The 68,083-nt window shown below is 36.9% G+C and overlaps 2 protein-coding genes across 4 annotated transcripts; one reads left to right on the forward strand and one right to left on the reverse strand.

Annotated features, from left to right (window-relative positions):
- Nucleotides 1-6,325: 6,325 nt before the first annotated feature.
- On the reverse strand, nt 6,326-19,906 carry HACD1 (3-hydroxyacyl-CoA dehydratase 1). Of its 2 annotated transcripts, none has more exons than XM_056485483.1 (7): nt 19,596-19,906; nt 15,532-15,649; nt 14,310-14,328; nt 14,140-14,228; nt 11,336-11,457; nt 8,729-8,907; nt 6,326-7,270 (listed from the first exon to the last, which is right to left on the reverse strand). In XM_056485483.1, exons 1-7 carry the CDS (start codon nt 19,721-19,723, stop codon nt 7,188-7,190), a joined length of 738 nt encoding a protein of 245 aa, XP_056341458.1. In that variant the 5' UTR covers nt 19,724-19,906; the 3' UTR covers nt 6,326-7,187. The 2 variants fall into 2 exon arrangements, with proteins under 2 accessions (XP_056341458.1, XP_056341459.1); XM_056485484.1 differs by having other exon boundaries at nt 14,140-14,222; nt 19,596-19,803.
- Nucleotides 19,907-28,883: 8,977 nt separating this feature from the next.
- STAM (signal transducing adaptor molecule) lies at nt 28,884-60,487 on the forward strand. 2 transcript variants are annotated; one of them, XM_056486160.1, is made up of 14 exons: nt 28,884-29,057; nt 40,008-40,092; nt 46,436-46,511; nt 46,601-46,696; nt 47,219-47,365; nt 47,628-47,718; nt 48,709-48,901; nt 49,231-49,325; nt 50,571-50,659; nt 52,284-52,371; nt 53,268-53,322; nt 53,663-53,816; nt 54,336-54,511; nt 55,578-60,487. In XM_056486160.1, the coding sequence occupies exons 1-14, from the start codon at nt 29,018-29,020 to the stop codon at nt 55,825-55,827; spliced, it is 1,635 nt and encodes a 544-aa protein (XP_056342135.1). In that variant the 5' UTR covers nt 28,884-29,017; the 3' UTR covers nt 55,828-60,487. The 2 variants fall into 2 exon arrangements, with proteins under 2 accessions (XP_056342135.1, XP_056342136.1); XM_056486161.1 differs by lacking the exon at nt 28,884-29,057 and adding an exon at nt 31,668-31,750.
- The last annotated feature ends 7,596 nt before the right edge of the window (nt 60,488-68,083 follow it).

Consider the following 68,083-nt stretch of genomic DNA (forward strand, 5'->3'; position numbering starts at 1 on the left):
ATATAATGTAGAGATTGGAAGGTTAAATAATTAAGACTTCTAAATCTAAAAGACTTCTTCTGTCAAGAATTCAGTTTTTTTATTTTCAGTATTATCACTTCACTTTGAATGAAAACAGAAGTAATGTTAAATACATTCTTTCAGTTAGTAGCAAGTGTCGAATGCAAAATCCACAACACTGTTTCTGTTTTGCCACTGAATGAGTCTCAATTGTCTCCCCAGGCTTAATTTACAGAATAAAATGAAATTTGCTGTCTTTGGTAACAAAATGTTTCTTTTCTTAATGATTGAAGGTCTGTATTATATTATGCAGCTTCATACATGATAAATTAAAAGGCATGCAAATGTTATTACACACCCAGGATTTGGGATTCTCTTCCATGTGCCGGAGGGTGTTTGGTGTGTGGAGCAGGACACCATTCTTGCTTGTCATTTGCAATTTGTTCTACCAAATCTGGAACAGCCACTTAAGGGCAGGCAAAGTGCAGTTTTATGAATGTGGTATGAGAACAAACCACCAAGAGATTATACACGAAAATCAAAGTTGGTCAGTGACAGCAGCATTTCAAGCTAGGAATGTCCAAGCAGCTGTGAGGGATGATATACCCTGCCTATTTTTATGGGGTTTCTCACTGGGCCTACATTAATTTCAGACATTAAGGATACTTATGTAGATATGTGAAGGGAGTTGCCACAAGTCTGCTGAATTCAAATCCGTATAATGCAATAGTGGTGTACTGCTGGAGATTTCCAGGTGCTCTGGAGCATTCTGCAGGGAGCAGTGCTGGGCACCCTGCAAAGCTGGAAGAAGTGTGCCACCGTGCAACAGCTCATGCACAACGAGCACAGCCTCTCTCCCAAACAGTACTAACAGGAAGGCTACAGCTCACTCTTTCCCTGGTAAATCCAGAATTACACAGAACAGAATACATGAATGTCTATGTCCCATCACACTCCTGTTAAGATCAGTGATATTCTTCCACTAGAAATCTGAATGGCTTAACCTTGGTAGAGAGCCAGGACACATAAATCCTGTCCTGTAAATTTAGATCAGAAGACCATTTCTGTTACTTTCAGATGAGGAGATCTACATCTCCATTATAATATATCTGACTAACAGGATTTAAGCTTTATATGCAGTTAAGTGCCTTAGGGTTACAACCTAATTCAAAAGAAGTAGGTGTGAATGCTCACATACTGCTTTCTCATACTGTCATGGCAACAAAACCCTCACAGCTGCAATGTCTTTGTTAGTCACATAGCAAAGGACAGCCAGAGGATGTTCTCTGCCTCCACCCCTCTCAAAGGTTAATACCACAAAAAAGTCCTGTTCCAAAACACTGAAATATCTACTATGGAACATCTATTTCAGGATCACTGTAATGCAATTTTTTCATACATGCTGACATTCTCTAGAATGCCCGGTGTTTTCTGCTCTTTTTTGATAAACCAATATTATTACTACTCAAAACTACCCATTTTTTACAGAACATATTTTAATAAATATGAAAAGGCTGTCTGGGTAAGAATAAATATGTTACAGGGGACCTCAAGATTAATTACAGAAATATTCCTAAATAAAAAATATAGCATTTGTAAACAGATACCAGTCTGGTGTAATATGCTGAATGCTTATATGAACTGACTTCTACATACTAAAAAAAAATAAATTTAAACATCAACTAGAGCAAAGTTTAAAATAGGTCTTTTAATAGATGAATATTTTTTACAATGCTACAGTATTAACAATCTCTAAAACAAATATCTGAATCTATATCTCAAAAATATTATAATTTTTGCAAATAAATAAGTTATTAGAAGTATCATATTGTGTTGCTTTCTTGTCCGTGTAAACTTCTAATGATAACACGTTTCAGAAGAAATAACAATAATAAGCAGTTGCAGTGCATTTACATTATTAAGAAACTTTAAGTACAATTCTATACATATACATTCTATACACTTGGATACATTCTTCTGCACTTACACTTTTACAAAGCTGTAAACTGAAAGGATACTCAAATACATTCAAGACCGAACAGAGAGAGAGGCAGGAGCAGTATGAATGAAAAGACAACAAGCTTCAGGTGGTACAACCTGACACAGAAAGTTCTGTACATCACCAGCCACACCAGCTGCAGGCATGAAATTGGCAGCAGCTTCCTAGAGAGGGCTGGAGTCACCCAACATCCAGTTCTCTCGGGACAGCTCCCAGCTCACTTGTCAGATTTCTTTTGTGACCTAGGAGCTCACCAGACAGCTCTTCTGCATCTGGGAAGTCACAGGGATGAGCAGCTGGGCACATCTGTACAGCTGTCAGTCCTGAAGGTGCTCGAGACCCCAGGATGGCACTGGTGGCACCGACACCAACCCACCCTGGAGCTGTGTCCTCCTGGGAGTGAGCTCATGGAGCCACCCTGGCAAGATGAAACCTGCCACCCTGGCAGCCTGGCAAAGCACCACAGGCAGAAACAGTACTGCAGCTCACTCAAGCAGGAGAATACAGAGCTCTGCAGAAAAGCAGGCAGTTTGTTTTTCAAACACAGGACAAACACAGAATGAAACATTTTAATGGGCAACAGTTAATCATCTATAAAAACTGTAGGTTCAGCATGAATTTAAATTGTAAACTGGCAGTAAATAATACAGTAAATCTCAGCACATTTTAAAATATACATTATTAAATAAACCTTGATTTTCAGAATAGCTTTCACCTGTTTTGTTCAAAAAACTCGACTTAAAAATGCTTTATGAACTGCAGCCAGTTTGCTTGCCTGAAAATTTTGATTTATGAATCCCTACTGCCTAGTGCAGAACATTTATTTGTATTAACTTTCTTTTTTTCTTTCTAAGGTGGATTAAGCAAGAGCTCAATTCAAAAACTGTTAATGTAATTTAAACTAATTTAAAATCATAAATTGGTTTCATTCTGGTTTATTTAGTAACCATACACATACACAAATATCCACTGAAGTAAGCTACTGTGAAGACTGAGAGTACCACAGTCAGAGCAGTAGCTAGACTTAGATTTAAAATGTACATATTTCCATCTGGCCACAGAAAAGGTCTCCATGCATCTCCCCGTTAACTAGCCTTGCAATCTATCCATGATCATGAGCCTGGCTAAATGCTAAGTTCAATGGGAATTAGAAACAGCACCCTGCAGCATTTCTCCAAGGCAGCTTATGTTGAACTGTGCTGTTGACACTGGTGTGCCATGCCCATCCTGCCAGACCTGTGTAGCTCAAGGCTAGCAGATGGCAAAGCACAGCTGAGTGGAGTGGGAAAGCCCTTCCTGCAACACGCCCTTTGTGCACAGAGATCCTCCCAGCTGCTCTCCTGAGCTCCCCCAGCAGATGGTAATGAGAGCACACTGAGCTTCCCCTCACCTCACATCATCCTGTGGGTGGGAGAAATGACATCTATCAACTACTGCTCACCAGTGACCCTTGGCTGATAATGTAGAGGATGCAATATCTCAGCACCATATTCCCTTCTGCTGCCCATGCCCTGAAGCCAGGATCTGACCTCCAAGCATTCTGGGCTGAGCTGTGAAACAACCCAATCTGCCCCAAAACAGCTTTTCACAGAATGTCAGTTCTGGGGAGAACCTCAAGAAATCCAGCTGCTTTCAGGTGAAATTTATAGAAAAGATGGTTTCTGTTTCTACTAATAGTATGAAATGTCACCTGATTAAAATGAATCTCCCTGTTTCTATGTACTGCTATTCAAAAAGTTTCAAAAAGCCATACTCTATATGAATTAATTTCAAAAGGCCTATACAGAACAAGTAAGAAAATACCTTTAAAAGGACAACTTGTTAAAGATTACATGAAAACATTAGAGATGCTGATGTTTGAATACATTCCTAATCTTACGTAAGCAGGAGGATTTAAATGGTTTAGAAAACTAGGAATATTGCAGAGAGGAAGACAAAAAAAGACAGATGTAAAAAAGAAGTTGGAAAGAGAGCACCATATGAAAATCATACTTAAGTTTTAATGTCCATTTAACAGGTTAATTAAATGTTTCAAGATGGTATATTGAAACTTAAATAAGCTACCTAGGATGAAATCCTAGCTCATCTGAAGTCAATAGCAAGAAGATTTTACCTGCAATTCTCACTATGTTTCAGAAGATAATGTTAATAGAACAACCAGCAACAACCAGACAAGAGGAAGAGGCCTCAAGCTGTGCCAGGGGAGGTTCAGGTTGGACAACAGGAAGAATTTCTGCATGGAAAGGCTGGTCAGGCATTGGAAGTGGCTCCCCATGGAGGTGGTGGAGTCACCATCCCTGGAAGCATTCAAGAAGCAGCAGGACATTGCACTTAGTGCTATAGTCTAGTTGTGGTGGTGTTCAGTCAAAGGTTGGACTTGGTGACCTTGGAGGTCTTTTCCAACCTTACTGATCCTGTGAAAAGGAGTCTTCAATGAAAGGTTTCAGTAAAAAAAACAGGAGGAAAAAAGCACATGTTGCTTACTTTTTTTTAGGTAAATGCCGTGTAAACTAATCTACATGGCAATCTCTCTGGTCAATAAAACATTGAATGTGAAGTAATTTTTAGCTTTACTTTTATTAATTCATTATTTAGCAAGGTTGTTTTGTAGCTGTAAACCAATTTTAAAATTGTATCTTTACCTTGTACATTGTTGCTCTATGGAAGTGCAAACCAAGATTGTAGCAGTGTTGTATTTTTTTCATTTCACACGTACAAAAGGATATAAAAATAGATCCTTGATTAGCATAAGATAATATCCTTAGGCTACAATGAAAACAAATATAATGCAAGTATTCTTTTTAGAAGGAATACTATCTATGGGATACACTCATCTGATCAAATATTTCAAAATCACATCCTTAAGTACCCAATGCATTTTCAATTAATTGATAGCTACGGCCTTCAGTGAGCTGCCCTGACAGTAAAAAAAGAGGTACAGAACTTAATCTAATCTTAGTTTCTCATATTTCATCACACTACTCTGCTTGCTAATATATATATATTATATATTAATATATAATATTATATATTATATTATATATATTATATTATAATATATATATTTCCCAAAACTGCCAATATGTTCCTCATTGTTTATAAAACAATACTGGAAGAATGTTGAACACATACAGCTGCTAGCCTGAACATATGTAACACAATTGTAATTCAGTGTTGTAAATGTAGTTTATATTTTAAACTTTTAATAACTGTAACTGCATATAAAACAGAAGTAGTAAGTTAAATTAGAGCACCTTGTGTGAAATGTAAGGAATACAAAGATTACACTTTCTAAAATTTAAAGAAATACAACTGTTCTGTCTCAAATTCACTATGCACCTGTCATATAAGAGGAAACTCATTTACATCTAGTGAAGGCATGCATAAATATCACAAATTCAAGGCACAACATGGAATTTGAAATGTAGGTATATAGCAAGTCCTTGCTTTTTTATCAAATTACCTTATACACCTTATTCTGGCATATTTACAAATTTCAAAAAAAGCTGTATTATCATAGAATCATTGAAGCTAAACATGGAGACTGCCTATTCAAAAATGTAGTTCAATCTCTTGCCAACTCCACCTGAAAACCTTCCAAGACACTGCATGCATTGACAAGCAATACTAGGCCATTCCATAACCTAATGGATCTTATTGGTAGGACCTCTATTCTGATATTCATTGGATATTTACCTTGTTTCAAATTGATCATAGCTATACCTCCATACTTAGAAAACCCCTCTCATGTATTTATCATACAACAAAGAATTACACACATTAACAACTCAATCTTTTCGACTTCTTTCTTACTTCAACTAGTTTTGTTATTGTTCTCTGAGCTTTCAGAAGGTTATCCAATTCTTCATCCCTGAGGTAGCGAAAATATAAGACTGTATCCAGAAATTACCTCAGCAATCACAATTATTCTGATTTACAGCTGCCTGATGCAGCTCGTCCACATGTTTACACTTCTTCTGACATCAGTGAAGCCAGAAGCAAGACAGGCTTGTTGCCTCCATTTTCAAGGCTTCGTACTACAGGACTACATTTCCATCTTCTCTCTCTCACTAAGTATCCATGTTTCCTCAAATGCATCACCTTTTCTCTGAATCTGCTAGGCTGTTAGACCAAAATCTTTTCATTTGTTGGATCTCTCCCATTCAGGCATCATACAGTGTAATATCATCTGGAACTTCAATCAACATACTGTAGATCTTTCTTGCAGATTATTGAAGACATGAAATAGAATTAGGTCAACACAGTATAAACAATTAATGGGGAGGGAGCAATTAAAATTGCCCAGTGGGATGAATCAGAGCACAATTTATATTTTAAGTTGCTATTTTAAATATATTTGAGCTATTTAAAAGAAATCAAATACCTCACCATAGCTACAGTTTTCTGATTTTTCTGCATACATAATTTAAAAGTAGAATAGGAAACATGCTGACAATCAGCTTTGCAAAGGAATCTCATTCCAGCCACTGATTAGAGAAAGGTAGGCACATATGTCTACTCCTCAGCACAAACTTTTAACCATTTAATATTATATGTATTATTCTAAGTACCTTTAAAATTACAAATGAAAATACAGGGAGGTCTAAATTTGCACTGATAAGCAAGAATTCAACTCCTTTCAAAAGTCCTTCTGGAATTCTGCAGTGTGATACTGTAATTCAAAAAATGTTGAACAACATGCTACAGTACTTATAATTGAAAAGGTATTACTTAACATAAAGCTTAAATACCATTCAATTCATCCAGTCTATGAAAAGCATCATTACCTAATTTACACTCTGATTTCCAGAAGACTCACTTTCAGTACAGCTTATCAACCCTCCTACTGTTCTTGATAATGATTACAGGTCATAACAGAATATTCAGAACAGAATGCACAGTAGCCAACTATTCTAATCCTTAAAGCTAATTGTCAACCTATTGAAAATAAGAAAATATTTATTTGAAGAAATTAATAATTAAAAACTAAAGTGAATCTGAGAACGAAAAGGTAGGTCTGAAAATATATTAATTGCAAAAATAATACAGTCCATGATATTTTAGGCACAGTTGTTTATTCTTGTTCCATGTTTTAAAACTTGGACTTAGAAAAGTCAGAGGAAGTTTTGGGTTTTTACCCTCTCTTCTTTTCCTTTCCACTAAGAGCACCATGGTTACACAGCGTGATTCAATCGTCCTTTTCCACAATCACTTCTCCATGAAGCACCCTTCTTCTCTGCCGCAGCATGTGGAAATACAGTTGTGGAAACACTTGATCAAAGCATAAAAGAAAGCAAATTAGATGGAAAAATTCAGCAGATCACATAATGGAAAACCACAGTTTTACAGAATGATGAACTGAGTAAAAATTACAGAACAGTGGTCGAGTTGATTGAGGTGAATAATAACAAGTCATGAACATTGTAGTGATTTTAAAAAACAATAATTACTCAAAGGTCAGACAAGGCCTCCTGAATAAATACCCTGTATTCAAGGAACTTCACTCCAACAGTTTCCTTGTAGAAACAGGATTTAACCACATTCTGGTAGTGCAGACTTCAAATCTGTCCTAGGCATTTTTGAATTAACACTTGGAGAAGGATACAAATTTACCCTATTTGCTCAAGTCTGAAGGAGACCCCTCTTCCTTTTTCCTATGTCATGTATTATATTACTGTCCTGCTGACAGAGTTGATCCTTATATTTAATAGCTGGAAAACTGGATTTATTCCTGAAGTGTTGTTACATAAACAGATGCAAAACTTTTAGTTAGTTACCACACCTTAGAATATTTTTTGTTGACATAAATATCTCTTGTTGGCCTTCATGATTTCTTGGGACAAAAAATTTCAGTGTGTATGCATATTGTAAAAGTCCATATTGAAGGTTGCCTTCTCAAATGAACACCTTTCATGAATGCAGATGACAGACTTTTTAGCTTCAATTTTCCTGCTTTGCAATTTCTCTCACTTATCTGCTGCCTCAATATACAGATTATTTTAAAAATTATATATTCTATTATTAATATTATCTAAAATATTACATTTGCCTAGTTTTGTCCAGTCCTATTCATAGTGGAATATCTGGTATCTCAGGTTGCTTTATTCTTGTCTTCATTGCTTAGGGAGCAGTGGAAATAAAACTGGAAGTGAAAGACAGATACACTCTCTACTGTTACCCCCATATCTTTTGGTATGCATAAGTACAAGGACAAACTGATGAAATCATGGACTGCAGATGTTCAGAGAGGTTTGGGGAGGTTGATTTCTGTGAAAATGAAATCTTAGAGAATACTGATTTAAGTTTTTCCTGAGCATGCTTGAATGGTGATTTTTCCAAGGTAAATGGTTAAAAAAAATGCAAAAAGCCACAGCACAACTTGCAGGACCATTTTTAAGACATGACTTCAAAGTGGGAGAGGCATGAGAAAGACTCAGTGACAAAGTTACAGACATTTATGTGTGTAAGCAAAATTCTTCTTACTTTGTCAGGCTCTGAGAAAAAATGTTAGCATTTTCATTGAAATTTTTAAAACAGATTATATTCCTAAGCAGGTCCCAGGACAGAAAATTTCAGCCTAACCAATTAAAGCACAGTAAAGCTTGGAACAACAGAAAGAAGGCTTTTACAATAGAAATTGTTCAACAAATTTTAATACAGGGAGTGTTAATAGCATCACTGAAGATTGATTGTGTTGTTAAAATGTTTCTACAGTTAAACAGTACTTACATGGCACATAGGAGAACATGACAATAATAAGGAAGTAATAGTAGTCAAAGGAGACATTGTACTTGTTGGGAAGTCTCAGTGAAAACATTCCTGTTTTCTTCACATAGGGTAAAGCAGCATATATAGTTAGCAGTTCACCTGCAACTCCAGCAGGGTACAAAATGATAAAAAAGTTGTATCTGCATTAAAAAAAAAAAAAAAAAAAAAAAACTTGTGAGAAACACCCCATAAACTTTTTTTTTCTCTTTTTAGTATTATTTAGTATTTAGCACAGCAATGTATTAAAGTAGTTCCTGTACCAGAATCAAGGATCACATCCTCACTTGACACAGAGTTGCTTAGATTGACAAGAGAATGTATTCCTCAGTGCTTTCATTAAAAAGCAGTGAAGTATCAAAATGTTCTTATGTCTTACTAATAAAACAAACCTAAAATTTTTAGTCTCCAATGATGATTTTTCAAAAATGTACATTCTTACTCCTGTTGTCACTGACAGGATTCAGACCAGGACTGAATCTCTACATATTCCTACATATTTTCATCCCAGTGCACATACACTGGGTCAACTGTATGTACTACAATTTGTTTGAAGATAATGAAAATGTTGAAAAACATCAGAAGCCTGTTTTACTCACTACAACATGGTAATACTGCATTTACCACTAATGGAAACTAGAATAAAAAAAAGAAAAGAAAATGACAGTGTTAGGAACTTATCAGATCAGATCAGATTTTAAAGTTACATGATGTTAAAATAAAAGGCAAAGTATCCAGTTGAAAGAAAATGTGGTTTGAATGCCAAAGGCCACATAGGCAGTGACAAAATGAAATTTGTAATCAACAGGCTTTGTGCTGTCCCCTCACACAGTGCACCATGGATAGGCAGGTTCTCCTAAGGAATTCTCCAGTTCATACAGAGAACAGCAATGAGAGCTGTCACACAGAGAGAAAGGTACAGTGTGCACTCTCTGCCCAAAAGAAGTAAGATCCTAAACACCAGCAACTAAGCATGGAACCCTCCTAGAAGCAGAAGGGCTTAGAAAGCTCACAGAGGAGGGGAATCACAGAATAGTTCAGGCTGGAAAGGACCACAAGGAGCCATCTGGTCCAAACTCCCTGCTCGGGCAGGGTTATCCTAAAGCACATGGCACAGGATTGTGTCCAGATGGCTTCTGAATACCTCCAGTGAGGAAGACACTGGATTGTCTCTCTGGATAATCTGTTCTGGTGCTTGGTCACCTGAACAGTAAAGAAGTTCTCCTTCATATTCAGGTGCAATTTCCTGTGCATCAGCTTCTGCCTTTTGCCTCTTGTCTTACTGCTTGGCAGCACCAGGAAGAATGTAGATTAGATAAGAAGTAGCTGACACTTTATATATAGTTTGTCTCTATGCACTTGTAAGGTAAAGATCAGAAATTCAATCTCTCCTGGTACTGAATTCATGCCCAGTTGTGCTGTTTGCTTATCCATAAGTCTTAATGGGGTATTTTAGACTCCAGGAAAATATATTTTCAAATGTTTTTTACATTAATATTTCAACATATGTCTCTTCAGTGAGAATGTCAGTTTTCCCTATTGTCTATATTAAGGAAACAAATTTCTGTTATTCAAGGCACACTGACCTGATGGCAAAATTATTACCTGTCAATGTAATATGCTCTGTTTTTATACATACTTTCTGGAGTCTGTATAAAAAACTACTGATGACAGCCAGTTTAAAACTTAAAGATAGTTTAAACTTAAAGATATTTTGTCACTTAGTGCTTAAACAAGTCTCTCACTTAGGCACTAGCAAAAAGGTAACATTTTATAAGAATGGACATAAATATCAGACATATCAAAGAAGTGTGTTTGAAGCACCAAATCTGCATCACATATAAAACAAAAATAAAGGAAAATAACAAACAAACTCTTTAAAATAAGAGTTGCCTGTACTGAATGTAGGTTAGATATTTTTCTTCTAACATAGTAAGTCTGCCTTACATGTATTTTTCAAATAATGACTACATAGAGTACTATTCCAGTTAAGTCTCCTGATAAACACACACAGTGTATGTGATCTAGTTGCCAGCCCTTTTTTTGGGTGGGCTAAACAAAGTCAGTATTTAACTTTACTACATACTACATATACATACTACATACTTCACTACACGTTATAATCTTTAAAAAGCTTTGATAAAGCAGAACTTCTTATAAAGTAATAATAACACAGATTGAGTGACAACAACTCCCACATTTTCAAAGAACTAACATCTACAAAGACCAGCACAGGTGCTTAATTTTGAGCACTGTATGCAACAGCATTGTAAAGAATCATACTGCAAATTAAAAGATCACTCCAAAAATGGAGAAAAATAGAGTAAGTGAAAGCAGAGCTCAAACTGTGAGACACAGAAAGCAAAGAAAAACCATACCACAAAAACCTCAGCTAAAATATTTTCAACATTTTAAACCAAGCAACAATGATACCAAGTACAGAAAGCAACTGACTTGCACTTTGCAGACACAGAACCAAAGTTCAAACATCTGCTCTCCTGTGTGTTAGCTCAGCATGCATGAAACCATCATGCACAGAATCATGAGAAACTCAGTGCAAGACATCTCCACCTGGCCCATTTAATGAAGTATGGCAAATGGTTGAGCAGGTTGAATGTGTAGAAGGAATATCGAGTGATCTCTGTCACAGTCCATACGACCAGAAAAAGAATAACGCTTTCCTCATTCTGGATCTGCAGAAGTACAAAGAACCAACATTTTCTTCATCCTTAGGCTTCTTTTCTGTGCAAACTGCAACAGACTTCTCTTTAAGATACACAGAGCAGAACTAATATCTCATAAAGAAAGAAAATCTTGGCACAAAAGTGATATGCTGAAACCATTACCATGTACAGTTCATTATCATATGTGTTTACTAACACACAGTCATTTGTCAACTGAGCAATCTTCCTCCATTATGCAAATATCAAAATATAAAACCCTACAATTATGCTTATTCCTCCTCTTTATTCTTTACCTACATTCCACTAGACCATCTAACTACCCCTCTTTCATTTTTGGTTGACTTACTTGTTTACATTCTTACTCCTCAAAACAGCAAGAACAACAAAATGCTACAGAAGGTATGTTCTTCTCATAATCACTATTTAATCATTCTGCATTTCACTACTCCATTTCCTAGACTTTATATTTTTTAAATCTTGCTTCTTCAATGTCTAATGCACATTTCCATGAAACTTCAGACAAAAGTAATTGCTTTATATAACATACTAACTGGAACTTGGTCACAGAAGATCAAGTTTGATAGACTTCAGGGAGCTCTAAGATAGTTAAGCAAGGTGCTGGAGCACAGACAGCTGACTAAATGAAGAGTGGTTAGTAGATCAGGAGGTTTGGGTAAACTCACTCAACAATCCTGTGTAAGGTTTAAGTTCTGAGTCATTAAACTGCCTCATTGGTAGGTGGCACATCTCTGTTGTTTCAAAACACTGCTTCTTTTTCACTCTGAGTGAACAAAAAAAACCCAAAAGTCCCCAAATACAAAGAAGGCACTTGGGGATCTATTACAAACACTACCTTCTGTGAGGAAGAATTACACACAAGTAATTTTCTTTCCTTTAAGAGGGGAGGAATTTTGTAATTCACTATGCCTGAAGGCTGAAAAGCTCCAGGGATGTCTGTGAAATAGAATAAAGCAACACAAGTTTTGTTAAAATTATGAAAAAAGGAAATTCTTTTTCTAAATAAAATGCAACAGGGTGACAAAGCTTAATATATCTCCAAGATGCTGAAAATCCACAACTCTGTCAAAAATCAAGAATTGTACGTGCTCATAAAATCACACCCTCAATGTGTCAGTCAAAGAAGGTGCACTTTTAGCAGAAGGATCTCACCAACATCATAGAGAAAATGGAGACATAAAAATAGCACCAAAAATCACAAACAAATAGCAGCAACTGAAGTGCAAAGACACCCAAACAAATAAGCAAAGGTAAAGACAGAATTAGGCTGTTCTTTGCCTCATGCAGTTAGAGACAAACCTTGATAAATCAAACTTGGATTGATGTCACAGTGCCAAATCCAAGCAGAGAGCTTTAAATAAGTATGCAGAGAATTCCTATCTGCTGCCCTGCAAATCTGCAGTCAAGTGGGGAGGTCTGGCTCTGGGTATTATCACTGATGTGCCTCTCACCACCTAAAGTGACCCTGAACATTCATGCCTGCTAAGTAATAAAAGCATGAAATACAATCAGACACACATTCAAAAATATTTCTTTTTGGACACAGCTACAGTAGTGTAGATAGAGGAAATAAAAGAAATTGCTGGATATGCTAAAGATTTAGTCCACTGCAGATAATAAAAAATGGCAAAATGCAGTGCTATAGTCCAGCTCATGTGCAGACATTCAATATAAGAATCTTTGAGACATTTTGCCTTACAGAAAAATATAAAAAGTTTAAAAAACAAAAGCAAACAAAAAAGAAACCCAAAACCAAAACAACAAGAAAAAAGAAAAACAACACAAAAAAAACCCCTATGAAAAGCCTATTTAATTTATTCCACGTTAAGAAAATTGACAGTAAAGGAAAAGATGCAGTGTAGAAAACAAATCCTCCTGTGAAATGAAATGAAGATTTGATAACTGAGGCAGGTGCTAGGATAATTCATTTGCAGAAAGGCCTATGCCATCTGCTGGCGAGACAGTTTAATGGCTCAGCTTTTCCAGTTCTGAAGAAATTCAGGAGCACAAAATCTGTCACTTAATTTTTTACATGCCTTTCATAGAAAGCAGGCCTCACAAACTGAACCTAATGTCCTACCTGCCAGCTTCATTCTGCTAATGGATCACTAGCCTTCCACAGCCACCTACAGCCAGGCAAATAAACCACTGCCATTTACACAGGTCCTTAGGTGTCAGTGTGACATTGTGGATGTCATCAAATGCTAATACTACCACAACACTAAAATTTTGAGGTTTCTAACAAAACTTCAAAATCACAACCCTGTTTATTCATGTGAATTCAATTTAAGACATAAATTTAGAGACACAAATTTACATTTTATTTTGAGTAATTCAGCAAGTGCTAATTAAAATTTTTGAAAAAGAATTGTTAACACTAGGATAGTTTTGATTGTAAATAATAGGATTAGCCATTGATTTCATTTAGGCAGACCACAGAAGGCACAATGCTGAAGACATTGCTGATTCATAGCTAAGACCCAGACTCAGCCTCCTAGCAAGAATCACACAAATTCTATTTTGTAACCCTAACTTCCGAAATTGCACTCATATATGTAAGCATTCTCTACAGGAGTATAATTAATTTTTAGATTGGTCTTCCTTGTGAAATGAGAACTGTAGTAATAGTTTCTCCTTAAAAGCAATCAAAACATAATTTGCTCACACTCATACCTGTTTTATACTATGTGCAATGAACCACACCATGAAGATTCTTGAACTCACTTGGACCCCAGTCACAAGCACAGATGTGCGAACTATTCCTTAAAAAGAGAAACATGTTATCTCTGTTCCACAATTCATGTTTTAACTAGTTACAGGAGAAACTAAAACAAAGAACTCACCAACTGCACAGTGGATTACCTGTGAATAAAAACAAGCCAGAGGTTACTTATGTGCAGCATGTTACTAGCTACCCTACAAACATGGCCTTTTGATATTAATATAAAACTAGACTCAATTCTGGGTTTTGTCTCCCACTAACAGTGTTAAAAAGAAATACATGGCAGAGCCCTGGCAATCAGTGTTGGGATGGTCGCAATATCTGAGCTGTGCAAATACATTTGCAAATACATGAAAGACATTTGTTTTCCTAATTAATTGTAAATATTAGATTTAGATACTTACAAAGCATTTTATTCAACTAGTAAGCTTCTCTTCCTTTACCCTATTTTAAGAAGAATTGTACAGGACATTGCAGAGGAAGTCATATACAGAACACTAAACACACAGTGATTTTGAAGTGTTCTGCATTCATTACAGATTAATAATCTCATTACACTTTTGCCAATGATAGCTATGAAGCTTTAGATACAGTGCAATTTCTGGTCAGAAATGTTTAGCAAATAAAGTGCTTTTCCTTATTTTGGCAGGCATGAATAGAATTACTTAATGTGAAAGTTTAACAGCACAAAAGCCTATATACAGCTGGTGACATGATTTTAACAGTTTGAACTAGAGATGCTGTAGGCAGATTGAGAAAAAAAAAGTTAAAATACAGATAGACATTCTTTGTTGTGCCTGGGAAAGAACTGCAAGTGCTCCATAAACACAGCAAATGTACCAGAACTGAGACCACTAGTGCATAGTTTGCAAAAGTATTACTTAAAGAATACTTTGCACATCTTGCACAGACCCCTTGCAAAGGATTTTATGGTGTTTGTGAATCCCGTCTCGAAATAAGCAGAAGCAGGAAAGGCACAGAAGGATCTTAAATCCAGGATAAAGGATATAAGGTAAGCTATAATCTCTGAGATGGTGATACCTACTATACTAGAGGGCTGATCTGCTGGCTGTAGGGCTTTTGAGATTTTGCCTTTTGCATTAAAGACTCTCAAATCAAAGCAGCTCCCAGGCACTGATTTAAAGAAATTAGAATTAAGCTTGAAAAACACATGCCCATTTGTTTCAAGTAATCACCTTGCCCCACCCCAAAACTTCATTAAATAATAAAGTAAAAAGGACTTTTAGTACTAATATAATATTTTTATTTTAAATTCAGGATAATAATGTGTTTTACCTATGATATGCAGCATCCAGTAAAGCAAACTAATGTTTAAAATTTACCTCAAGCAAAGCAAATGTCTGGAAAAATTTAAGCGTCTTTTGAACGCTTCTGAATAAGCCTCTATGTGTTCCTTTCTGTATATAAAACCGCACCATGGCAATACCTAATACCAGCCACCTATAAAAGAAAGAGAATGGATACATTTCAAATTAGAATTCTAAAAATATCCATCCACTGTAAATAATTTCGTAGAGTATTTTTCTTCACAGATTAACTTTGATTCTTCACTTGTCGGTGTTCTTAGATCATAAAAAATATCTTTAAACATAAATAGTATATAATATCATGTACACATTACACTCATCTCTTTACTTGGAAAATAATGGAAAATAACTTGCTGCCTTCTGAGGATTGATGTAATTGAGGGAACCCCCCCAAAAATGGCCCATCCATCATACTTTTCTCTAGAAGTGACTACATATTTTTACTATTAAATCCTCATGCATCTTGACTATTAAATACTGTTATTTGAAACCACATGATGAGCTTGAAGTCATCTGAAGGCACTGAAGTCACTGTTCGGGTTGCAAGTTTGTAAAAGTAAAGGACTAGAATTTATGCACATCAGTTTTACATTTTTCATGGCCCCTCAACTCACCAATTTCTGGACTGACTAGTAATTTTAATGCTCCTGTTTGTGATTGCCCACATGAAGTTACCACTACAATTACTTTTTCAAAGTGTTGAGAAGTGTTTTAAAAGTTGACTTAAAAATCAGATTCCAAAGTGCTGAAAGATGGGTGTTCTGTGTTTCTGACTTCCAGAAGCAGATATATTTAACCAGCACATTTGAGGCGGTTGGATAAATTATTTTTTTTTTAGGAAACTGAACAATGATGCCAACTAATAACCCTTCCAATGTAAAAGAAAGAAAAAGCAACATCATATTTTATTTGCAGCAGAATTTGACATAAAACTTAGATTGAGATTTAGAATGGAAATTGAAATAAAAAAAATAAACGTCCAAACTGTGGGTTGATGCCACCACCAGCCCAGACTCTGTAAAATAATCCAAGGCACAAGGAATTCCTTCCACGTAATAAACCTATTTTTATATAATAAGGATTTTCAAAGCAGTGTACTATATCTTCCTTAATCATGGGATTGATTGGGTAGGAATGGACCTTAGGGATCATCTAGTTCCCTCTGTCATAAGGAGGGACACCTTCCACTAGACAAGGTCACTCAGGGTCCCATCCAACTTGGCTTTGAACACTTCCAGGAATGGGGCAGCCACAGGTTCTTTGGGCAACCTCTGCAAGTGCCTCACCACCCTCTGAGTAAAGAATTTCTTCCCAGTATATAATCTAAACCTGCTCTCTTCCAGTTTAAAGCCACTATACCTTTTTCTATCACTATAGGCCCTTGAAAAAGTCCCTCTCCAGCTCTCTTGTGGGCTCCCTTCAGGAACTGAAAGGTCACAACTATGTCACCCTGGAGCCTTCCATTCTCCAGACTGAAAAAAACCCAACTCTCTCAGCCTTTCAGACCTATATTTCATTCTTAAAACATCACATTAGCAAGAAGACTGAAAATTTCAGGTTTCAATCCAACAAGACTAAGAAAGTACAAAAACCCTTTAACATAATCATAGGCAAAACAAGAGCTATGGATGGCTATTTTGAGAAGTAAAAATAAAAATAAAAAATGACAAAAATTTTAATTTAAGGTCTTCTCTGATGTTGTTGGGAATAATTACTCAGTCCTTACACTGTCTATGAAGCCATAGCAAGTATATTCTACAGCAACATGAGCTCTGCCTAAGGAAGGGCCCAAGTGACAGAGCAGAAAGGTCTCAGAAATACTCAGAGACAGATTCAGAGAGATGATAAACATCCAGAGAAATATCTACATAAACATTTGGATAAATATTTAACTCATCATCCTGAGCATAAGATCCATTCTGCTGTAACAGTGTGAGAGCTGCCTGGACCCTGACAGCTCCCTGCTCACCTCGGATGGCACGGACTCCCTATCAGCCCCTTAACAGCTCCTACGCACGGCAGCCACTGCTATGCAGCCCTCGGCGTGCCCCATTCCAGCACTCCATGACAGCATTTCAAACTCACATAGAGCTAGTCAGGCTGCCCCACACTGCAGGATTGATTCCCCTCTTTGATCCCTTCTAACTTAAGCCCATGAATCCGATCTGTCAGCGCTCCAAAATTTTCCCCTGCAAGTGTTACTTAGAGTTTATAACAGATTTTAAATATGAGTGCATTTATTTCAGGTTGTCTCTCACCACTGTGGAAATGAGGAATTACTGGATTATCACTGGAAGTCTTCCACAGTGGAGCTGCCCTGTTTTATAGTGAAGTGTTTGACAAGAGGAAGGTGACAGTGAGTTTACATAGCTGGCAGCACAAATATGGCAGCAAGAGCTCTGTGCGAGACTTAGACTGAGAAGTCATAATACATTTACCCTAACAAGGCATTTTCTGCATCTCATTCCACAACCAAATCATTGCAGAGAGAAGTAATCTTGGACTACACTCAAATGTATTTTTCTTAAACTATCTTTTATGTGGACATAAATTTCTGTAGATAGATTTATTTAGCTGTCAGTGGCTTTGACTTTGGATCTCAGGAAAGTCCTTGTACTGATTATTATAAATCACCAGGAAATGGAAAACACTTTCTGTAATAAAGGCAGCATCTCCAGCTGGGACTTTCAGCAACATTGAGTATTGATCTGTCATTGCAGTAATTGTTAACATGTAGTTATGCATTCGTCTGTAAAAACTCCAGAAACATTTCGCTATATTGCACTGCCTGGACAACTGGACAAATATACTGTTCCAGTTAAATATTTATCCTGTGTAGTGTCTCTGTTAAGTATAGCTGTATTTCAAATATGTATTTTTCTCTTAAATTGTACCCATAAATAATTATAAGAATTTATTACTATCTCTTTTTTTATGTTTCCGCACAAAAAGTGCAATTTTGCATGTCTTGATTTCTTTTGATATTAATGGAAAATGGGAGAGAAGGAAGTGGGAGATACGGAAGCAGCAGCTAAGGTCAAAACTAAGATGGTTCGATAATCTTTTAGAGACATATAAAAGTCAGTGGCAAGAGTCAGTGTTCATTAGCAAATTCACACATGGAGCACAAGACTGGTAATTCAATGAGGTAACATTAACCTCACGTAAAAGCACTTTTCAAAAAGTGCTGCAGTAAATATGAACAGACTTGAATACCTATTCAAGATTCAGAGTTGCTAGTGAGCAGAAAGCCATTACAGTGACACTCCTGGCTTTTTCCATCAGTGCTTGAGATCCTGCCTCAACTGCGCCGCGTTAGTTTTAGTCTATGGGATTCAAAGGGCAGTGAGATCACCCATCAGTAACCAAAGTAAAACTGTTCTCATGATGAATGTCACACTAGAAGTTACACATTTTTTAACTCTTAGCTTTCTTTTAAGCATGTGGAAATGAATAAGTTGGGCTTTTTCCCCCGAGAGTTAGTGAACAGGGGAAATTTTCAAGACGTGAGAATATGTGCTTTGAGCGCTAACAACATAAACCTGACTGCTCTTATGACCCGTTATTCCAAATAAATACCCTACTTCCTCACGGCAAAGCCTCGCGGCACGGAGCAGAAGCTCCAATGAACGCCTGGGCTCCTGCAGCTCTTCCCCGGTGCCGGTGCCGGCTCACCGGGGTGCCCGCGGCCGCGCCGGCTTTGGACAGCTCAGCGTGCCGGGAGCCGGGGCGGGCTCTGCCGCCCCACGCGGCACCGGCACCGGCACCGGCACCGGAGCCCCGCGGCCCCGAGCAGCGCTCTCGGCTACCCGTGGGCGGCCGCAGCTCCGTCCGCATCCGGCGGGGCCGAGCCGAGGGACGCGGCTCCCCCGCCCGGCATTCCGGTCCCGGCTATACTTAACCTCGGCGGCGGGCAGGGGTGACGGGCCGGCGGCTGGCAGCGCTGCACCGTATTAGGCAATGCCCGGCAGGCGAGGAGAGCCCCGCTGCCGGCGGCTCCCCGCGCCCCGGCTCTCCCGCCGGCCCCGCCGCGCCCCGGCCGCGCCGCCCCCGCCCCGCGCCCCGCGCCGCCCGCTCACCCCGCCGTCATGGCCACGTTGTAGAAGATGAGCCAGGTCGTGGCCAGGGCGCCCAGCTTCTTCTTCTTGCCATTCTCCTTCTCCTCCACCGCGCCGTTGCCGCCCCCGTCCTCCTCGCTGGACGCCATGGTTCCCGGCCGGGAGCGCGGCACGGCGGGGAGGAGGGGCTCGCTCCGTGGCGGGGCTGGGGCCGCGCTGACAGCCGGACCAGCGCCGTCTCTCACCCCATCTGTCTTCCCGCGGGCCGCTGCCGCCGCCAGCGGCTCACATGGCCCTGCGCGCTCCTCCCTCCGCGCCGCGGGTCTCCCCGGGTCAGCCGGAGCCCGCGGGGGAGATCCTGCTGGATGGTACCTGGCCTCGCTGCCGACCGTCAGGCACAGCCCAGCTCAGAAAAAGTGACTGGAAATAGCGCAGGTCTTGGAAACACACAAATACGTGTCTGAGATTGAGCAGCTGGGAGTCTGGCCAGAGACCGACTGGTGGGGATTTGCCCAGGCCCCCACCTCAGAGGCCGAACAGCCACCTGCCAGGGTGACCTCTAGACCCCTAAATAAATATCACCCTCAATGCATGAGGAAGACTAAGGCTCACACCTGAGAAGGGGAAATTTCTTCCAAGGGTCTGAAGAGCAGCCAGGTGGCAGACTGAAGTACGAGATTTGAGTGTGCATGCTACCTTGCATGTGTACCTTTCCTATGTATAAGTGCACAGGAAAGCTAAGCCAGCCCAGGTGGCATTGCTGGCACTGGCTCTGGAAGGGGGACAGCCTTAGCCTGAGCTAATGTGACATGATGCTCCAAAAGTGTGGGCTGCACCCACTATCCTGACACCTGCCTCAGCCTCTGCTAGTCTGGGGATGCAGGCTCCTCATTTCCACAGCTAAGCAGGGTGACCATGGTCTCTCAGCCCAAATACTTCGGACACAGGCGTATACAGGCAGAAGAATTCCAAAGCTGGGTCAGGATGTCTTTGAAATGCTGCTTTTTCAATAGAATTTAAAGAGTCCAAGTCTATCTACTTTAGAATGGAGTGAGTATCTCAATGTTGAAGACATCTGGATGTCTCAGGTCGAGGGCCTTCATATAAAGATAAGCAGATGTGCCAAACAAAACCTAAATCTCTCCCTCCTCCTCACCAAAGCACACAAGCAGAAGTTCATCTTTCTGCCTCAAAACACACACCCACTGGCAACTGCAAAAGTATAACGTGCAAAATGAGTAGTTGGCAAAAGAGCACATTATATGTGCTAGTAAGATTACAGTAAGTACCAATATTATACATGCACAGATTTTTTTTGTGTTTAAGTCATGAATATAATCCATTTTGAGAATCCTGTAGTTGAAAAATCAAGACAGAGAATTTCCACACCGGATTGAATGACCCAACTCAGGAGTTTTTGCCAATACAGATTAATCTGAGTCTACATGACATCTCAACGTGAAAGCTATAAGTTGGTTTAAACTGTATTTTTCCAAAATATTTTCAATATTTATTATTTTAATTCTGGATATTCCTGCTATCTTACTTACACATTTTCTCCACTTGAATTCCTCTTCTCTCTTCAAACCATTCTGACTTTTCAGCTTTGACAATGCAGTGTGGAAAGAGGTATCAAAAACTAACCACATACTATGAGTAAAGTGGCTTTTTTTCTCATTTGATTTTGTCAATTTATGAATTCATTAACTAATGAAGACTTTCTTAAATTATGATACACAGAGAAAACTATGACTTGAGCCTAACTTTTAATATTAGTTTTTATTTTTTACTACTCTTAGCCGTCCTTTGCCATTTTTCTTTTGAGATTTTTCCACAGCAGATTTGAGGCAACAAATCCAATTTTCTTTTTGAAGTAAAAATTTTCCATTTTTAAATCCCTTCTTGGATGTTTTCCACGCTTTTGCTCAGAATCTTTTGAAGTCTGATAAGCAATGTTTGTTTGTTTCTCATTAGAATTCTGCATTACTTTCCTTCCCCTATTTATTTGCTCAAATGTATTGATTTTGGATGCACACATTATCTGCAGTGATGACGGTTTGTCTTCAGTTAATTTAGTCAATTCAGAACTTAGCGGTGAGGATAAGCATCTCAATGTGTTTGCTCTAATACTGTGGTTACTATTTATTAAGCTTACAGTTTCTCTTGCTATCACACTACTCATTCACCCAATTGATGAAAACTTTCTGAATATCCCCATAATCTTTTCTTGGATTTAAATAAACAAAACATTTTGTTCCATTTGCTAGTTTTCCCCATTGCGCTATGTTTCCCAACCACTTTTTTGAAGTATTAAGCACAAAACATATTGCAGAACTTTCATAAACACCCCACTGCTCTAATTTTGCTATAATAAACTTGCTCCTTGTTTCCATTTCCCATGTTTTAATCCATGGAGATGTTTTATTCCTTAATCTGTAGCTCCTTCATATCCTGGGTATCTCCTGTGTGACATTTTTTCAGCAGCACTTTCAAAACATATTTGTTCGGTTAATGACTTTTTTTACAAATCTGTTTTAATAATTATATGTTCTATCTGTACTTAATTAGAAATAACATTCTTTTATAGTAGCAAAATTATTTCATCTAATATTTCAGCTTTGGCTAGCACCTTTTGATCCCCAAAGAATCTCAAAATGATTCATCAGACAGATTTTCTTTACATACAGAAATTTAATCAATAGAAGTGAATAGGCTTATATGTTAATTGCATTATCTAAAACAGCTTTTAAAATCAGTTATGACTGGCTTATCAACTGAATTTGCTGTTATTCAAACACAAACCAACCTTTCCAATAAATTTCAAGACAGTCAGATCAATGTCTTTTATGTTGTAGGTGAGAGCATCATAGTGTTTCATATTCATTCTCAGCCTTCCCTGGCAATTTACTTTTATTTACTCTAGTTCCAAATCATCCAACATTGCTATACTGTTACTACAAAAATGAGTGGTTTTCTTAGTCTTCTTCATGATTGATAATATCAATATATTTTTTACTTCTATTTAATTTAATTTCTATTGCACATTCAAAACCATATAAAGCTGAATGGTTTTTATTTCCAATCTATTTCCAGAAATACAAAGTGAAGCTTTTATGAGATTATTTTCTGATGAAATGTTCTATGGTGTTTTGGGTTTTTTGTTACAAAATTTATCTATTCAATATGGAAATACTTCTATGGAATGAAAAATTGTAGTGCTCTGAAAATAATATAACGACTTATCAGCTCCACTATGACATGGGAAGGTCATCTACTATTGAACACTTTAAGAACTATTTGATATGAACTCTGCAGAATTACTTATACTTCAGACTAGTTAAATGCTAGACAGTAACTTAAAATCCTGGAAAGAGGAATTTGTTAAAAAATTTAATTGCTTCGATTCTGCTTGTCCTTCTGCCTAGTCTTCAGTTAATGTTCCAAATACACTGCAAGAACAATGTGTTTAGACACCAGATTTTATATACACTACTTACACACTATTCTAGATTTATGGTATGTAGGAATTAGTGAGGTATTCAAGGAAAAATGCAAGTAAACAGGATTTTCTCTAAATTGAACAACATTGTGTGTGTGTGTCTTTTTGTGTATTCATGCAGGTGTGTATATCTATTATTTAATTTACTATGCTAAGAATTTGTAATAAGATGCTTTCAAAAGATGTGGTGTAGAATGGATTACATAAATCTTGTGGGAAGATCTAGAAGATCTCATTTTTGGCACTTCTGAAGCAGTTGGAGTTTTGCACTGCTACTGCTAAAGAAATTATTCATATCAAGCCTCTGACTGTACGGCTCAGTAGTCAGCAAAGAAAAAGAAGTGTGAACACAGGCTGAAGTGGAATTTTACATTTCTGTTATAAAAATACAAAAATTCTGGTCCAAACATTTAAAATTTTTTGTATGAAAACTATTGATTCGACATATCCAAAACCCATTGGTTTATTAAATGTTCTGAAAAGCACATTGATGTTAATGACATTTAGTCTGCGATGCCTTTGTATATTGTTCTATTTAATCCTCTCCAGGAACAAAACCATAATGCAACCTGCAATTTTGAAGGATAAACACATGGTAAAAGGAGATGACTATTCTACTCGTTTGAGTTTGGTTTATCTGAGTTTTTTATTTATCCAAACTCAGTTTACTTCTTGCTATAATAGACTAATTGAACTCTATACAACAATTATTTTCTTTATAGGATATTTTAGATATGATGTGATCTGCACAGCTGGAATCTTTGCACACTCAGACTGGCTGTATCAAGAAGCTAACCCCATTCTAATATTCTAGTTGTGTGTGTGTGTGTGTGTGCATATATGTATATATGTGTGTGTGTGTATATATATATCTATATAAACTGAAATTAGTACTGTTAACTTCAATTGTACTGTTCATGTGAGTAACATAAAATACACGTTGGAAATTAACTGGTAGCATAAATATATTCTTGAATTCCTTTTTCTGTATTATGCAATAAAAGTAATATTCTTCTTATAAAGAAGCTTTTCTACCTTGCCCAACAGGTATCAGGCAGATTTTTCACAGGGTTTCACAAAACACACTTCAATAATACTAAAAATTCCTTCTGATTTTCTGTATATTTCAATGGTAGCTTGTTTACAATCTCTATAGAGGAGACCACTTCCATTATTAGTTTCAGAGCAGACATAATCTAAGCTTGTTACTTAGTTTTATTTCAAGAGCTTGAGTTAAAAAGGGCTCTTTATCAAGCGAGTAGTGTTCCAATCTGATGCCTGTTGTGGCCAGTAGAAGTATTTCTATTTCCTTCTTCAAAGAGTGGTGGAGAACAAAAAGATTAATTTTAACCTCATCATTGGTTGAAAATTGGTCTGAGTTATCAGCATGAAAAAGTGACCATACTGGGTGCAGTCAGTTTGGCCACACAGAACAGGTGTTTGTGCCAAAAAAAGCACTAGGACAAGTGGTTCCCTACAGCAGTGTTGGGAAGCTGGCACAGAGTGATGCTCTGGCCAGCATCCCCAGTGAAGCCCAGTCACCCAGATATCCCAGCAGCAGCTCCTTACAGGTTATCTGCCTTTCACAGATATATCAAAATTACCATAAGATTACTCAAGCAAATAGCATAAACACATTTTTGTGTTTGACTTCAATCAACATGTTATCCAAAATCATTTAACAAAACTTCAGTGTAAATATATGGAATATTACTTCATGTGAGTTGCATTGAAATTACTGCTTTGAATTCAGACAGACTGAGGAAGATATATAAACCCTTGTTTCTGGCACTTGTGTGCAAACATTACCTAGAAGGTTGCACATCACAATTTTTAAAGTGGTCAGGGCAAAATGAATTATTTAATAAAATTTATAAGTAGAATCTTTGCCTAGTTCTAAGATTATGTGGGTTTGAAGGAACTCCAGTTATATGCTTCATATAATCCTACTTACATACTTCATAAATATTAGGGTAAAAAGGGACAATGAAATAATTTTAGCCTGATTTCCTAACAGCAGACACCAGACTTACTGTATTGATATTTCATATATTTTGTCTATATATAATAGAATAGATAAGAATACTGTAAGCCATGCTGCTTGGACACTTGCAAAATATTAAAACATATACAGCAAGTTTATAGATGGGAAGTAAATCACTGGTCCAGTAGTTAAAGTATCTACATGTGCCCTGTAACTGGGAAAAATTTTGTCTTCATCGTGTTATTGTATTGTTATGTGTTACAGCATCTTGTATGCCATCCAAAACATTTTGTACTTGCCCCATCAAAGACAAAAGCTGTGATTAAATGGATGCCTGGCACTTGCTCTATTCTGAATCTTTCTCTCGCTTTGATTATCTTTTCTTCACAGCTTCCACTTCCAAAAGCAATGTACACAGTGGACCATAATGAAAATGCAGTTAAAATAAAGGTCAGTAGGACTGATTTTTGAGACAACCATTGTTCTTCATATCTATCTTCTTGCTAGAAGTGTACTGGCCTAACTTTTTCCTGGCATCATACATCTTATGTTTGCTATGCAGCAGCTATAAAACTAAGATAAGCTAAAATATACAGGCACAACAAATAAAATACTACCCCAGCAAACTGGAACTGCAGTGGACCTCCATGGCTATAATGGTTTTGCCTTATTTTAAGAAAATGCTTGTCTAACACAGATGGGTGTCAACTGAGTGATTGTAAAGAACATTAGAACTTCCCCAGCAGATCGTTATTTACAAGATATTGCTCCTTAGTATCCTTTCCTACTGAAGATTATAGAGAAATGTATATCATCAGGATCTAGAATTTTTATTCATATGGATAAACCCTTGTCATAATTTAAAAAGAAAGTTATAAATTATATAAGCAAAGAACATAAATAAAACACCTAATCAAATTTAGAAGTATGTCACATCTTTAAAATCCGGGAAGTGTGTTATGCTGGAAATTAACTGAACAGCTGCATTTATGAGACTCCACCTGGAGTACTGCATTCAGCTCTGGGGACTCCAACATAAGAAGGATGTGGGCCTGCTGCAGAGAGTGCAGAGGAGCCTATGAATATGATCAGAGGGCTGGAGCAGCTCTGCTGTGGAGATGGGCTGAGAGAGTTGGGGCTGTGCAGACTGGTGAAGAGAAGGCTCTGGGAGACCTCACTGCAGCCTTCTGGTATCTGAAGGGTGCCTACAAGAAAGCTGGAAAGGGACTTTTTAACAAGGACATTGTAGAGACACAGCAATAAGACAAGGGCTTTAAACAGAAACAGGGTGGATTTAGATGAGATGTTAGGAAGAAATTCTTTATTATCAGGGTGGTGAGGCTCTGGAACATGTTGCCAGAGAAGTTGTGGATGCCCCAAACCTGGCAGTGGTTCAAGGCCAGATTGAACAGGGGTCTGAGCAACCTGGTGTAGTAGAAAGTATCCCTCCCATGGCAGGGGGTTTATCAGGAACTAGATTATCCCTAGGGGCCATTCTATGATTTCTTAGCTGTATCTGAACAACAGTACTATATAAAAAGAGAAATGTGCAAAGAAAAAAGAAATGACTGCACCAGTCATCTGAGACTGCTTACTTCAGACAAAAATAGCGTATATATTCAAAAAACCACCCTACTTAAAACTTGCTGTAAGGCTGTTTGGAGAGAAGCCCTAAGTCAGAGAACTGTTGGACAGATAGGCTTATCTGTGAAATCAACAGAGTCACTGCTGCAGAGGCCATCCTCAGAATGAGGTCCAAAATAGAACAGATGAATAATCCTCTGGACATGCCTGTTTTTCCTGACCCAGACCGTTGAAGTACTGTCCCCAGCCATGCCTTCCCACCTCTGCACATGCCTGATCTAATTCCAAGGTGAGTCAGAGGTGTGACATGATCCAACAGAGAACTTCTCTACAGTGAGGTAGTTTTCAGCTGGATCAGCTGGTTGTGCAGCCACAAATGAAATGGATCAAATTCCAAATCTAATACAAGAAATGTGGTTGCAGCACATAGCTGTGGGCACGGGGCAGTGTTGCTACATTCTCTTTCAGCTGTAGATACCCCAAAATTAGATGCAATTTGAGACTGTACCTTTGAACTAGACGCCTTACTTTTAGATAGCTAACTTAGGCAGCAGTAGGAAATAATACAAGTATTTTGAACTACATCCAGTAAAGATGTAGTTCACACCTATTTATTAATAGCATATAGATTAACACACCTGTTTTTAATAGCATATTCATTATACTACTCACACAGAAGGTGGAAAAGTTGGTTTTTATAGCCATTTGTGTCTGAGAGGGCAAACCTCACACTTCCTGGGAGAGTGCTCTAACTACCACACATTTCTGAGCCACGGAAAAATGCTAGAGCCATGAGACAGGGAAAAGAGGTAGACACAATATAATATGGAGTTTTGGAAGGACTTTACACTGTGTCCAAGAATCAAAATATGAGCCATGATTACAGAGCCTTAAGATACTTATGGTATAGACTGCCTTTTTTCAAAAGGTTGAATAGGGTATTGGGGAGGAAAGTTGGGCTGGAATGCTTTTAGGCTGAAGGCAATCTAAAACCCCAGTTCTTCTCAAGTGTTCTGTTAGCTCTTCCTGCAGGACTACTGAATAAAAACTCTGCTTGTTTTGAAAGGATTCCTATAATTAGTTTTGAACCCATCAGAAGGAAGGGATGAGAAAGGAGGGGATAAAACAGGTTTAGAGAATATCTACCATATGTCTTTTTTGAACATAATGGGGGATGACGAATGGGGAGGAGGTAAAGCATCCTCTGAGAATATCTGGTTGTTGAATTGAGATAGAATCCAGAGAAAACATGCAATTCCTTACAAGTAGTCAGTTCTACACAGTAGATCAATGCTGACCTACATTAGCTGCTGAAAACATCTGCTATGGATAGGTAAAAAAAGCAGAACTAGAGCTCTGGGAGAAAAACCTTAGTAAAATAACAAAGTTCCTAGTGACTGTAAATCCTTGTTGGAAGAGGCTCGGTGTGCAGTTTTCATTTGATGTGTCAGAAGTCTGCCTGATGCACGCAATCACATTCATTATTGAGCATGGTTAGTGCTATTGATTGCATCTAGTGTTTCTGCCCTGCAAACAGTCACAGTACCTTTTCCATTTCTTGTTCACACGCCTGTGATATGCCCTTATTGCTCTGTGTCTGACTCTTTCCCCAAGTGTATACACGAGCCTAGTTTTACTTAATTTGCAATCCAGCTGGTACAGAGTAATTGAACCGAACTAAAAGGCCTTAAGGATAATGACCTGAGTTTTATGTGAAAGCAGGAATAGGCAGAAGGTGCTTTATCCTGCGAGTCATACTGTCAACGAGGGACACACCCCACTGTAGTCAGTAACTCAGGCTTACAAAGTGGAGCAGCAAGATAGGCGAGCAGAGGTCACGGCGTATTCCAGGCCCTGTGACCAGAATCCACGGGATGTGACCGCGGAGAGCTGCTCTGAGTATGAGCTGGCATAACCACAGGCCTGCACTTGGCCGTCAGGCTGACCCATGTCACAAGCACCACGGCAATACCAATGAAAATACTCAGTCAGCCCAACGCACAGGGAAGCTCCAAAAATCTTCCACAGAAAGCAAACGTCTCTGGGCACAAAACCGTCTCGCCTCCCGAGCAGGGGGCCGAAAGGACTCCATGTAGCTGATAACACAAAGCTCCGCCTGGGGTGGCCGGTCTGGGGTGCTGCGGCGGGCCGGGCCGGCCGTGTCCGCCGGGCCCCGGGCAGGGCAGGCGGGCAGCGCTGGGCCCGGCCCCGGTTCCCGGCGTGCCGCGCGGGAGGCGGCGCCGGCCGGGGCGGAGGCGGCGGCGGAGCTGCCCGGGCCGGAGGAGGAGCCGCCGCCGCTGCCGCCGCTGAGGGCTGCTCTGTGTCTCGCCGCCGCGCTGCCGGGAGGGGCGGCCGCCCCGCGCCCCCCGCCCCGCCATGCCGCTTTTCGCCACCAACCCCTTCGACCAGGATGTGGGTGAGTGGCTCCCGCGGCCCGGCCTGTCCCCGAGGTACCCCGCGGCCCTCCGAGCCGCTCCCGCTCCATCCCCCTGGGCAGCCGGCCCGCTGGCCGGCCCTGCGCTGCCGGCGCCTGGCGCGGCGGCGGTCGCGGTGCGGGAGCGGCCGGGCCGGGCCGGGGACAGCGGCCGGGCCCCCGGGCCCTCCCGGCCTTGCGGGCCGCGGGGATGCTCGGGGGACGAGCCGGCCTGCTCAGCGCGGGTAACGCTGAAGCACGGCAAAACAACTAGTGAGAAAGGTCCGCGCTGGAGTGTTTTTGAAATGACGAACAGGAAAAAACACCATCTACAGTTGCTTCTCAGACAGGCATGAGAAAATCGTTAAAGCGTTTTGTGTTTAGTTCTTTAAAGGGATTCCTGTGGGAGCTTTCTCTTTTCCTTTCAAGTAAAACTTGTGCTGAGCTCAGGTGTTATCCCCACCTTGCTTGTTCTAAGGCCAGACTAAATAGAGAGGAACTATTGGCTTTTACTTGATAAAAATTGTGTTTAATGCTGATGTGTTGAAACTGAAGATAAACATAACATATAGACAGTTAATAATTAGTTTTGTGTGTCTTATGTGAGACTGTGTAATATGGTTTGTTTTTGTCCTGCTGCAGACATCTCTTACTTTGAGCCATAAAAGCTTTGTCTGGGGTGTCCCATAATATAAAGGGACTTTTTCTCACAGGTGGATAAGTACACCCATTCCCCACGGTTTTCTTTCAGCAGTGTAACATTGTATAAGTCTCTTGAAACTGATTTCTTTAATGGCAAGACTAGCTGTAAGTTTCAACTGCAGATACATTGTTTCTTAATGTTCATCAAACTTTAGGCTACAATTTAATTCTTCCAGCTTTTCAAAGACCAAGTCAAAACCCTTTGAAAAGTGTGTTATCTTTTCAGGAGAAAGGATTAATGCATAAACAAAGTACTGAGACATAAATTCTGTAAGTATGTTATCAGAAATTCTTAGTCTGTTGCATTAAAGTGAGACAGAGTTCAGTCTTCTCATTTTGCGCTGTGAACACTTTTAAGATGAAGACTGCTCTTCAATTAATGATTTTGTTGGTAGCAAACTTGACTGACTTATTTTGGAAAGTAATAAATAATTCTTCTTAGTTGTTCTGCTGTCTTCTAGTGTAATTTGACAGCTGAAAGTGAGGAAGAGATTGTACTGCTTGCCAGTTTTCCATGGACTATTAGAGAATGATTTGAACTAATAAGATTAAAAAGTGATAGGCTCAGGTTCTGGCAAGGGTTCACTTTTTTTGCTTCCTAGGCTGGCAAGGAAGCTCAGACTGCTTGAAGGGATCTCTCTAGAGCTCAGTTCACTGGACGTGCTCCTCAGCACTGCGAGTCTCAAGGCAGGGCAGTAGCAGCCAGCAGTAACTTCAGTGGCTCATTTTCTCTTTTCTAGGTGCAGAGGATGCCAATGCCTTACCTACTGTGCTTGCCTAATGTGATCACCAGTAAATAACGTTCAAAAGTGTTATTCTGTAAGCTGTATGAGGAGATAGAAATAACTGCTCAGTACCAAATTGTTCTTGGAAAAGCAGATAGTGGGCAATGGGCTCATTTTCACTGGTAAACAGCCTCTTTCTCTTGGCCCCTTTCATGGTGTCCTGAGGGAGACTGAAGGAGCAGCATTAGGTGACAGCCTACTTTCAGGAGCCTGCTGCCTTTATCCATCATTTAACTGGATTTGTGCCAGGGAGATGGGAATGATGAAGTCTCCCGGAAAGCGTCCCTGGGCTCTTCTTCTCTGGGGCCCCTTGGGAATGTGCTATTATCTGGATGAATTTTTTGGCAGGCTTCATAAGATAGCATCAGCTATAGAGTAAGCTCTCATGTTCTCAGGAAACTTCCAAAAGTTGTCAAGCCACAGTGCTATTTTTTCTCTGAGTGATAGTTGAATGCTGTTCTTTTGTTCTTATCCAGCAAGAAAGCTTTCTTTTTAAAATCAGATGAAGGAGAAAGGCAGTCAACAGCTATTCTTAATTTCATATGAATTTGAACATTGGTGTAGTTCATAGTAGTTGTAATAGCTGTGCATTCTTGTCTGTTGAACAGCTGATCAGTACTCTGGAGTAGTTGGAAATTATTTTGGAACCATTTAGGATAATGGATTGCAGAGAACCTACCTGGAATTAAATTGTTTTCTATCATTTTGAGGAGCGTAAGTATGTCTTACATTCAGGACAAATTTTTCAGTTCGTCTGGGCAGTTAGCAGCATTTGGCTACTCCTGCTAGAATGCTGCTGCAGTGGAACCTGGTCATCCATAGTAGCTTATCATTTAATGTCAACTTTGTACACCTGGTTTTTTTAGGTGTAGTTGGCTAAAGAATGTTTTTTAAGACTGTTATTAAATTAGGAATATTAAAGAATGCCCAGAGATTTGAGGAGGTTGTCATCCTCAAGAGTCCAAATCTCTGGATGAAACCCAAATACTTTTCATTTGCTGAAGTTTCTTTTTACCATATTTAGGAATATTTCAACAGGAAGGGATGCTAATCAATGGTGACACAAGTTTTCACAATCAAGTTGGGGAACCTTTGATGATGTGCCCAAGTAAGAAACATAATAATGGAATTTTAAAAAAGGAAAAAAACCTTCAAGTCACTGGACCTATTGAGAGTATAATTAAGAAACTCTCATTCTCCATTTAAGAGGTTAGAATTAAAAGTGTTCTTATTAGGTTCATGGGTTGTCTGTTTCTGCTGTGTTTCTCAATCTTTATCATAAAATTATTCCCAGGGAGTTGTTCTTGAGAAATGTATATTTTTCTGTAAGTTTGACTCAGGTAAAATAATGGTGAAATTTGCTTTAAGAACTTAAAGACTATCTACTAATCTGTCATGACAGGCTAATTAGTAATGTAGTTGTGCTGAGGCTAGGTTTGATGAAGAACTTGCTGCTAAAGCAGTTCTCAAGTGTCATTTAGATATTATCTCAAGAATAAAATCTGTAACTTGGGTTCTGGTATAAGTTGTCATAAAAATCACACGATATTAAGAAAAGGTGTTTAAAAAACAGGGAGGTTTGAATTGGTTTTCTTTTTTCGTTACACCCAGTAAAGGATGAAGGTATTTGCATTTTCTCTGGATGCTACTCTGGTTCTTACTGTGATGGTTTGAGACAGGATTGGAAGAAATTCAGGCTTGTTTTTTACAGTAGTAGGAAATTAAGAAGGTGGTTTAGTAAGGTAGTGGAACTTGATGTGACTTGCAGTCATTTTCCTCATGTTTAATAACTCTAGCAATTGTTGATAATTTTATGCTATCGACTCTTCAAATAATTAATATGCTTGAATTACATATGATCAGCCTATAGATTGATGCTATTAGAACATAAGGACATAATTCCCATGGTGCAATTTCTTGAAATAAAATCCTATTGCTGTTTAAACTCATTGTTCTTTAGATTTATCCCATTGCCAAGCCAACATTTTCAAAACATCTGATTTACATATCTCTCTGAGCTGGACTTTTTGTGTTGGACCAGGTTTGCCAAAAGAAGGGAAAATTGTCACAGATGAGTTTCTTGATCCCAGATCATTACAGAGACTGCAGACTGTGAGTGAACAACTGGCTGCAAAGAAAGATGAATTCCAAGGATTGGTTCAGCTTGTCATGAGACTGGCACTTTTTTTGCCTGAGCTGGCCTACTGTTTTTCTCAGCTTTGTTTTAAATGTCCTTTTTAAAAGGGACAGGGAGACCAAGTAGAAAATGTGTGGAAAAGGAGCAATAGCCACTCCCCTTTTCAGTAATTTATAAATATGAAAAACAAGAACTTCTTACTTGAAGATACCTTTGGTGATAGTTTCTTAGTGAAAAATGACTAAGTGGAATACCCCTTCAGTATATCAGCCAACAAAAGAAATCTTTTCCACTATCAATTAGCAGGCTCCCTGTTCAGCTGGGCACTTTGAAGCCAACATAGTATATTCCATAGTCCAAGACTACTTTTCTGGTAATTCTTTTTCTTTCCTCCCAGGGAAAAACTGTCACTTAAGTGCTTCTCCTTTCAGCTGTGACAGTGTGCATTATAATAACGAATATAGAAGAATCAAAGTAGATTTTCAACATGTAAAATCTGTTCCTCTAACTGATAAAAATAACACTGCATACTTGATGTTGAAAATTCAATTTCTTGCTGATCATCCTTCTGAAATGCTTCTTGTACTGTGGCTTGGCTTGTGGGCTTCTGCAAATAAATCCTGGCATCATTTGTTCATATGACATGCCTGTGATACACCTTGTTTACAGACTATTCATCCTTCTCATGTGTCTCTAATGCTCACCTTCCTGTTATGTTGTAATATTTCTGGGTGAAAGGTAGTTTGAGTTCTGTGCATTTGTTGGGGTTTGCATGAGATATCTAAATTCTTTTTGCTCAGCTTCTCTTATGATTTCAGCCTTTTCTAACCAGGTTGTGAATCCTTTTGTCTTCATTCTTCTCAGTTCATTGAGCTGAGTGATGTTCATTTTGTTCATTTTCATACACCGCATGCATGGTGACATCCTACATGGTTTTCTGAAGAAATGAGTTGAGGTGGCCTCAGTCACTGCTGCTTGCTTTGCCTTGGATCCAGCTTCAGTGCTTTCATAGGACACTTTCTACAATTGCCCCCAGAAGAACTTGGGAACACTGTGAATGTACAATTTAACTGCAGAAGTTGGTTAATAGCTTTATCAAAGTTAATGGTACATGGAATTCAAGTTTCTCTCCACGGTGTCATTGACTGTTAGGGGTTATTTTCAGTCTTGTCTAAATGGAATCTGGTTGGATGTATTCTTCTTGTGCAGTTCTGAGCATGTTAGTGAAATGCAAAGTGGTTAATATTCAAGTGGTGTTTTTTGTAGAATGGACCAACAAATGTACTTGTTCTTTTTATTTGTCTGGCAAAAAGAACAAAATTTAATTGCATTTAACTTCAGTGATGTGGAATGGTATGTAATCCAAATTTATCAGCAAGTGCCTGCAAAATAAAGAAATAAATTGCAGTCACTTTCAGTCTTCAAGGGCTATTTAAACTATATTGTTTTAGAATTTTAGTGTTTGTAATTTCATAGAGAAGGGGAAATTATTTATTTAGCCTTGTGAAGAAAACAAAACTTTGAACAGAAGAGAAGACTTAGAGGAGTCTTCAATTTTTCATTAAATCTGTTAATTACGATGATATAACAGATTTTTAAGGAATTTTTTATCATGCTAGAAAGTGGTTGCAATATGAGTCTGTGAGTTAAAGACTTTTCTTTAGCTATTATTTTGAAGACTTCCTGTAGCCGTTCTTCTCTTTGTAAGTGAAGTTACAACTTCAGTATTTCATTTTAATGATGTCCAACTGTGAAAATGATGTTACATCCATGAATAGAGTAAGACCAAATAATAAGTAGGATGGTTAAAAAACTTAGATTGGTAAAATTTTCTGACGCTTTTTACTGATACTTGTTTTAACTGCTCCAAATAATGTACGTTTTAAGTGTTGGATTTAGAGGGTGTTTTGATGTAGATTTGTTATTTCTTGAAATTCTACTAAGACTTCATTGTGGAAAAATAGCTCAGTTCTGAGACTGGTTTTTCTTTCCAAATAAACTTCAGTAAAAACTAAAGCTTGGGAAGCTCAAGCTTGCCAAGATCTCCATCTGAAAATGATGTTAGCAGTGGAGAGTCACTAAGTTTTCTGCCCCTAATAAATGCATCATGTGGTTCATTGCAATATCTGAACAGTGATGAGAGTATTTACTCTTGCACATTTCTAATAAGGCAGTAAAATGCTATTATGATGCAGAACTAAGACAGAGACATCAAGTGACAAGCACACGTTTCCATGCAAAATCTGCAGCAATATTTATTCCTTTTACCAGCACCTAAAGCATCAACCACTAAATCTGGCAATGGAATTTTTTTCACTATGAGCTACCTTTCTTCTGTCTAATAGTACTTTGTAAATCTCATGATAAATTTCTTTTAGGACAGGCATGAATTTTAGGAATTTTTTATTTTTCTTCTGAGAAAAAGGGTTTTTTTTTTTATTCTTCTGTCCTAAAATAATCAACTGCAATTGTGTTTTGTATGTAATAGGGAACTTCAAATAGAATCACAGTGCAAATATTTTTGCTTTGCTTATAATTTATAAATAATGCACAAAACCAGAGGAGCAAGTAGAATTTTATCAATTCTCCAATTCAGGTTTGTGTAAATTAAAGGGAAATGGGGCCCTCAATACACTTAATGAACTTTACAAGACAAGGAGAGGCAGTTTGATTTAGGTATCCCAAAAGAGCCCGTGCAAGAACCTGTGTACTTTCAACCGAAGTATAAGTAATTAAACTCATATATTTAGATCTTTTTTGGCCTGGCTTCTCATTCAGTAGGTGTAATGCTGTCTTCAGGCTTTTAGCTACAGGATTTCAGTGGGAGTCCTGTGGCATTTGTAATGAGGAATGACGTTTTCCTTAGAAGCCGGGTGCTATTCAGTGCCTATAGATTTTATTCAGAGGTTTGCTTCAAAAAAGATACGACATATGTTTGGAAGAATGATTTCAGTTTCTAGGTGCATTATTTGAAGGACATTATAATCTAGAAATTAATAAGCTAAAGATACAATCACAGCTGAGTTTCTGTCATAGGAGGTGCATTTTGCTTCAGAACACTTTATTTGTTCTATGTGTGATTTATGACAATGTTTGTGTGGCTGAAGCACCAATTCTGACTCAGGAGTTACAGAGCTGCAAATTGTTGGTCACTGGAAGGTGTGTTGGTAGGGAAGTACGACTAATGCTTACCTTGTTCTCTTTCCTGTTTTCCTATGTGTCTGTTTTAGGTATAATATATGTTTTAGAGGCTGAATGCTGGGCAAGATGGAATTGGTCTGGCCCAATATGGCTAGTGTTCTCAATGCAGAAGTATAAGGAGAGAGGCCTAGTGATTCCAAGCTGTGTGCCTTGCAAAGTGGTTAGAAAATAATGTATTGGTTTTGTCTCTTTTGTGTTTGTTTTAGGAACTAAATAAATTGTTGAAATAATTTAGAAAGGTATTCTTATATTGTGCCCCATCATTGTTGTTTTTGACCAAAGAACCCATAGATCCAAGTATTGTTTTCCTCTGAAATTATGGCTCTGATAGATATGTGTGTCTGTCTTTATGGAATTACTGGTAAAAAAAGAATATTAAATAACTCCTGAAAAAATATAGGTGAGCAGTAAAGACATGAAAAAAAAGGAAAACCAAGGAAAAAATACAGTTAAAAAATTATAACTACTGTCTTGCTAACTACCATTAATACTAATTAGGATTAATAATAACTATTAATTGCTACAAATTAACCTGATGCAATGTAGGATTGTACAGTCTTGCGCTGCTTAAAATTACTATGTTTAATTGTAGGTCTTGCTTGTGCTCAGAAAACAATGCTTGAATTTGAGTGGTGCAGCTTCATGGAAGACAGCTGTGATATAGTTCTCTTTCCTTTGTGTTTGGAATAGCATTAATAAGCTTTGAAGTATACTGATTTCATGAAGGAGGCAGTACTTTCTTTTAAAGTTGTTTTTGTAAAGTTTGAAATGTTATCTGATCCTGGCTTGGCATTCACTAAGTTGAGTAGGATTTTGAAGCAGTCATGAGGTGGAGGGATAGGATATGAACTGAACATTAATTCTGTTATGGTGGAATTATTTTCAGTCAGGGATAGAAGATGAAGAACATTTATTCTTTAGGTTATTTTCTGTGTGCTGTGCTAACCTGTCCTAAGACTTTAAACACTCTAAGAGTCCATTCCAGAACTAAGACAGAGTCTGCCATTGACATATCAACTGTACCTGAAGGCTGGGGGAGTGCCAGCTGTTAGGCAGGGTAGGCAACTACCAAATGCATATAAACTGGTTTTTTTCCTGTGAATGTGTGCCTCGTATTAGAAGAGAATATTCATGGGTTTTAAGTGATAATAGTGTAAATAATTTAACTTAAGTAGATTTAAGTAATAATTTTGTCTACGAAACATTGATGCAACATAGGAATTTTGTAAATTTTGTCTTTGTTGCTCCTGTTCTCAGAGTGGTGAAAGGCAATAGTCATTTGCTAATACTCTGACAGAGATAGTGGCCTTTTTTGTGGACAGTCAGCTCAGACAGTATGCTGCTAAAATTCTCAGTATGTTCTTGACTTTTAACTCCCCTTGTTTAAAAGAGAATTTAAGTAAAACTCTAGAGACAATTTTTTGTCTTTTGTCTTACCATTAATTTTATTATCTAATTGATTTATTGGATGATTGCTACTACAGAAGAATGAAAGTATACAGTGAAACTTGATCTCAGGCTGAAATTTAGTAAGAAACTAACTAGTGTTTGTTGGTGGAGGAAGTACCTTGGGGGGAGGCATTGCAAGTAAATGGCAATAAATTTTCTATATGACTAAATTTGCCAAGAAAGAACATGGCCATAGCAGAAAACTTGTAATTGTACTCATGGATAAATTTGCAAAATGTTCTCATTGAGTATTAAAATAAAAGCTACCAGTCTAGATAATGTGGATCAGAGATTTCATCAATCACAGTATTATTTGTAGTTTTTGCCAAATTATTTAAATTAGCATAAAGCATGCTCTGCTGTTATATTAAAGCATTAAGCATGCATTAGTTTATTCCTTGGTTTGTGAAGACATAACTGATTGCTCTGCCATTTCTCTTTGCTGACATTATGAGGAAAGAAGGATCTATTGTTATCAAAAATACAGACAACTGTCTGTTATGTAGAACAATGGAAAAGACCAAGGTTTCAGTTCCATTGGATTGCTCATCTCTGCTGAAGGACGTGCTAACTGAAGTGCAGCATTAGGCATGAGTGACCAGTCTGGGTTAGTGAGCCCCTTTTGTGAGCTTGGAGCCTGGCAGGAACTTAAGGCTTTGGAGAGAACTGTGCAAGCACATTTTGGAGCTGGCCCAGCTGCAGGAGAACTGGCAATGAACAGAAACAGTGGAGTCCTGGAAGTAAACTGCCTCCATGCAACCTGTTCTGTGTGTCTCTGGACTGTGCTTATCAGCTGCTTTCAGTTTGAGGAATGCAATGTAGGCAACTCAGGCTCTTGTGTTTCAAATGAGCAGTTTTGGTGCTGCAGAGTTGAGGCTGTCCTTGGTAGCAGAGCAGCTGCTGTGTGCATGGGCTGCAATTGCAGAAGACTGCCTTGGTCTGTGATAGTTCATGCAAGGCATTGAGTTCAAGTATCTTACCTGAAAATCACAGTTTTCTGTGATTGTTGGTCATAAGCATGATTTGAAACAAGAGCAGACTGAAAGGAAAATAAAATAGTTGGTTGATCAGCAGGTATATCTTAGTGCTAGATGTTAGCATGGTGTCTACACATAATTTTTGATATTTCTGTTGATTATGAATGCTTTTTCTAATCAAACAAATTTTCTGATAGGATTTAGAGATAAGAAATAGTGCCCTTTTACTTTATCTGAGAGAACATACAGAATTGTAACTAACTTCTATTTAGGATTTCCCTATACTCTTTTTTTTTGCTCTTTTCCTTGCACCAGGGAGTACAACTGATGTGTTATAATTTCAGTTGTATATATGTCCATGTTGAATTTTTCCCCAGAAACACTTTGTGAGCACATAACCATAGAGTTTTGCTTTTCTGCATTTTTGTTCTTAATTAAGAAACTAATTAACAGTAATCTCCATTAATTTGTAGGACATAGAAACTCATTCATAAGAAAAGCCATCAACTTTGATATGAATAATCCCTGTAATTTTTGGAGATTAGATGTTTTGCTTTGTCTTTCTCTTTGCAATTTTGCCAGTGCTAATCTAGGTAATGCATCTTTCCCGTCAGACAAGTTTTTATTGGAAATCTTTGGTTCTTTTAATAAGACTAAGTAGTCTGAGACATTCCCTGGAGGATGGTACTCATTGCTGAGGCATATTTTGTGTTTTGTGGATTAAACTGTAAATACTGGATGAAGTGGGAATGGGAAACAAAGTTTCCATATTATTCTGTGCTCCTTCTCTTACTGTTTGGTTACTAATTTAAAATGTGTGTGCATTCTTTATGCTCTCCAGTCCTGATCTGATCTATCAGTATTTAGATAATCGTCTATTGAGCTGCAGTGTAAGGCTCAGTTTCCTTTAATGCTTTTATTTATTGTTATCCTTACTGTAACTAAGCTTATCTGGGGGAGAAATAGGGAGGGACTAAATTTTTTCTTCTGACATTTAATCTATTTCTTCTCTACCTCCTCTCACTATTTCTTTAGCCTTCACCAGGAACTCTTGTCCTATTAAAAAAAAATTGGAAGGAAGAGTCACAATGGCTTCTTTGAGATTAATTTTGGTTTAGCAGTCTTTATAACTGAAAAGAAACAGTGAAATATATCACCCAAAGCAGAAATAAGAATAGGAATATAGAAGTTTATGATTATGATTTTTTTAAATCCTTCTTGTTGAGATGCAATACATGAAAGGAATTGCAAGACGCAGCAGTTTAGTGTCTGGGAAGGTGATAAATTCAGCTGTATCTGACTTTGCAAACAGTGGACCAATGCTTTGGGTATTCATATCCTATTAAACTTCAGAGTTCAAATGGGAAAAAAAAATCTGTTGACAACTATACTACTTGTGTCATGTTCTGGGTGCTTCTATGATGTTGTAAAACAACCCCAAAATATGTGTGCTCATTAATTAAAATTAATGGTCACAAGTGAACATTAGAAAATGAAAAATAATTAGATATTAAAAAAATCTAAAATTAAAAAAACTAAAAATATTTAGATATTAATATTGTTAAAATACAAGTTTTATTAAGTATAGGGATTTGTAATACATTTAGAAATATACGAAGAGGTAATACTTCAGCATATTTTTTGACTATTTTAATTTTTTTTTTAAATTTGTATTTTGATTTACTTATACTTTATTTATCAGAAAAAGCAACCAGTGAGATGAACACTGCAGAGGACTGGGGCCTCATCTTAGACATCTGTGATAAAGTTGGACAGTCACGCACAGGGTAAGTGACTTTACAAATTTCCTCCCCAAACATTTTTAGTTCTATTATTTCAGTCTCATACCCAGGTGAGAGGATTTATTTTTTTGTTATCTTTTATAAACTTCTGCAACAGCTGAATTTTACTTAAATAGTTTACAAGTAAAAGGAAAATGGGCTTTCTGCTGAAATATTTTGCAATCCTTCCTTTGGAGATCTGGTTGATCTGTTAAAATTAGGACTTGTGTATGGCAGCTTTTTGCCAGTGTGGCAGATAAAATAAACTGATATGTTTTAGCAGTATCGCTGTAAACCTAGGAGGCTTCATGAGGCATTTTTCTTACAGAATCATAATCTAAGTTGGAAGGTCATCGAGTCCAACCCCTCCAGCTTCAAACAGGTCGAATTAGATCAGGTTGCTCAGGACCGTGTCGAGTCTTGAATGCCTCCAAGGTCAGAGGTTCCACAACTAGTGTGGGCAACATGTTTCAGTATTTAACTAGTTCTACTTACTAAGTAAGGAAATAAAAAAATAATCCTACAATCTGATTACAATTTTCTCTGTTCCAATTTGTCTGTTGCATCTTGTCTGGTGACTGTGCAGCTCTAAGAAAGAGTCTTTCTGTACTCTGAGCATACTCTGATTAATTAGTTGTTGAAAGCAGTAAGTCACATTTTTTGTCTGTTTTTCTCAAAGCGGAAATCACGTCTCTCATCTTTCCTTGTATGTGCCTCTCCCTGACCATCCTGGCAGGTTTGGACTTAGAGCAGTGTGTAAATAGCCTTCTTGCACAGGGGAGCCCCAAAGTGGACAAAATGCTCTAGGTGCAATCTTACAAGTGCAGAATGGAGGGAAAGTGTCACTTTCCTGACCTTGTTGGTTGTGCTGACTTGTACTTCGAGCCAGGATGTGGTTGGTTGTCTCAGCTGCCAGGCTGCGCTGCTGACACCTCTCACCCAATAGGACCTGCAGATCATTTCCTGCTTTTCATGTGGTCAGCTCCTGTCTTCATTTAAAATGCAATATCTTACCCTTGTTCTTGTTGAAATTCCAGTCTGCCCATTTCTCCAGCCTGTCTTGGTCCCTCTGAACATTAGACAAGCCCTCCAGTATTATTGATTATTCCCCTTCAACTTGCTCTAGTCAGTAAGTTGCTGAGAGCTCTGTTGGTCCCAGCAGAAATCCTTGAAGGACACTGCCTGCTAGCTGAAATTTGCACTATAGGTGACAACTCTTTGAGCCTAGGAGACCAGTTTTCCACCCAGCTTTATCCAGCACATATTTCACCAGCGGTGTAATAAGGACAGTACAAGAGCTTCAGCTGTATGTCAAAAATTTGCTAAAACCAAGGTATAAAGCATCTGCTGCCCTCCATTGTTCTCACCATCAGACCATCAATGTCTTTGTCACAGAAAACAACAAGGCTTTGTGTTTCTTCCCCTTGTTTTCAGAAGCCATTCTCTGTCATCAGGGCTTTAATAAATGTAAGTTATGAAGATGTAATACTAAATTAAACACATCTTAATATGGGCTGCTAAATTTTCCATTTTTGACTATTTACGGAGCTCTTTAATAGAATTTATGCATGAACTCACTTTTTGGACAAGAAAAGAGAACGTATAGTTTGAGCTAGCAACTAAAAATTCAGTTTAACGACATTATTTCAGTGTATTTGTAGTGCTTTCTGTTAGTGTAATATTAGGACTTGGAAATGTTTTAAATACACTTTCTCAAAACATTCAGTGTAACAATTCAGGTAAGGAACAGACTCAAGAAGAGAGTTTTGCTGCGATGCTGTGAAAGGCTTCTCTGAGAATGGCTTGTAAAACTGCCAGAAACAGTGTGAGCTGTCAGACAGCAAGTCCCGCCTTGGACTTTTGTTGCAAAGGACAGGTTTGCAAATAAGCTTATTCCTTGGGATTAGAGATGGTCTCTGGAGGAGTACTTAAAAATAGCATAGCATATTGAGAATTCTGTGCTGTTGTGTATAACTGTAGTTAAGATAACAGCTGGCAAATAGTATTTCATATTAGTCTTCATATGTAAAACTGCATTTTTATTCTTTGAGCACGTTGATGCTTGTAGCAGTAACTATATTATTGAATGTTTCAGTATTCTATTTAATAGCTGAAAGCCTTTCCACAGATGGAATTTAGTCTTACAGCAACATAGCCTGAGCTGTCCTCGAATGTGTGTAGCTGCAAGAGACAGCAGTACAGACAAAGCTAGAGCTCTTCTGGTAATTTGCAGCTTAATTCATTTTAGGATTTGTGAGGTTTGTTTGTGTTGGTTTTGATCTTTTTCTTTTGTGTGTTTATAGTTTTATCTTTTTCTTAATAAAATTGTTTCATTAAAAAAAGTGGGACTTTAACCTTTGTGATATTTGTCCTGCTTGTAATAGGCTTCCAGACTTGTTGCTTAAATTCAGATTCTGTTAAAACTTGCTGAGAGTGGATTTTCTTTGTTTTTGATAGATTATGCCATGCAGTAGCAAGGTAAAGCAAGACCATGTTTCCCATTAAGAAGTTTAAATAAGATGTGCTTAGCTGTGTGCAATTCTCCCATAGTTTAAGTTCCTCTGACGAAGATGCAGGCATCGGCTTTAATGTTTTAACCAGTTTTGCTCCATTGCATCCTGCAACTTTCCAGATGTGTGTTGCTTTACACCTGAAGCCACAGCAGCCTAGAAAAACGTATTCATTAATAGCATTCTGGTATAGCACATTATCTGCTGATTTACTGGTATTCAGATTACTTGATGGAAACCTGTTATGCTACAAAGGTGTTGTATTTTCTCGTAAGATATTAGTTACAGTTCCATAACATAATTGCTACTGTTTTTTTTTACATGGTAATACTTTCCATACCAAGAATTACAAAGTGATGAAAGTGTTATCTTGCTTCCTTTAATCCAAACAGCTAAACAGATTTTTAGCAAGTTAGAATTCCATTGAATCCCTCTCTTTGACTGCTTTATTTTTTTTTTTTGTGAATGTCAAAATTAGAGTTATTAGAATTTTTATAGAAAACACCGGAGAGACAGAAAATATGTCAATATTTTAAACAATATGACTTGTTTACAATAGTCTATGTGAAATACTACTCTTTCTGTACATTTCACGTATCAGGTTCTTAGATGACCTAAAATTTGTCTCATGATGAGACAACACACTTTTTAATCTCTGAATTTCCTTTAGGAACTCATACATCTTAGCAGTTGCACATCACATTGTTTGCATCCTCAGCAAGTAAGTTGCCTTTTCAACATGATCATAGAAATAATTTTAATCATAGAAACATGATTAAAACAAAGGTTTTACCGTTAGAGCCTATCCTTTCTGTCTCCTGGTTTTGTACAGCATTCTTGAAAACTTGTTTATTTTTAAAACTTTAATCATGTGGTGTGATTCTTGAGACTCTCCTTTGCAGAGCTAGGAGTTGGACTTCAATGATCTTTGGAGGTTCCTTCCAACTCAGAATATTCTATGATTGTATATTTGACTGGCATTTTAGATCTGACTTCAGGAAAGGCGTAGATTTTTGCATAATGTTGCTTTTCTGCAATGAAAATACTTACAAAACTGAAACCATATTTTATAATCTCAGAATAAAAGAACATTATTGAATTTGAATGGTTCATTAAGCAGAATAAAAGGGAAAATTAAAGGACAGATATGGTATATTTTAGCAAAGATGCCCTCCCTTCTTCCGTCATTTCAGTGCTAGCCAGTTAATAACTCTAATCGTGTTTGCATTTGGCTTTGGGACAGTTTACTGTTTATTTCATGAAACATGTCAGTCAACACTGAAATTATCCAGAAAAGTTTTTTTTCCAGAAAAGTTGCTTAATTAAAAAAAATGATGGCTGAAAAAAAATTAAGTCAGTGGCTGAGATACTACATCAAAGGTTGAGAAAATAGAAATGTTCATTGCAGCACTCTCCACTCCCACTGGGGGTGGATATTGGAAAATTGTCATTGAGAAATGGTGTGCCCATATTGCTGCTTGCCTAACTTTGCCTTGATTCCTTAAGGATTAATCACTGCCTCAGCAAGTCAGTGTTCTGGTTAGCTTTTTCTTCTTTGGATGTTTTTGAGCCTGTTCATGCAAGGGAGAGAACAGCAAAGCTGCTTATTTGATAGTTTTCCAATGTGTGCTCCATTTGTTCCCCCTCAAATTATGCAATCTCAGTAGCATTTTCGTTGTAATTGCAGTGTATGTCTAGCAGGCTGACCAGTAAGCTTTATGGTCAACCTGTTTCTGAATGAGCAAGGAAGAAAGCTGAGTCCCACAGAGTTACCTTAGACTGTAAATAAACAATGAATTCTGGAGCTTATCTGAAATGTTTTGTGCAGAGTAGTTTGCAAATGCTGCTAATTGTGTTCTTGTTAAATAAAATACAAACAGAATTTTTTTCTACTTTCTGAAATTAAACCTGAAATTCACTGTGAATATTTTTGTATGTATTGGTATATGATACCATATGATGCCACGTATGATATATAGCTTCTATTGTATCTTGCCGTATTTTCACCCTACTTACTTGTTATTGCTCATTGTGGTGCCTCTGAAATTCTGGTTATAGTATCATTGGAGTGAAGCTGTGGCCAAATATTTGTATAGTATGATTTGGAGAGATGCCTAATAAATAGATAGAATTCTACACTCATGGAGTGCATGCTTCCCTCTGGTTTCTGCATAGTGTTTCTCATTTACACACTAAATTGTATGATGAATTAATTAGAAGTAAAAATAAGAATTACAGGCCTGACTAGAATAGCTTTTCTTGCTCTGTGTGGCTAAAGATTGGTACACATGGATTATTTGCTTTATCTGCATGTAACCAAAAGATTTCTTATTTTAAACATTTGAGTACTTGAAAATATTTAACACTCAAGTATTGATCATTTCTGTTAAATATATGAGCAAGTAGATTGTACTTGAGACATGGATGATAATTTGACTTTGAGGCTTTCTTATTACTTTTAATAAGACTTTGGATTCCTTTGTAAAAAAAAAAAATCTTAGACTAATGGTCCTGTTCCTGAACTGCTAAGCTCTTGATCCTGCACCCTGCCTTTATAAATACTGGCTTCATGATAGGCAAGCACTTTCTTGAGCTTGCAATCTTATATTATTGTTAATCATATTCATAAACTAAAGTTAAAGAAAGTAGTTATTTCTAACAATTTTAGTCTGTATTCTTTCTCAATTAAAGTGAACATACGAAAAGTCTTGGATAATTAATAGATAAAAGGTAGTATTTGCCTTAAGGCCTTCATCTGTAATAATTGGTATATGAAGATATACACTGAATGGTATGTACTTGTGTTGTGTGACAGCACTTTCTAAAATTAGTGCCACTAAATATGAGGTGGACATTTCTGTAAAATGTAGACACTGCCAAATATAGTATAGCCAAGCAATGGTGTAACTTATACCTGAGTTTCATATTAATTTTTGGATATCAGTTCAACAGAAAAATACTTTTGCTTCCAAAGACAACCATGCTATAAATGTGTGAACTCCATAAATGTGTTTATATCTCTTAGTTTAAATTTACCTTCTGTTTTTCTCTCTCTCTACTTACCCTCTTCCAGGGCTATCTTTTCAGGGTTATTCAACAGATAATGATTGTATGCCCATGATAATTCCTACCTCAGCCTGGCTCAGCTTTCTACTACTTTATAGATTGAACAAAATATCAGAAAGTCACATAGATTTTAATATGCTAAACTCTGAAATTCCCTTTCAAATTCTTTGTTGAAATTGTTTGACATGTTATTTTTGTCTACCTCATAGGTAAGACTTGAATTCTGTGTTTAATTGTTTTGAAACTTTGATGTAGATTGTCTAACAGGTTTTTTTTTAATTATTGGTTTATTACATGTCTTATTTATAAATGTTATTCTGTAGATTAAAAGTGACTCTGAGGAACATGGTGGTAATTCAAAATAAAAGTAGCAAAAGGGTTTTGTAAATCAGTATTTAAGGAAGTGTTCTTGCATATATATGTGAAATGTAGAGGAGTAGGTGCATGGAGTACAGAGAATTCCAATTCTCCAATTGTAAGGGATTTTATGTGTTTCTGGAGTATTTACAGTAATTTGCTTGAAGTACAAGAGGTAAATAAATTACTGAGAGGTTTTGTTACTTAAGAGAGTGCAAATCCTACAGATAGAAATGGCTACAAGTGTTTATGGTGTTTATTTTTAAATATTGTTATTTTAAAATATAAACTAAATAATGAATAATTTATAGTGTTCAAGAGGTCTTTCTGTTTGTTAATGTTGTGAGCATTGTCATGTGTGCAATAGGAAATGTTCATTCCATCACATATTTTTAAACTATCTTGTGTTTTTTTAGGCCTAAAGACTGCCTCCGCTCTATTATGAAGAGAGTGAACCATAAAGATCCGCACGTCGCTATGCAAGCATTAACAGTAGGTTCTTTTTAATGCAGCTAATTTTCTTTCTGAAAAGTTACATTGCAAAAAAAAAAATCTCTAAGTTTTAATCTTTTTTTCATTAGCTTCTAGGAGCATGTGTATCAAACTGTGGCAAAATCTTTCATTTAGAAGTCTGCTCAAGAGATTTTGCCAGTGAAGTAAGCAATGTGTTGAATAAGGTAATGTATTGTATTGATTTATACATTTTCACCTATAGGTGAATTTAGATAGAGAATTGGGGTAATCTGTAGATGGAATGGAACCTACATTTAGAGGACTGGAAAGGTGGAGGAGGGGAAGGAGAGAAGATTACTGTAAAGGCTGTGGCTCTCAGAACTTGCTGAATGCCACTTCATACTAGTTAACATAGGTATTCTGTTTGGGGGAGGTGTGGTGTGTTAATTTATAAATAAGCTACTTATTTTCACTTTAAAGAATATCAGTAAAATGCTAAATACAAATATGATGACATGGAGATAAAACAGGGTTTCTATGTAGCCTTATTTTATTTTGGGCCTAGCACATACTGTATTGGTACGAGCACAATCTGATGTATTATTCTTCCTTTCTAATAAAGACTGAGTGCTAAGCTTGACTACAAAATAACATATCTATATGTTTTGTATTGACAGTAACATGCAATTACTTGAAATGAAGATCAGATTTCTACATTATTTAACTAGTTTCTACTGTCTGTGCAGGGTCATCCAAAAGTTTGTGAAAAGCTGAAAGCCCTTATGGTGGAATGGACTGATGAATTCAAGAATGACCCACAGCTTAGTTTAATATCTGCTATGATAAAAAATCTCAAGGAGCAAGGAGTTACTTTCCCAGCTATTGGTTCACAGGTATATTATATTTTTGTGGTTGTTCTCAAAGTGTGTCACATTCTTTTTATCCTCAGCTCTGTATTTTAGTTTGTAGTCTTGAATTATAGAATGTTTGGCAAACAGAATGAAAACTACCTTAATAAAACTTTTCTTTGAGGAGTGAAATGCTCTCAATTGCATTAGATTTTTATATAGTAGATGAATGCAAAGCAAAATGGTGAACTTAACACACTGTCAGTTTTTTGTTGGATTCATTTTTACATCTTTTGCTTTTGGCTAGGCTGCTGAACAGGCAAAAGCAAGTCCAGCTCTAGTTGCCAAAGATCCTGGTACAGTAGCCACCAAAAAGGAAGAGGAGGATTTAGCTAAAGGTGAATGCATTTATTTGCTGACATGATGCATATTGATTTATTTAAATAGCCATTGTGTTCAGTAACACTGTATGTGTTACTAATGGTTTCTTCAATAGTCAATTCTCCAAAGTCTACTTTTAAAGTGATCTGTCGTGCATATCTGCATGGGTTTCATAACGTTTTTGTCCACCTTGCCCCTTCTTAAATATTATCATTCTTTCTACAACCTTGAGCTGAGTTTATTATGAGTGAAACTTCTCTGTTCAATCAAGTTTAATTGAAAATGACCCAGAAATGTGAAATTATTCAAGCAATGATAGGGAGAAGAAAAAAAAGGAAGGGGCAAATTTTTGCTTGTTTAAGCAAAATAATTTTGTTAATTATGAATTAAGGAGGGACTTTACTGTGAAGGTGACCAAACACTGGCACAGCTTTCCCAGTGATGTCATGGTATCATTATTCTTAGAGATATTAAAAAGTTGTCCTTGGCAGTCAGCTGTGGTGACCCTGCATGAACAAGGGATTGGACCAGTTGACTTCCAGAGATGCTTTCCAGCTTCAGCCAATCTGTATAAATCTGATTCAGTGAATCCAGACTAAAGGCTCCTGTCTAAGAGAGAACCAGTGTGCACTGGAACAGCAGTATCTTTTTAATGTTTCAAGCAAGCTGGAGAAGTTCAACACAGTGTAAGATGTAAAGTAAGAATGTAAATATTTTACATCAGTTCAAGGTTGCAACAATAATATAATAATAAAAATTAGATGACTTTTTGGAGTTATTCCATTTGTGCTATTTATTTATCCTGTCCATGTTGGAAGCCTCAGTAAATCCATAGACAGATTTCTGCTCTCTCTTTGTTATTTACCATTAATTCTAAGAGAAAAACAGAAAGTCATTAAAATGAAACAGAAATAGAATTATAGTAAAAGTTGTCACAGAATTAAATTTTTGTATCAATCAACCTATTTTTATAAGGCATTCTTATCTGAGTAGCTTTTCCTTTGTAGCTATTGAGCTGTCACTAAAAGAACAAAGGCAACAGCAAACAACACTTTCCAGTTTGTATCCAAGCACCTCAAGCCTTTTAACGAACCACAAACACGAGGGCCGAAAGGTTCGTGCAATCTACGATTTTGAGGCTGCTGAAGATAACGAACTAACTTTTAAAGCTGGAGAACTTATAACTATCCTTGATGACAGGTAAGTTATTTAGAATGCCTATTGGAATGATTTTAAACTCAAAAAAATAATTAGAAATAATTGTATCTTCTATGTAGACGCATACCTTGAAATACAATGAATGGAAACATATTTTTGTATTAGTACTTTATTTTGTTATCTCCTAGATTTTTGACAAATAAATGTATTTGCATAAAAATTCTTGTGTAAGGATTTCTGCATATATACAAATTTTATTTATGTGATAGTAATGTAAGAGCCTTTACTGTGCAATTCCTGGGAAAGTTCCATGTGAGTATGGGGTTTCTGATGTATGGGCGCTTTATTTATTTATTTTTTTTAATCTTTAGTGATCCAAATTGGTGGAAAGGTGAAACTCATCAGGGTATAGGATTGTTTCCATCTAATTTTGTAACAGCTGATCTTTCTGCTGAGCCTGAAATGAGTAAGTAACATTACATTTATGTATATATGTTTAACCCTGCCATGTCAATGGGTGATTTCCTTTCCTTTAAGATGGAGTTCACTTGCAAGTTAATGTGATAATTGAAATAAAACAGAGGAGCCCTTGCTATGCTATCACAAACAATGGTCACACCAAGGTTGCCAAACTCTTCTGCTGAAAAATGCTGTTGTTTGCTGCTGCCTTTGTCAGCAGCTTCTTTGAGACTCATGGAATTGCTCATTTGACACCTAGATGAACATGGGCAACAGCAGCTTTTTTTCCAAATTGCCTTTTTGTCCAGTTGCAGTGGTGCATATCTAATCGAGATGAAACTGAAGGCCCCATGGCAGATAGGACTTGGAGACAGATTACCAGTGTTCAAATAGTTCAAGAAACCTACATACTGTAGGTGTGAACATGTGCATAGTGGACAGAGGATTTTCTGCATGCAGTTTATTTACTTGTATCTATTTATATCCATCCAATCTACTTTAAATATTAATAAAATATTAAATATTAGACAAGGCTTCAAGATTCTAGAGCTGATTTCTGAAGTCTTGTGGGTTTGCAAGATTAATCTTCTGTGATCTCAATTTGAGGGTGCTAAAAATATGAGCAGGTCAACAGAATTACATGATGGACCAGTCATTTGTGCTATGTTAAGACTATCTATCTAATAAGAGTGTATGATAAGAGTTGTATTTGGCTTTTTTGCTAAATATAGGAATTTTTGTGCTACTCTCCATTACAGAAGAATGAGATACTTTGTATATAGGATCTGGTGAAGAAGGAATCGAGAAACTTGAGTCCTTTCAATTGTGTACTTAGCTCTGGAGAAGGTTTAGTTTGTCATAGATTATTTTATCAGTTTATCTTAAATTTGAATTGCTAGCCCTATTGTTTCCAATCATTCTTTCTAAGTCTTTTATCCTGATGACTTTTTAATATATGTATTATGTGCAGGGAGACTATGATAAAACTATTTACTTGCTAAAACATGTTTTTGCTGAGCTTGTGTGAACTTCTCTTTTTTTTTTTTTTTTTTTTTTTTTTTTATAATGTGGTTTACAGATAGGAAAATTATTTAGGTCTGTGGCTTTCAAATGTCAACAAAATACTGATTTTTAAAATTTTCACAATAGAGGTTTCAAATGCAAGGAAGCAGCCAATATATTAGTTATATAATATTTATGCCATTGTTTATTTTTTATTTTATAAAATTAAATCTGGCTGTTTATCTTACAGTGAAAACTGAGAAGAAAACAGTGCAGTTCAGTGATGAAGTTCAAGTAGAGACAATAGAACCTGAGCCAGAACCAGTTTATATTGATGAAGTAAGCATGGTAAAAATACTGTTTGGTATCAAATGCACTGCTGGGACATTTAAATATGTGAAGTTTAACCCTTTAATCTTGTACTTCAAAAATATGACCAAAGAAAAGGAAAGAGAGGTTTCTTTTAAGTAATAAAAAAAATCTGCAGTATTCTCTTTTGTTTAGGAGTCTTGAAGGAATGAAGGAAATTCTTAGGAATTTCTGAAACTGAATTTGGAACTGCATTCCATTTAGGGCTCTACTCTGGTGTTGTACATCTTTTTATCTCCAAGCTAGAATCTTAATGTTGAGTGGCACACCTACTTTCAAATTTTGCTTAAAGTACTTCAGGATAACATACCATCTTGATACCCAAGATACCCATCTTGACTGTTCACTTGGATTTATTTCCAATGTAACCACTACTGTCTATCCTCAGATGGAAAGATCTCTTTCTGTCCCTGAAAAGTCTGATATTCTGTAAGTAATATTTAGTAAGATATTTACAATCTCATCTAAGTCATCCTGTAAGGTTTCCAGGAACATTCAGTCCAGGAAGCTTTTCCCCTGTTTTTCTTGTTTTCCTCAACCTGGGTTCTGTCTTTTTTTTTTTTTTTTTTTCTTTTTTTTTTTTTTTTTTTTTTTTTTTTAATGAAAAATCAGTTACTGCCTTCCTGAAGTCCTGTTTAAGTCCCACCTCAAAAACTTCTTCCCAAGAGATAGTACTTTGTAGCCTGCTAAAATAGATTATCTGAGGCCTGCCTTTAGGTGCCTTCCAGCTTTTGTTTTCTGTGAGTAATTTCTGTTTTAGTATCTTCTTTTGTTTTTAAATTCACCACAGTATAATTTTAAGGAAGTAGACTGTTCCCCATCTTTCCATGGTTTAAGGAGGACAAAACACGGTGTTATTTTCTACTTTCATACAACCTATACAACTTAGTGTGAAAAAGGCTATTTATTTGATAGTGCTCAGATAATAAGTGGTTAAAAATAATTTACGTGTAATGTTTTTGGTACTTCAACCAATATAGTCTACTCCAAGACATATTTTTCAAAGACTTTATGCCTGTTTGTTTTCTAACCTTTGATGTTTTTATTATAAAAGGGTTGCACTTGGACTCCGTATTTAAGCTTGACTTATTTGGAAGTAAATTCTGAAATGCCTCCAAACATCATCCTAAAACAACACTTTCATATGTATTGGTAATGATATGACTCATGTACTGAAGAGGTTTCATGCACTTAAAATTGCTTTTCACTGAATTTGAAGTACTCTCTCAATGTATTCTGTCAAAACATTTACAAAAATCCCACTAGGTGGTGGTAATGCATATGTAATAACTAGGCTTGAAAAATAGGAACTGCTCAGAAAATAATACAAGTTTAGGAGGACTTTTAGGAATAAAGGAGTATTCTGCACGTTCCACTTGTTACCACTATTTTTTCTCTTTTGACTTTTCCTTGTTCAAGCATCTTCATTCCTGTAGAGTGTATAATTTGTATCATTTCCTTAAAGTAATCTAGTTGATTCTCAAGTGCCAATATATCAAAACAGCTGTTGTGAACAGTTGCTTTAGTTTACTATCCTGAAAGGACTAAATCCCTTGCTGCCACATTTGCCCTAATTATACAATTTGTGTTCTAGGATAAAATGGACCAACTCTTGCAGATGTTACAAAGTGCTGATCCATCTGATGACCAGCCAGACCTCCCAGAACTGCTTCATCTTGAGGGTAACAAAAAAGAATGAGTATTTCATTGTTGTTTTCCTCACTGATAATTTTCAGTATCAACGCAAATTGGAACTAAGCTGGAGCTACATCAGCTTCATGTGCATGCGAGAAGCATGCCTGAGAAAAGTGCCTGAACCTTAATTATCTTCTCACTTCTTGTTTTCCACATCTATGAGACCAAAGTGCAAAATTTTAACTTAAAACAAGTCTACTTTTCTCTAAAGAAAACAATTTCCTATATTATTTTCCTTTTCGACATATTAATACTTAATTCAATCATATTCATCCATTATTTTTTTCTTTCATAGAGTAGCACAGCATGAGTGGAGTGTCAGGAAGATTCCAAGAGAGGAAACAGAAATGCTACAAAGGTTTAGAATAGACCTGTGGGTGTCCCACATGCTTTTCACTTGCATGTGTATTTCTGGAGGAGTTGCATATTAACAAATACCTCACAGAGTGCTACAAATTATCCTACTCCTTTAGCATCAAATTGTTCATGCCTCTTCATAGAGGCATTATAGATCATTTTACCTAGGCTGATAGATGCACAAAAAAATTCTGAGTGAAAGTTGGAAAAAGAAGTAATCATGAAAATTATGAAAATATTATTCACAATTATGAGGCAGAACATAGGCTTAAACTGATAATTCAGATGATACCAGACTTACTTTAAAATATACTTTTAAAATTGTACCACTACTGAAAATTTTAGCTGGGAGTCTCATTCTTAAATTGTTCATGATGCTACCTCTGTTATTAAAATTTTTTTGACATACAGATTATAGTAATGAACTAAAATATGGCTTTTTTTTTCTATTTTTTAAATAACTTTCTGACTTTGCAGTATGGAAATGTTTATTACTCTGATATATTTTAATGTTTTTTTATTATAGCAATGTGCCACCAGATGGGACCTCTCATAGATGAAAAATTGGAAGATATAGACAGGTAAAAAGAAATGTCATATGCCCTGACCAAAATCAAATTAAAATTCGTTCTTAGAAATACCAGAGTTGTTACTTGATGATATCTTAATTTCTATGAGTACTGGCAAAAAAAAAAAAAAAAAGTGTATTCATTAGTAGTTTCTCTGAGAAGAGGTCTGAAGATTGTTTTCCCATAGTCACAATAATTTATAGTGTTGTACCAGTTGACTCTCTGGCACTTGTTAGACATCACTTCACAATATGAAAATGTTACTTAACAACCTCATGAAATTACTCTGTTTTGTCTGTCCTATACTAAAGTTATCTAAATTTTAGAATGAACAGTAAAATATCTTTTCTAGGAAACATTCAGAACTTTCAGAACTCAATGTTAAAGCAATGGAGGCTCTTTCTTTGTATAACAAATTGATGAATGAGGACCCAATGTATTCCATGTACGCAAAACTGCAAAACCAACAGTATTACATGCAGTCATCTGGTGTTTCTGGCTCTCAGGTATGGATGCAACCTTTTATAGCCACTGACCTTATCTAGTTCTTACTGACTAAGCAGTGTTTTCTCTTGGGTTTTTTGCACAGTATGTAGAAAAATAGAAACCAAAATGTTTGTCTCCAGCTAAAAGCTTTGGATGCTCTCCTTTTGTGGGCTCTAACACTTTTAGTATTTTTCTGTTCAGTTCCCTTTGATCAAGGAAAAAGCACATGCTGGGCTTTAAGTTGTATAAATTTAAAAAAAAAACAAACTGCCAGGGCTTTGCATAGTGGATCAAAGAAAATAAACAACCAAAGGAGTACAATTTCTCCCCATCTACTAATAGTTAGTTCAACATGAAAATGATGCTATGAAGAATTACCATTTTTAAGTTCAGTAGTTTAAATTCTAAATGCTCTTCACAGATATTTTTTTAAGAAAAGGAAACTAAAGTATTTCAGAAGGCGTGTTTAAGTTCTAAAGTCTGATATTAAATAGCAAATTTTCTTGTGTTTTATTTCTAATATTTATTTAATTTCGTAGGTTTATCCGGGGCAAACTCAAGGTAATGCATATTTGGTGGCAGGGAGTGCACAAATGGGCCACATTCAAGGTTACAATCTCCCTCCAGAACAGCTCCCTTCTCTCAGCCAAGGCACAGTTACTCCATCTGCCAGCTCGGTAATTCCTGGTCAGCCTGCACAGACGTCTTACACTAAGTAATTTTAAATATTTTGCTATTCAAGTTTAAATCAAATTAAACAGAGACTCTTTTAAATTACAGAAGTATAATTATAAATACAACTGAAAAAGACTTTAGTGCAATTGTTTCCAGAGTGCTTATTATTGGTGTCATGTATTTAAAATTTTATTTAGTTTTTAATTGTCTGAATATGAAATATGTAATTTATATAGCTCTATACTTTTTAATTAAAAAAATGGAGAAAATTATACAGACAACATTTAGTAGTAGTAGTAGTAACTTCTAGTATACTTTTAATGATGAGGGTTATCTGGTGCTCTGGCTGGCTCTGCGTAATTTCTGAGAGCAATTCTGTTCCTTTGTCAAATATCTTACCACAGAAGAATGGGGATAATTCTACTCATTTTGGGAATACTTACTAAAGCTTATACAGCTTACCCAAATAAGGAAGCTAAAATAAGCTTTCTACATTGGGTAGATAGCCAAAGATGCTAAGTATTGGTTAAGTTACCTATATTGTGAAAAGGTTTGTTTTTATTAGCTGGTTTTTGTTTGTTTGGGTTTTTTGTTTTTGTTTACTCTCTGTGGAAAGTAATTTTACTCTAAAAAGTTGGGAGAGTCTTCCATCTTGAGTCATTATTGTATTTGTTAGTCCTTATCCTCAAAAGTGCTAATTTAGGCTAGTAAAGCGTACAATGATAAAGTGAGTTTCTGAATATTCATCTGACTTGTTTTGCTATTTAAAACAGTTTGTTGGGTTTTGCTTTTTTCCATGAACAGAATGGAAGATAGATGGTATTCCATGTTGTACCTTTAAATAAAACAAAACTACAGATTCATGGTCTAATTTTAAATCCATGGGGAGTGTCTATTGGATGTTTCAATCACAGGAGTGTGTTTGAGTTTTAATGGGAATACTCATTGGCTACAGTTTTAAATATGCAATGTATCCAGAGATAGAAGATTTTTGTGTTTATAAATAGAACAACTGAAGAAGCAATAAAGTTTTGCTGTTCTGTTGCTAAATTGTTTGTTAATTCTACTTTAATTTTTTTTTCTCTCTTTTTTGCTTTTTTTTTCAGTGCAATGGTTGGTTCTGTTGCTGGGAGCACCTACTCTAACCAGCCTTCAGTGTACAGTCCACCACCTGGTACTGTTGATGTTGCTGCTTATCAGAATGCTGGAACTAATATGTCCCAGGTGCCAAATTATAACTTAGCACCTACAGCTCTGCCACAGACAGCAGGCAGTCAGCAAGCACCTCCACAACAACCACAGCCTCCACCACCTCAACAACCACAGCATAGTTACTCACAGAAGGCTCTGCTATAGGATCCAGGACTCCTAATCCTCTTTAACCTCTGCTAAAGGCGGTTGGCAATTCTATGAGTTTCTTCATTTAGTCTCTTAAACTTTGTTTATCCTCAGCTTAATAAGAATCTCTCTTGGTGAACAAGTTCAATTTGCACTGACTTTTTAGGATTTTTTTTTTTTAATTTTGCGGAGGAACTGATATATTTAGGAAATTTAATTCCTTTTAAAATACCTAAAAATTGGTACAAGATTATTTATGTATGGTTAAATTGGCTAGTTTGTGAAAACTCAACCATTGCAAACTGTTGTGGCATATATGTTATGTACATATAGTGTGTGATTGCAGTAGTGCCCATTTCGTATAACTATGGTGGTCATGTGAATATATTTAACACAATGTTTAAAAATAATTTGCTTTACTATTTTATTTTAATCATGAACTGACAACCATATTTCATGTCTAGTTTTAAGACAAATGCAATGTCTTTTTCCAGTGCAGGAAAAACAGCAATTCTGCTTATCATGGTTACAATTACAAGCTAAGGTCTATATATGAATTTACAAACTTTGACAAGTTTCACTACTTTTTGAATTGAACACAAGTGTATCATGACTATTAGATAGCTTATCTACCAAAGTAAACTTGTTAACTAGAAAATTATTTGGGGGGATAACAGCAAATTATGATTCTGCTTCAGACATAATTACTAATTTAAAACTACTATTCAGAGGCTGCTAACGTATCGTGGGACCATGAAACAGATCAGGATCTTGCATTTTATCATGAGAAGCATATAATTTATTTTTCCAAGTTGTTTTTTAAAATGAGAACCTGAACTATATGTGTGTTGGTAGAGATTACACCAAAGAAAGACAGAGGAATTGATTTGAAAGAGAAACAATGGAGTTAAACTGGACACACAACATTTACTCTATTTTGTTCAAGTCTTCTTAATTAGAACATGGAGAATTATGGACATGTAAATCACTTTGCTGAACAAACCTTCAGGGCTTCGTTTTATCTCTTGTGGCCTTGCTTAGCAATTTGTTCTGTTTACTGTTCTAACACAAACACTTCTGCCTTAAATGTCTGTTTAAATTTCCAGTTGTACCATTTGAGTTTATTAGCCCTTCTGTAGTTTTGAACAGCTTATGAGACATCTCATCTAAATCCACTTTTAGGTTACTTTAAATTCTCTTCTACAGCAACATGCATTAGCCTGTTTTATACCCTTGTGTTCCTCAGTAACTTAGCCACATGGCTTTGTAAAGCATGGTATTTTCTTTCTGTGGATGAGGTGCTGCAAAAGAAACATGGTAATGGAAGGCAGCATTTCAGCTGTGCTTAAGCAGAGTTTCTTGTACAAAGACTGTTGTTACTTTGTGTTTTGATTCCATCTAGTAATGCGTCCTGGTTTCATGTTTTCAAGCAACTCTAATTCCACTACAGCAATACTAGATGTCTTCAACATCAGATCTGCATTTAGTCCTGTGTATATGTCAGAAGTTGTTTGTTTTGTGTACTGTATTTTAGCGTGATGCTTCTGGAATTAAATGTTGCAACTGTACATTATACTACAAAATGAGCTCTGTTATCCCATATATTTCTGCATCTGTTCACAATTCCCTAACCTTTGTTTCACTATTTTAACTGACATCAGTGTTTTGCCAGATACTTTCAGATGACTGCTTTGCATAACTTCTGATTGGTGGTTACAAAACATGCCCGTGGTTGACCTATTCCAGTTGGGGATGTTCTAGCAAGCTGGTTGATCTAATGCTAGGATTTTCACATATTTGTTTTCTCTAAAATTTTTAAGCATCCTTGCAAACTGTCATTAATTATTTCAGTACTTGGTGTCATCACAAAAGCCTGTGGAATTTGAAAGGAAATGCAAAAGAAAGAATAATAATATGTCATACAGTGTCACGGATGACTTTTTATGGATTGAAGAAGTGACATCTTTAGAAATGACTTGAAGTAGAATTTAGATGGTGTTCTCTGTATGCATTAGGTATCTTATTCTAAAATCAGATATTCAATGTGTATAGAAGTGTATAATTTATACACAAAAGTGAAAATATTTTTTTATTCCATTGTTCTTAGTCCCTGATTCAAGGAGAAGCTTGAAGCATCAAGATAGTCTATTTAATATTAAGTATTGTGTTCTTAGGTTTTCACATGTGTCACATGTTCCCTAATAAGGGCAGGTGGAAATTCTGTACAGAAATGACCCAGAAAAAATACATTTTGTTAGTGATTTGTGATTTGTTTTTAAAAATTTTTTAAGTTTTTCCTTGATATACAGAAATGCCAGATCCTGGTTTCTCATTTGAACATTATGTGTATCACAGTTTTTCTGATCTCCAACTTGATTATTTTGGCCATTCATCTATTTTCATGAAAATGAAAATCACCTTTCCCATCCATCATGACCAAAAATCCCACTCACTAAAATTTAAAGCCCCTTTAAATTCATTATAATCAAAGTTGTAAAAAAAGATAGACACTTTCTATTTTCCTTCATGCTTTTATTGAAGTCACTGCTTTAAGGTATCTCTTTTAGGAGGCAGGGAATTTTAATTGACTTTGAATCAGAGTTCATTGTCTACAACTGGTGGAGTAGGTCACTATAATTTTAGGTTCCAAGTCTTAGTGTTTCTGTTGCAACCTACCTTTTCCATTTTACGTGCAAATTTCAGATTAAATTGAATTTGGAGTTGTATTGCTCCATGTTAATTTTTCTTATCAGAAAATATCTTCCTGCTTGGTTGTGCCCTATATGCTCGATACTCTGAAGTGATGCCTTCTACTTTGCTAGATGCTGTCATCGCATGAATTCCTGCAGTCATCCTCTCATATTCTCTCTGATAGCTTAGAAATAATACTTCAGTTCACCTCCTTTCTTCTGATTTGCTATCATGAACCTGGAGATGCCATTCCTGGTGCTTTTCTGCCATGATTTATTCTCAGATTCCTTGTTTATGCATTGTTTTGACCAAGTTCACTTATGTTCTACCTTACTACGGTATTGAACACTGAAATGTTAATGAATGGGAAAGTACACACACAGTTACTGTGTGGAAAAGCTTTTTAGCAATTAAATAAAGTGTTAGGGTGTAAACTGTTTGAAAATAAAGAATCATTGGAAATGCTATTCATGGTCCAATAGAAGACATGATTTTTTAATGTCTTGTTTCTTTACATGTAAACTGTCAATTTATGGTTAAAATGTGTTCAAAATATTTTGTATAAATCTTTTTTACTTAACCCTTTCATTAAGGAATACAAAAATGCTAATTAACTTTGGAAGGGATATTTCAGTGGCCTGGTTAGCATGAACTGGAGCAAACTCTGGAAAGTGCCTTCTGTGCATTTCACTTCTATGAGCAAAATTTTAGTAGCCATTTGTATCATCTCAATTTATGTGGGCATAACAAAGCTGTCAAGATTTACTGTAAAACCTCCCAGGAAAAACACTGGGGGATACTATGTTAAAATTTTCTGTACTGACGTCATGGCAGTGTGTTCCAGAGTGTGCAGCTGCAGAAACAGTCATGATGTATTTTCCCCCCTCTGATTAACTGGTGCTGTGTAGATGTGTCTGTAATGTCATAGCACATAGAGACAGCAGTTAAAAGGAGCAAAATACCAGAATTCCTGCATGCTTCTCAACAGATGTGGAGCAGCATACTGCCCTCATGGTACAGTTACTGTTCATGAGTTTTGAGGCAGGAGGAACTGAAATAAATCTGAACTTCAGAAAATTCTGCCAGATTGCAAATGGTTAGATGTAACAGAGATTTGCTTTTAATACCACATACATATTTTGCTGATTGAATCTAGGCTGCTACTATAGTTCTCAGATTTCCTCTGGATGACAGGAACATCAGATTTACACTGGAGAACTGCTTAATACCTCATTATTCAATTTTTTTGTATTTTCTCTAATATCGCTTACTTTATTTTTCACTTATATTTCAAAGATATCTGTCAGTCTTTATATACAAAGGTCTTACCTTATTCGTTCTTTGCTGGGGTTCACAGAATGAAAAAAGACATCTCTAATTAGAGCAGCTATACTGGAACTTTGAATTACCCAATTGCACCTTCCTTTGGAGAACCTGTATGCATCTGTTTTGAGGAACAAGGGAACATAATTTTTCCAGTTAACAACCAGAAGAGATATTTTTAAAGAAAAAGGTAGGATAAAAGTTACAAAAATCTCCATTGCCAAGAGCAGGCAGAATCATTTTTTACTCTGTTATTCAATCTTAGTAAAGCTGATCAACTCCACACTACAGCTATTCCTTTCACATATTCAGCTGCAGTGAAGAATATTGACCTTCATACATACACTTTCCAACACCATAAGAAAACATGGAGAAGGCCTTGACATTTGAACTTTTTGCTTCAATATGTAAAAAACACTATGTACATTTTTGAAGCCTTGTTTCTTAAATTAGGATGGTTGTGTTTAAAAACATTCCATTTGCTACTATGTAAATTACAGATCTAAAGTTCTCTTTTCATGCTGCTACCTTGTCAAAAAGGTGGTAGGAGATTTTGTTCTATCCTGCATGTTCTGGAATCCAAATAATTTTTGTCTTGTCATGAAAAAGAAAAACCTGCTGCAGTCTGCTTTGGTTTTAATAAAGTGTACACAGTAGCAAAGTGCATTTTTGTTTGGCTTTGTTTGTTTTGATGCTCCTTTTGATGTTGGCATATGTATATATTTAGATATACTGCACTGTTGTACAAGAATTGTTTTAGTAAATAACACTATTTGTAAAAACTTAATTGTTTTTGGTATGAATGCAAAATATTAAAGTTGGAGTATTTAGTTCATTATGTTGCAAAGTAAATTTATAAATCTTGAAGAATAATTGAAAAGGACTTCTTTTGCTGGAAGGTCTTAGAGATACAATAAGCAGGTCTGTTAGAAGTTCTTAAATTTTCTGGTGTCAGTTGGGGTGAAAGTGGGGTTTTTGATTGTTCTGGTTGGGGAGGATTTGTGGGTTTTGTTTGATGCTTACACATAAATTACATTATCTTTTTTTAAAACAATCTGTCATGGATTTCCTTAAGCTAACTCAAATAATCAATTGTAGATCTTATTTCAAGTATGCTGCTTGTCCTCTATCTTTTGGTAATTACAGCATGAGTATTTTGATGGGATTTTAAAGAACATAAGGAAACACCTGTGTCCATAATGTCATGTGTATATTTGGTTACAACTGAATAAGTAGATTCTATGATAGCTTGACAGTTAATTCCATTTCTGATGACAGCAACACAAAGTAGTGTAGAACCTGTTTTTTTGATTAATGGGAAATGTCTTGAAGATCAGGCTAAAAACTGGTTTATAAGTCTTAAAATGCTGTTAGAATTGAAGCTAATAGACTTGACAGCTGTATGCTGTGTTCTTAAAACAATGACAAGCATAAATTTCTTGCTTAACCCAATGTAGACCATGGGGCTTTGGGAGCAGTGGGCAGCAGTAACAGTCTGCCCTCTTCTTAGGGTCTGCTCCTGAAAATGCGAGCCAAACCAAGAGGTTATGTGGATTGTGGTTTAGTTCAGTAGGATAATTTGTCTTTCAAGAGAATATTCAGTTGACAGAATTAAAAGACCTGTAGATTGTGTAGAAATGAAACTTGTTCTGTTTTGGAACAGAGAGGGGCAATTAATGTTGAGTTTGCTTTACTGGTCTCTTTTAGATAAAAAGCATTTCTGTTGAGATGTCTATGATGAAAATAGAGTTTGAGAGTTTGTTTCATAGTATTTAAAGTCTATTGTAAATCTGTTGCCATGAACCTGGGCAAGAGGTAATATAAGCATCAGTCTGTGTTTAAGGAGCTGGAACCAACTCTTAAAATTTTGAAGAACTGGTTCATATGCAATCTGTTCATAGCACTCACTTCATATCACATTTATGAAGCTGGATACCTTAATGAATTGTCTTATCACTGTAGCTAGTTTTTAAGATCTTATTCTACTCTGTTGCAGGATAAAGGTTTTTCTCATAATATTTGTAAATTTAGATTTCTGGATTATTTTAAGTCAAGTCTGGTTTTATTAATACTGATTGTGATCTATGTTTTAAGTGAGAAATGAGAATTAAGCCATTATGAGAGAACCTGTGGAAGAACTTCCACTGATTATGGCTGATTTGTACTTTTTAAAATTCACATCAACCCTGGGAGTGTACATGGGCAACACGCAGTAATGCAAATAATCATATAGGGCTAAAAAAGGCAAATATGTATTTGGAGTTAAAGATTTAGAGCACTTTTAGCATACAGTCCTCTGATATAATATATAAGGAATGTGGTGATTTTAGCACCTAATATTTTGCTTTGACTTTGCTTAACACAAGCATGGGTTTTGAGACCTTATGCATGCACCCTTGATTGCTAACAGACAGAGCAGCTTGGTGCCTGTGCCTCATGTTCCCAGGCTTGGTGACATCCACTGCCTTGGCAGCTGTGCTTTGGACCCTCATAGAGGACCAGATCCAGCAGGAACGTGGGGGTGCTCAGCAGAGCCTGTTGTCTTTGGGACACTGCTCAATAGCGCGAACTCTGACAGTCAGTGCCTCTGTTTACCACTTTCTGGCTGCAGGAAGCACACATCAAGGAATGGAGCCTTTCAATATATACATACCTGAACCACTCACAGTTTTGAAGCTTTGTTTACTAATGATGCTCTGACTGCTACTGGAATCACACTGGAATCTATTTCTAGCCAGTTGGGATGGCTCACCCCTGTTGACTCATGCATCCTCAGGTATTTGTGGGTTATGCAGATGTGTTTTATTTTGCAGTTTATGTGTCAAATTATCACAACTTATTCTGCTTCTTATAGGAATGTGAGTGCTTAGTTCCCTTGGTTTTCATGTCTTTTAGATTTGTGAAAATTTCCTCAAATTTTTCTTTTTCTTTGCCTTGTGAAATCTTGTCATAGCTGATGCTGAAAAATGGTTAGGCAAATCCTTCAGTGAAAATCATACAGCCTGATGATTTAAAGGTAATACAATGATTTTCATAAAAATATGTTGGTTTACATAAGAACATATGGAAGTCTCCAGTGAATGGCAGAGAAGTTATGGTTCTGTGAACCTGAGTTTGAACACAGGATCAGGACAAAGCATCTCACTGAAATGTGCTATTGAAAATTTCAAATAAGATGGTTGAGTTTTTTTCAGAGAAATCATGGGTGGTGTCTGAAAAACTCTTATTAGGGGTGTGTTTGTTCAGAGAACTCTCTTTTCTCCTGGTGGGATGAGGCAAAACAAGTAGTGAAGAATTTTTTGCTTTACTCAAGTCCACAATCTCACTTTTTAGACAGTTTCTTGCAACTTCTCTGTAGTCCTGATTAAATTATCTGATTGTGTAGCTAATGACACTCTTCTATATCCACTGGGATATAGCATCAGTAATTTTGAAAGCTCTTCCTGCTCATTTAAGTATAAAGTAGGTGATTTTAATTTAGTAGTTTATTTCAGTAAGCTTGTTCTCTCAAAACAGACATGCTTTTTACTCTTGAGCACTTATTTCTCAGCTAAAATAGAATTGACAAGCTATCCATAGCTTGTTACAGGTATTCAGTCTTTTTTATTTGTAATATTTGTTTGTCTTGCAGAAAAGAGCAGAAGAGGCAGCTGTTGAAGGTATCTGTGGTAAAACATGGAATGTAGTAGTCAATATTTTCAGGTAATGTTCTACTTTGGAATAGCACTGACAAGCAAGAGACCATCATGAAATGTTTTTAATCCCTATTCTTAGTGCTTTACTGCCATATAAATTGATTGAGCCTGATATGGGGCAGAGTCTCAAGGAATTGAGAAAGGTGGAGAGATTGAAAGAAAAAAGCAAGAGAGCTTGAAGTGAATGATGCAATTAGAAGAGACAAAGAAGACTTTGTGCAAATAAATGAATCTTTAATCTTTAATATTAAAGCTTTGGAGGAGGACACACATGCTTTGTATAGAGACGATTGATCCATAGAAACCCTCAATTTCTGTGAAGCAGTGTTTTAAGTCTGTGTCAAAAGCAAACCAGACCTCTGAGTGAAATCAGAGTTATGGCATGTTCTGTAATTCTAAATTTTCTGCTTTGGGTGCAGTAATTAAATATCTCACCCAGGAGAATTACAAAAACAAAGAAAATTTAAGGATGTTTAAGGCAAGCCTTTTTGAACCATGTTCTGAATCCAATGACATGCGATATCTTGAGCATTTAATGTTCATTTCAGTTGTTTTCATTTGCACTGAGTTGCTTGTAGGGAGAATCAGGTTTTAAGATTTATGAAGCACTTCAGCTTTCTTTCCCCCCTATACCTATGTTTTCTGTTTGCCACTTGGGTCTCAGCTTTAAAAGTGTAAAGGAAGTGTAGGATGTATATGTGGAGCATGGTTTACTGTATCCTGCTTTGCTGCCTGTGTGACATTTGCTGATTTGGTTTCCTGTGAAAACTGATGGATCAGCTCACTTCTGGTCATAGATAACAGGCAGGAAGAGCTGCCAGGACTCCCAAGAAGAATAGTCCATTAAAATCCTGCATGTAGAACAGAGCTGAAGTGAGTATTTTTATTTTAGGAAGAAAAAGCAAATGTCATGTTTTGATACTGCAGAAAGAAGCTGTTCTCAGAAAATACAGATATTTTTGGTTGTTCATGATTTCAAACCCATTACTCTACAGAAAGCTTAGATAAGGTGACAATGTCAGAATGAAACACAGAGAGGATGAAGCTGTTGTCTCGTTGCTGTCTGGGTTGCTTGGCAGGCTGCCACAGTGGGGCTGCATGAGCAGCTACACACTGTGCTGGGGGAAATAACAAATGGCACAGTTGCTGCTGTACCCTCAGAAAGAGACTCTAGGATTCTCTTGTGCTGAACAGAATGCTGCAGATATCTAATTTCTGATGGAGGTAGCCTAACTTGGGTTTAAATGCAGACAGCACAGCTAGCTACTAGTCAGTGAAATATTAGTTAGTTTTATGTAGGGACTGTCATAGTGCTTGAGGTAACAGAAGTTATTTGAAATATTTAAAAGTTTCTTCTACGAAATAGTGGAGATGGAAAATTGTAAAAAATATATTGACAAAATAATTCTCAAGAAAGGCAAATACCTATCCTATCAGGAAACTATTCTTAACCTATCAGAGTAGTTATTTCCATTTAATTTTTTTTCATATTTAACTGCTGTTTAATCAGTCTTGCAACTTCACATCCAGGATTAAACTAATATCTAGGTTTCATATTTTCAAAGTTATTATTATGCCTAACTCCCACTGAAATAAGGCATCAAAATAAATCAGTCACAACTGTGGCTGATCTCTTGCTATTAGCCAAGGTGCCAGGAAAGGCAGGTACCAAACCCAAATGCTGTCTGGTCTGGGATTCTTGTGCCTTTCCTCTAGGTATCTTTCATAGGACATTCTTTCCCAGTTGTGTTTTGAGGTTTTGGCTTGGTTTTCTTTTTTTTTTTTTTTTAATTTGACTTGCATAAGAAATGTTCATCTGTGGGTATGGTAATAGAAATTGGAGTCTAGGCCACAAAGGCCTAGTTATTATCTGTATGAAAGCAGGAGATGAAACTCTCCTGGTAACAGAATTGCTGCTATTTGGTCATGGATGAGGTACAGGACCATTGTGTAGGAGAGATGGGGAGATTGTATGAGGTTCCTCAGCCCTGTAGTGCTGTAGATATCCACATGTGTGAGGGCTGGTCTCCACTGCTGGTGCACAAAATCATACAAAAATCACAAAAAATACTGCAGAGGTATTGTACCCTGAATAGTTTTAGTGGACAGGACATTTTTCAGCTAGGACCCAGGTGCTACTGCCTTCTGTTTAGGTCTTTGATGTGGTTTTCAGACCCTCCTGGCTCCCTGCTCTTCTGAGGGAATTTTCATTATTGTACTTAATCACTCCATCTGCAAACAAGTTTTATCATGATGTAACTACCTCACCTGGGAATCACCATCGTCCTGCAAGTATTGATAGTCTTACTCAGGATTCTACATCAGTATGTCTTTAACTGGAGAAATGAGGCATGGGGTGACTGTGCCATGCACCATGAACAAGCAGAGAAATGGAATCTGAGTCACTCAGGTGCTTCTGGCCTGACTCATTTCAGCACTACTTCACCCAGCACTTTTCAGGTGGCAGGTTTTTCAGAGTGGTGTAGAGCTGTACATGTATTTAACATGTTGCTACATTTTTTAACTTCAGAGTTCTTGCAAAACTACTTAAAATTCAAGGCAAGACTGTTGAATTTCACAGAAATTATTATCTACGGACTTAGACTCACTCCTTCTTTGTCATCAAAACTTCATGAGAGGAAGAGAACAATGTATACTTCTGTTTTCTCTTTGTCCCACTAAGCCTTGTGCAGGAGACACTGCATGAAGAGGTGGTAAACTCTTTATATCTTGGAGCCTCACTGACCTGAGTTGAGTCACAGAAGAGCAGATGGAGGAAAAAATGAGAAGGCTCATGATTGCAACTCCAGGAATGCAGGCTCAGGCTTAAGTTAGGTAAGACCAAGCATAAGAGAATGACTTCTAAATTGCTTCTCTATTTATTGCTCCTGCTTTGCTCCATCCACTGACAGCAAGGGGAGGTTAGGATGACTGTACTACAGTTTTAGGACATGTAGGAGCTGAATACATTTGAATATTTTCTTATTTTTTCATTTGGTGGGATTTAAAGTGATTATGGAGCAATGAATTAAATTCATTGGCAGTGAATTGCTGCATTATTTTTCCTTTTTTTTTGTCACCAGTGGTTACAATTTGTTGTTGAGATAATGGTATTGTAAAACTAGTGCTGGACTGGATCCTACTTATGTGTTGCTTTGTTCACTATTCTGATTAGCTGTGTTGTGTTCTTGCAGACATCAACAAGATGAGCTTAAGCCTTGTAAAGCAAGAAAAAGTGCTGAAAGTGTTCATAACCCTTCCTTGTACTAGCTCCTGTATGGAGGAAATGTGTCTGATTCAGCTTTAGCTACACTTGAAATAAACTGTGGTGGCTGTTGATCCACACCCAGCATTCAGAGGTTTGTGTCCTGGCTCTTTCAGTTCATACACAACACTATATGAACTAAACAATTTTGCCTCAGCTACATCTACAGATACATCTAGTTTTTTGAGAAAATTCAGGATTTCTCTCCATTTTCTGTGATTTTCCTCTAAGCTTCTTTTGATCCTGAAAGATTCTGGTTTAAATGAAAAAAAAAAAAAATTCTCTCACTCCTAAATACTAATTAGAATGCATAGAATAGTAAAGCTCTTGAAACTATCTTAATAAATGTTTTAGTCTGTGTCTGTTGCAGTTAAACCTCAGCTGGCAGCTCAACCCCACACAGCTGCTTGCTCACTCTCCTGCAGAAGGATGGGGGAGAGAAGGGTGAAAGTGAGAAAACTTGTAGGTTGAGATAAAGACATTTTAATAGGGAAAGCAAAAGGCTGCATGAACCAAAAAAAAAAAAAAAAAAAAAAAAAAAAAAGAAGGATTTTTTCTACTACATTCCAGTGGCAGACAGGTGTTCAGCTACTTTCCAAGGAAATCAGGGCCTTGGAAAGACAGACACCATAACTCTGAATGGTCCCCCCTTCCTTCTCATTCCCCAGCTTTTATGGCTGAGCATGGCATCATAGAGTGTGGAATATCTTTGGTTCATAGGGATCAACGACCTGGCTGTGTCCCCTCCCAACTTCTTGCCCACACTGGCCTGATCCTGCTCACTGAGGCAGAAAAGGCCTTCAGGCTGTATAAGACTGTTCAGTAATAAGTAAAACATCCCTGTATTAACAGCAGGGATATCAAAACATATCACCATCTGAGCTGCTACAAAAAAAAATTAACATCCCAGCCAAAACCAGTACAGTGCCTAATTTTAATTATCTTCTTACAACAGTAAAATCTTCCAGAAAGCTTTCTCTCCAAATCATTCATTAGTGTGAGAATATTATTTAAATACTCTAGGATGACTAGTGAAATACAAAAAATGGCTTTAGGCTTCCATTGCAGGTAACCCACTGCAGCACCCGTGCAAATATTAGCTATGTGTAGATAACTATTGAATACTATCTAGGAGGTACAGGTTCCCATAGGAAACATCAAAAAACATCTCGGATCCAAATGTAAAAGCATGGACAGTAATCCACTTGTTTTTCTTCCACATATATTATATAGGCATATTATGTTTCAGCTCTGGATATGATTTCATTTAGGACTGAACTTTCCATTTTCCAGTCTACTG

This window comes from Oenanthe melanoleuca, chromosome 2 (genome assembly GCF_029582105.1).
Source record: "Oenanthe melanoleuca isolate GR-GAL-2019-014 chromosome 2, OMel1.0, whole genome shotgun sequence".
Classification (NCBI taxonomy): Eukaryota; Metazoa; Chordata; class Aves; order Passeriformes; family Muscicapidae; genus Oenanthe; species Oenanthe melanoleuca.

Excerpts from the sequence above, each read along its gene's own strand:
- HACD1 (XM_056485483.1), bottom strand. The coding sequence starts at position 19,723 with ATGGCGTCCAGCGAGGAGGACGGGGGCGGCAACGGCGCGGTGGAGGAG. Across the intron at positions 15,650-19,595 it reads AACGTGGCCATGACGGCGGG|GTGGCTGGTATTAGGTATTG; the intron begins GTGAGCGGGCGG and ends TTTCTTTTATAG. Across the intron at positions 8,908-11,335 it reads TACTTCATTAAATGGGCCAG|ATACAACTTTTTTATCATTT; the intron begins GTGGAGATGTCT and ends TTTTTAATGCAG.
- STAM (XM_056486160.1), top strand. The coding sequence starts at position 29,018 with ATGCCGCTTTTCGCCACCAACCCCTTCGACCAGGATGTGG. Across the intron at positions 47,366-47,627 it reads TCCCAGCTATTGGTTCACAG|GCTGCTGAACAGGCAAAAGC; the intron begins GTATATTATATT and ends GCTTTTGGCTAG. Across the intron at positions 50,660-52,283 it reads AACCAGTTTATATTGATGAA|GATAAAATGGACCAACTCTT; the intron begins GTAAGCATGGTA and ends TTTGTGTTCTAG.